Source organism: Chenopodium album, chromosome 9, assembly GCF_948465745.1.
Source record: "Chenopodium album chromosome 9, dcCheAlbu1.1, whole genome shotgun sequence".
NCBI lineage: Eukaryota > Viridiplantae > Streptophyta > Magnoliopsida > Caryophyllales > Amaranthaceae > Chenopodium > Chenopodium album.
In genome coordinates, this window is record NC_137842.1 from 5,930,101 (window position 1) to 6,001,365 (window position 71,265).

General features: G+C 35.9%; 5 protein-coding genes across 5 annotated transcripts; 2 read left to right on the forward strand and 3 right to left on the reverse strand.

The window, feature by feature from the left end:
* The first annotated feature begins 6,399 nt into the window (after positions 1-6,399).
* LOC145558321 (heterogeneous nuclear ribonucleoprotein 1-like) lies at positions 6,400-10,241 on the forward strand. Its single transcript, XM_081619530.1, has 6 exons — positions 6,400-6,584; positions 6,676-6,716; positions 6,824-6,987; positions 8,741-8,843; positions 8,924-9,093; positions 9,357-10,241. The coding sequence occupies exons 1-6, from the start codon at positions 6,535-6,537 to the stop codon at positions 9,876-9,878; spliced, it is 1,050 nt and encodes a 349-aa protein (XP_081475656.1). The 5' UTR covers positions 6,400-6,534; the 3' UTR covers positions 9,879-10,241.
* A 3,436-nt stretch (positions 10,242-13,677) lies between these two features.
* LOC145558323 (putative aldo-keto reductase 4) lies at positions 13,678-16,236 on the reverse strand. Its single transcript, XM_081619532.1, has 5 exons — positions 15,943-16,236; positions 15,620-15,820; positions 14,742-14,914; positions 14,553-14,655; positions 13,678-14,155 (listed from the first exon to the last, which is right to left on the reverse strand). Exons 1-5 carry the CDS (start codon positions 16,156-16,158, stop codon positions 13,817-13,819), a joined length of 1,032 nt encoding a protein of 343 aa, XP_081475658.1. The 5' UTR covers positions 16,159-16,236; the 3' UTR covers positions 13,678-13,816.
* Positions 16,237-16,710: 474 nt separating this feature from the next.
* LOC145558322 (uncharacterized) lies at positions 16,711-19,356 on the reverse strand. The gene has a single exon (XM_081619531.1). The coding sequence runs from the start codon at positions 19,308-19,310 to the stop codon at positions 17,334-17,336; it is 1,977 nt and encodes a 658-aa protein (XP_081475657.1). The 5' UTR covers positions 19,311-19,356; the 3' UTR covers positions 16,711-17,333.
* Positions 19,357-23,014: 3,658 nt separating this feature from the next.
* Positions 23,015-36,134, forward strand: LOC145558324 (GBF-interacting protein 1-like). Its single transcript, XM_081619533.1, has 11 exons — positions 23,015-23,524; positions 26,411-26,454; positions 28,681-28,786; positions 29,420-29,537; positions 29,642-29,946; positions 30,077-30,217; positions 30,877-31,264; positions 33,285-33,567; positions 33,806-33,958; positions 34,569-35,078; positions 35,262-36,134. The coding sequence occupies exons 1-11, from the start codon at positions 23,359-23,361 to the stop codon at positions 35,553-35,555; spliced, it is 2,508 nt and encodes an 835-aa protein (XP_081475659.1). The 5' UTR covers positions 23,015-23,358; the 3' UTR covers positions 35,556-36,134.
* A 7,591-nt stretch (positions 36,135-43,725) lies between these two features.
* LOC145557375 (uncharacterized) lies at positions 43,726-44,903 on the reverse strand. The gene is made up of 3 exons (XM_081618557.1): positions 44,502-44,903; positions 44,374-44,421; positions 43,726-44,187 (listed from the first exon to the last, which is right to left on the reverse strand). The coding sequence occupies exons 1-3, from the start codon at positions 44,901-44,903 to the stop codon at positions 43,726-43,728; spliced, it is 912 nt and encodes a 303-aa protein (XP_081474683.1).
* Between the last annotated feature and the right edge of the window lie 26,362 nt (positions 44,904-71,265).

The window sequence follows — 71,265 nt, forward strand, 5'->3', positions numbered from 1 at the left end:
AGAGCTTTGATTTGCAACAAATTTGAGCGAATTCGGTTGAGAAACGAATGAGTAACGATCAATTGAAGTTTTCGGACTTCTTTCGAGCAGCGTTCGCAACAAACCAGAGCACGGAATGAACTGAAAACGGGAATTTAAAGTGATTCCCGTGCTGGCGCCAGTCCCTAGGCATTTGGCGTCACATTCTATGCTTGGCGCCAGACGCCAATTTCAGCGCATGGCGCTAATGCAATAAAGCTGGCGCTGATTGATTTTCAGCGACGCCAAAGCAGCCAGCCACCTGATGGGGTTGTGCTAGCCTTCTGCGATATATTTTGGGTTCCTTGGTACGCCAGTTAGCCCCTCTAAGCAATTTGACATGATTAAGTAATCGGCTTGATTACATAAAGTGATCGACCTGATGAAAAGATCGTCTCACTTAGCTTAAAGCGCCTAAGCATTGGCTCATTAGCAAAAAGCACCGACATATAAGTTCATTAGCAAAAAGCACCGACATATAGGTTCAAGAGCAAAGAGCGCCGACGTACAGGCATAGCAAAAACAAAGTTCAGGCGAACTTTTTTTAAAGATCGACGGGCGTGGATCTTCGGTATTTTCCTTTGGGAGATTATCGCATCAAATGAGGATGACTTCAAGAGAAGATGTCTTCGGCATCATTCCCTAGCTTGCGGAAAGTTGTCACAAACAACTGAAGGTAATTTCGGGCGAAATTGTCTTCGATCATAGTTCCTGAGGCATGGAAGATGATCATAATGCGGATGAGAATTATTTCAAGAGAAATAATTTTCGATGATGTTCCCTTGGACGTGGAATATTATCATAGCGGAGAGGATAGTTTCAGGCGAAGCAATCTTCTAATTGGAAGCAGTTACAAGGCGTAGCGGTTTTCAAGCGGGATGACATTCTCTAGCTTGCAGGAGGTCGTCAAAACAACAACAACAGCAACAGCAACAACAACAATCGGTTACTTTCAGAGACGTGTGCTCGACGGTGCAAGATACGCGTTTCTTAACTCTTTTATCTGTTTAGCTAACGTTAGTTTGCAGGTATCGGCGTTACAAGATTGATTTAGGATCGCAGAACGTTCTGAATCATTCTCCGTCCCTATCGTTACTTTGACTTTCGTTTTCGAAACTTGCGTTTCTCCAAACTCAGTCAAAGTGGGGGCTTCTGTAGACACCCAAATGTGTCTCCCCAAAACCAAACCCAGTGATGAGTACCTTTCACGTCGAATCATAGTCGAATGAAACGAAAGTGTGGAAAGGTCTAGTGTTGCGGAAAGTTTTATTTCTTTTCTTTTCTCTTCTCTCTGTTTTTGAAAACTTTATTTTAAGAAAACAGCCAATCCAGTTTGGTTGGTCCATGATATGGGTCCAATAGTGGTGTAGTTGGATGGGGTTTGCAAAGACCCTTCCAACGATATATTATAAGCCCAATTCCGATGAATATTGAGGAATTTATGGCCAATTTACTAAACTGGGCCCGGTTTGAGCTTTAAGTACGGCCCAATGATCTAGGGGAGGGCCTAATATGATTTATCATTCCTAATGTAATTAGGAATGGTTTTGGTCTTCTAGAACATTCTAGAAGGTTTTATCATTCTTAATTCAGTTAGGACTCTTCAAAGTTTTAATTAGATCAAATAGCATTTTCGACTGAAATTATATTATTTTATCTTCCAGTACGAGAAATTTATCAGAATTTTGAAAATGCGTTGAATTCCAATTTGGCGTCCAACCCCAGGCCTTGGCGCCTGGAATCAGGATTGGCGTCAGACGTCAGCATTGGCGCCTGGCGCTAGCCACTGGTCCTGGTGCCAATGAGCCAGGGCTGGCGCCAAGGTGTTTCTTTGGTCTTCAGACTCTGTTTTGATAAATTATCTTTTTTGGATGATTTTCTCTATAAATATCGTATCAAAAACTCCGTTTTCATTCATCTACAATTATCATTCATCAACAATCACTTTTTTCAATTACCAATGATCAATATTCATTGACCAATAATCAACTCTTTTCATTAACAAATCGTTCACCAATTCTTTTCATCATCTCCATCATTCATTCATCAATTTTCAATAACATTTATGCATTCTTTCTTCTTTGCTTTTTAATACAAAATTCCGCATTCACAAGATCTAGAAACACCTAGCCATATTCGAAGTTGCCTTCGCCCTAGACGTGAAAGGTTTTAATTTCTGAGGGTTTGGTCCCAAATCTTTATTTCAATTATTTAATTTAATTGTTTTGATTATTATTTTCCTTGAAGTTACTAACGTGTGTATTTTGTAATTAGAAAGAGGTACGAGGCATCCAAGTAAGTACTTTAATGGTTTAATTGATTTCATGATGTAGATATCATGCTTAGATTGTTATTTATGATTCCTAGTATCATGTCTAGGGTAACTTTAATATTAAGTATGATTAAAAGTATGATGTCTTTTATTTTCTTCCTAATATTTATGATTGTTAGTATCATGTTAGGGTTAAAGGTTTGATTTTTATGCTTAGTGACATGCTAGGGTTTGTTATTAATCTTGTTAGTATCATGCCTAGGATCTTGCTATTTTTATTATGCCTTAATATTAACATTAACATGATAATTATTATAATTGTTATTATTTGTGATTATTATTATAATTTTTATTCATGATTATTTATTATTATGTTGCTTGATATGTATTATTTTATATTGTTATTGCTTGATCACCTTTATTGCATGTTTAAAGGGAATTGGTATTTGCAATCACGCTTAATAAGATAATTAATAATCTTGTTAGGTTAATTGTGATTATAATTCAAGTGATCGCCAATAATAGTTTGTTTGTGCATTATATTCAACCAACATAGATTAAACAGGTTTAGGGTTAATCCTATTGATTGCATGTTAATCAGAAAGCGCACATGAATACGAGCAGAATAAAGTAGAGGCCTATTATTAGGGCAGGTTCAATCTCTTTTAGGTTGGATTTGTACCATCATCCCCGGACCCTTATTTGGTTCATGACCTTATGGAGTTGACGATCTCTTGGATCGTTAAGGGGTGTAACCTTCATCCTATGAACGGTTTACAAGTTCCTTAAAAACTTTTTGGCGACTCTTTTGCTCTATCTTCTTCCCTTTTGGACGCCACCGTACTTTAGTGTATGATCACAGTGGGGTTCAAGCTAGTGGGATTTTAAAGGCTTGAAATTATTCCCTACAACTACCCACAAATTAAACCACCTTTAAATTTGTTTATCATTGTACATATATTTTTATTCTATAAAAAAAAATTAATAGGCACTCGTACTCTGTTTAAAAAATTATAACAAATATACATCTTGCAATTTTTAAAAAATAATAATACTCGAAATGTACCACGTCGTTCTCTGTTAATAATATTTTTTTTTAAAAAAAAAGACAATGTACATCTACCTATCTATATATTACAACCACCATATTTAAAGGTTAAAGGTACAACATGTCTAATTCGATGCTCTATTTTATGTATTTACACCCATATGCTCGAAGAGAATGTGAAAGATCATTTTATCCCAAAAAAAAAAAAAAAAAAAAAAAAAAAAAAAAAAAAACTACAATATAATATCCATGCATGGTGTAAATTCCTTCAAAAGTATTGAAAAAAATATCTTCTATTCTACATTTCTACTTATTTTCTTCCTATTTTACTTACTAGCTTATGGATGGGTTAGTAATTTTTAATTTTATGTGAATATGATTTTTGAAAAAAACATATAGTTATAATATTATGAGTAAAATAATAAAATATATAGTACATGCATATCGTGTTAATCAAGATGTTCAATTTTCCTCCCTTTAAAATGCCTCGATAAAAACTATTATTGCTCAATGTGCTAACTCTAGTTTGAACGAAATTTAAAATTATTGTTCGAGCTTGGATAATTAAGAATTTGAAATGTTCCAGCTTTGTTCATGAATGTGATCATTTTCATTTCGAGTTGAATATCGAGCTTGAATAAGCTAAACTTGGGTTTGCTTTAATAAACGAGCCTCGAGTTACATGTGAGAATATTATATCTTTTAATCTTATCCAAGATTTTGTCAATCTTTTTATGGAATAATTATGGTCAAGTTTTGATGCCTATATAATTTGAACTTCCTTTATCCCAAAATATTAACACATTGGATTAGTTTTCATCATTCACATAATAACTTTGACTATATGTTTTTCACCGCGCAGTAAATTAAAACAAATTTATCACAATTTGTAGTTGATTAAAGAGTAGTACATATCAACCAGCTACCAACTAATTACCAAACAAGGCATCAAGATAGTTATAATACTACTTGTCTTATAAACTCATCTAAGCGAGTTGATCATGAATAATTTCAAGTCGAACAAGATGTTTGACTTGTGGTCATTTATTAAACTGAATTAAGTTTTTTGTTCAAGCTTATTTGTTAACATAATAGACGAGTTTTGAGAATTCATATCGGCTCATTTACACCTTACTACTGGTATAGTGCACCGGGTGTACAATATTATGTTAATTAACTTAAATTAGAAATTTTATGAAATCTAATTTAGGTAACTAATTGTGTTTATGAAATACTCCGTAATTAATAAGGGTATTTTTTAATTTTATTTAAAAATTACTTAAAAAGGAAAATAATTAAAAGTTGTAACTAATGTGTAGCAACCTTTTTGACAAAAGTTACAACTAAGGCCTTGTTTAGTTCACCTAATTTTTTTTACTTATTTCAGAAAAAATAAGTTTAGATAAGATCAAATAAGTTTAGATCAGATCAGATCAGATTTGAAAAATAAGTTCAAGTCAAATCAGATCAGAAAAAATAAATTCAGGTCAAATCATCGTTTTATGTGCAGTTTTTTATGGCTAAATATCTTAAATTTCGTTATAATATTTTTACAAAAATCACATATTAATAAAATACACATTATTACGAATCCCCACCTGATATATTTATTATGTATAGATGATTGTATATTCAAGGTCAAAGTTTGGTCAAATCTGACATTTAGATTGGACCAGACTAGAGCAGATGATCAGACCAGACCAGATCAGATAAGCAGATATAAGGAGAACTAATGAAGGCCTAAGGGCCCATTCTCTTCAGCTTATTTTCAGTTCTATTTAGCTCCAAGAAGTTCAGTTCAGTTTAATTTAGTTCAGTTCAATTTAATTTAGTTCAGTTCAATTTAATTTAGTTCAGTTCTTAATTTTTTTCTCTCATAAAATATCCAGCTCATTTTAGCTAATCAGAATAGACCCTAATATTTAACGGAATTAATAAAATCGATAAAAGATTTCCAGTTTTTTTTAGGAAATTTTGTAAATTATCACCCAAAAAAAGTATCAATTTCTAAATAACCACCCATTAAAAATTTTATTTTAAATTACCACCCACTAAATTAATTTTTTGCGCAGATTACCACCTTTTTAAAATTCTAGTGGAATTCAGATGTGTGGGGCCCTCTTAACGGCTAATAATGGCTAGTTCTTGCTTCCCAAATGAATTCCCCCCGATTTTTTTCCTATATAACATATCTCCTACCCTAATTTGCGATTTATACTGCAAATTCTCCCCAAATTCCACAAAGTTCACCCCAAGCATATCATCTTGTAATTGCAGAAGCGTCCTCAAGAAACTTCATAAGTGAATTCGCATAAGGTAAAGTCTTTCATTCTTTAAATTTATGGTTCTTATTGTACTTAAATTGGGGAAAACTGGTTGATTAGTTGATTAGGTTTGATTTTCTTCGCAAAGAAGGGTTCTTACTGTAATTTAATTGGGGGAAATTGAGTGTTTAGTTAAATAGGGTTCATGTACAATACTCAGTTTTGGTATTCTATCATTGAATTGCTGCTAATTCTGGGAAAATTGTGATTGCAATTACTTTCAATTCGCAATCAAGCTTCAAGCAAAACCCCCAATTAGACAGGAGTACCTTTATTTGTGAACTAAAACTAATTTAGGGTTTTAATCAGCAATTTAGGATCCTAATTTGAAGAGTGGGTGAGAAATTATGGAGATAGGTAGATTTGCAGAGAGAATTGAATGAGAGAGATGAGAGAGGAGTAGTTTTCAATAGCTTACAATAGTGAAATCGACAAAAAAAAAAAAAAAATTAGGAGGGAAGTAACGACTGTGGGCCCCACACATCTGAATTCCACCGGAATTTAAAAAAGGTGGTAATCTGCGCAAAAAATTAATTTAGTGGGTGGTAATTTAAAATAAATTTTTTAACGGGTGGTTATTTAGAAATTGATACTTTTTTTAGGTGGTAATTTACAAAATTTCCTTTTTTTTTTATGTCGGTGAAAAACATGAGAATAAAAAAGGAAGTATTGTCTATTGGGTTGTGGGGGATCGAGAAAGTTCAGAAAATCAAGACTTTCTTTCTTCACTTATAAATAATCTCTATACTGTCCTTTCACACACGACTTTACTAATCTCTTTAATCGCAACTCCGATAAATCAAAACCCTAATTTCCGCAAATCCTCCCAATTTTTCCCTCTTTTCTTCAAATCACTCAAATTTCCCACCATAATGGTTCCCAAGAAAGCCGGCATCAATGAAGTCGACGGCGCCAGCCCTGGGTAACTCTTTATCTAACTTTTTCTCTCCTCAATTTCCATGATATATACCCTAATTTACAAAATTAATTGAATTAATTTCTTTTTTTGGCAGCAAAATTTTCATCGGAGGATTAGCGAAGAACACAACTCTTGGTATATCTCACTTAATTTCTGTATCATTAAATAATCATGGTGTTTAAAATTTGATGAATTTTTGCTTAATTAATTGATTTTTTATTTTATTTTTCTGGGATGAACAGATACGTTTACGAAGTATTTTGCAAATTATGGGGAAGTGGTAGATAGTGTTATAATGAAAGATCGAATGACAGGTCAACCAAGGGGTTTTGGGTTTATAACATATGCTGATCCTGCTGTTGTTGATATCGTCATTAAAGAAGACCATATCATTAATGACAAGCAGGTATATTATACTTATTTTACTTAATTTTTGTAAGAAAAAAATTGCTGTTAGTTTAATAAAGTTTCTTGCTTGTTGTGATTTGATGGTAATTTACGGTATCTTTATTGATGACGGGTATCTGTGTTCGGGTTTTCGGGTTGTCGGTTCAAATTCATTTATTTGTACTGTTTTAGTATTGGATTGAATTTAGGTTCTCTTGTTGAATTGATTCTTGGTTTAATAATTGGATTCTCTTGTTGAATTGATTCTTGGTTGAATAAAGTTTCTTGCTTGTTGTGATTTGATGGTAATTTACGTCATCTTTATTGATGACAGTTATCTGTGTTTGGGTTTTCGGGTTTTCGGTCTTGAAATTCACTTATTTGTACTGTTTTAGTATTGGATTGAATTTAGGTTCTCTTGTTGAATTGATTCTTATATGAACTTTTATCTCATGTAAACTTTCTTTTTTGAGATGAAATTTGTAAAAGGGGTGAAAGCTTGGGGTTGAATTTTGCTGCTAGAGATGTTGGATTTCCTTGATTATCTTAGTTTCTTGCTTACTTTAATTTTGAGGTCTTTTGAAGGGTTTTCTTTGTGATTTGAATTTTGAAATTGTTAGTAGTTTTGTAATGATTGTGCACCCGAAATTCTTTTATATCTGCTTATCCTATACTTTGGTTGATTGTGATTCAGCCTTGAGTAGGCCTTATATGACTGGACCAACTTAAATTTCCCAAAATTATTTTATATTGAAAAGAACAAAGTTTTAAAATTTTTATTGCTCTCAGAAAGTGGAGATGTTGGTTTTCATCTATTCAGTTTTCCAATATTCATGTGTAGTTGTGTCATTGTGTGTGTGTGTGTGTGTGTTTTTATTTTTTATTTTTTGAGGAAACTTACTTGGATTTTGTTGGTTTATTATTGTACATAATCTATTTGAATTTTTTAATGAATTTAAAGTATTGGCTATTGAGGACAATTTTTCAATTTACTTGTAATTTCTGGTTATGGTTTTTTGACACAAACTGAGGCTGTGTATAGCTATAGCTGCTTGCCTATAGATGTTGAAGTCCTATGAAAGAAGAAAAGGCTGCATTTTACCTCCCTTCAGGTTCATACTTTAAAAAAAAAATAAAATTGTTTTGGAGGTTTGTGTGGTAGATTGGTTTATGATACCTACTTGTATGAATTTTCAAGCGGAGAATTTTCATAAATGCTCATTGAACTTCAGTAGTTTAATTGCATATATATTGGTTGTTATGTCCTTTGGATGCTTTTCTTTCCTGAATTACTACTACTAGTTGCAAAGTCACAGTCAGCTAACCAAATGAGGCCTTAGTTTTTTGTTTGCTAGGTCCTCTTGTGTTTTTATTATTGGGAGGAGGATTGTATTGCCTGACTATATCACATTAATAATTAGTTGCATTTTAATAGGGAGCTTTTTGCATTGCTATATGTTTTTAAGAATTCAGCAGCTTTTTAGTTCGTTGTTGAGTGAATTTGACCATCTTCATTGGATGGCCAGAAGATATTGAATAATATTTTTGCTACATCTCTAACTATTACTATGTGTACTTATGCATGCAAATATAGTGGGGAAGGAATAGAAGTGGGTAGCTATGGAAATCTGCCAGCTTTTCATGCTAACTCCTCACTTTTCCCCATTAGAATTATGTATGTTTTTGCTAATTGTATCTGGATATCTTAAGTGCAGATTATTCATCTCTCTATATTTCAACTTAGTGTTTGTTCTGTTTGATTATTGCATCAGGTGGAAATCAAGAGGACAATACCCAAGGGTGCTGCTGCTCAAACAAATGGTTTTAAAACTAAAAAGATCTTTGTAGGGGGCATTCCAGCAACTGTGACTGAAGGTCTACTTTATAATTTGTTATGTTTGATTTTTTATTGTTTATTTTCGTGATACTGATTTTCTCAATTTTTGATACTATAGATGAATTGAAGGACTTCTTTTCAAAGTATGGTAATGTTGTGGAACATGAGATCATTCTTGATCATGCTACGAAACGATCTCGAGGATTTGGGTTTGTGGTGTTTGACCATGAAAAAGTTGTCGATGAAATATTGGCTGATGGAAACATGATCGATATGAATGGCTCAAGGGTGAGTTTAGTTATTTGGCTGTTTTTTAGGACTGTATATCCCAGGTCAGCTGTGTATGGATTAATTAAAATATGTTGTAATATGCCTTATTCTCTTATAATGATTTTGTCTTTTATTATTTTTTGGTTTTCAAATTTGAAAATTTTCGTATCTAAAATTTGGTTGTATCTCAGCATAATTGGAAATGAACACAGGTTAACTTTCTTTTCCACCCAGGCTCTCAGGTATTAAAGACTGTAGGTTGACTTAATTCTTTGTTGTAGGTTGAGATCAAGAAGGCTGAACCAAAGAAAGCCTCAAACCCTGCTTCTGGTTCTGCATTTGGTAGTGACTCTAGGGCACGCAATCATGGAGGTAATTTCAGAGGATACCCTGATAATTATAGTGGATTTGGAAGTGGTTATAGTCCTGCATCCTATAGGACATTCGGAGCCTTCCCTTCTAGGTTTGGTGATTATGGTGGATATGGAGGTGGTGATTATGGAGAAGGTTATGGTGGATTTGGTGGAGCTGCTAGTATGGCTGGTTATCGTGGAGAACCATCTTATGGTTACTCTGGCCGTTATGGCCCGTATGGTGGGGCTTTAGGTGGAGGATATGGTAGTGGTTTAGGGATGTTTGGCAGAGGTGATAGCTATGGTGGCGGTTCTGGGTCTGGTTCAGGTCCTGGCTATGGTTCAGGTCCTGGCTATGGCTCAGGCCCTGGTGGATATGGAGCGGGAGCGATGTACGGAAGTAGGGCAGGCTATAGCGGCAGTAGTCGTTACCACCCTTATGCACGATAGACATCTGTAAGAGCCTTACCATAGAATTTGCAGACTGTCGCTCATTTCTCAGCATTTTAAGGACTTTGGAGCAGATATATTCCAGCCATATATAGATCAAGATTGTGAGATTGCATTAGTTTCATCTGCATCTATGTTTTGGTGATAGTGTGGGCAGAATTAGCTATTGTCTATTTTTGGCTGATAGTTTTTTTAGCACCGTCTTGTATTCTGTAGTTGCGTAGCTAATTAAGATTGTGAATGACAATTGACTTAGAGCACTTGCAGTTGCTTTTTATATTTTAGACATAGTTTTATTTTTGCAATGTTGAGGTTTGTTTTATCAAGTGGTTATGCAGGAAATATAGAAAAAACCTTAGTGTTGCTCTTCTTGCTCGCTAACTATCAGGCTAGTAAGTGCGCAGGGTAGCATTAGTCCGTTAGTCCCATTGCTGTAAGCTAATAGGTATTTGTTGCCTCTCCATGTATATGGTTCTTGCAAGCTGCAATGCTTGCTTGCACAATTTATACGGAGCTGCTGTGTCCTTTTCTCTGCCCTATGGGCTCTTTAGATTGATTATCAGAGCTCCCTTTTTCTTGAGAATCCTGACATCGTCTTTTATGGACTTTGTTTATTAATTATTATTAGAGTTCCTCTGTATGATTACAAAGAAATTCTGGCGTGCACATAACCGCATTGCCAGTGATATCACTGTTGGTAATATTGCTAGGGAGTAGGGATCTCTGGGCTAAAGGCTAATATTGTATGCATGTATGATTTGCTATGTTGCAGAAGTTTTTCTGGTATGATTTCTACTGATAAAGTCAATTCTGATGAAAATCTTCGACAATGTATGCTTTATAAAGCTTTTTGTCTAGTATTATGCCTAATGAATTCAAGACTTATTGGATGAATTTCTTGCATTCAATTCTTCCAATGACTTATATTGAGATATTAGAGGTCTCCTTGGTTTTAGGGTCTTCAGGCTAACCTAACACAGACCCATCTATGAATTATAGACAATTTGTGTAAGAGGAATTGAAAACAAAAACAAAATAAGACTGTAGAATTTTAAAGTGGTCATGAGCTTTATTTATGCTTAATATCAATTGAAGTTGATGACAAGATTTTGGAATTATTTTTTAAAGTTAAAAAAAAAAGGAAAAAAAAAATCTTTTTAAGTACTTTTTTTTTTTAAACTCGTGGATGACTGGTGCTGATGATGCATGAGACATTTGGGAGGTTTCTAATTACTTTCTATGTATGGATAAAACATCATTATTATTTTTATTTTTTATTTTTTGAGGGGCTAGCCCCAAAACCATAGGAGAAAATATTATGAACGGTAGTAATATTGTTATTTCCTGTGGCATCTATGTTCTTTATATCCCTTGAGCCTCTTTTGCCTTAGGTTCAGTTATATATTTATCTTTCCAAGTGTTTTGTGTTGGAGTCACCGCTCCCTTGAGGTAGTTGTGGTTGCCGGAGCTAGGTTTCACTCATCCACTGTTTGAGGTGCTCACCGTTGATAAAGTTGTTCACCATTGTTGATTCTTCACTGCTTGCGAGCCTTGCCAAATCAGTCTTTTCCATTCTAATTAATTAACTACTACTAAATAAGATTGTATTTATATTTTACATTTCTTGTAAATTTGTAATCTAATTTTAATTTTTAAATCTTAATGATAAATAAAGTTATGTTTACTTTGTTTGATTTCAGTAAATGTTCAGATTAGACTTAATTGTTTTATTTGTTATTTTTATTGCTAAAATATCTTTAAATGTGTACTGAAAAAAAAATTAAGGAATTGATACATTTGGAAAACATACATTAATACGATCTAATAATATCTCATTGATGTATTTTTTCCTTATTAATTAATGTGATATAAGACCAAAGTTAAGTTTAATCAAACAATAGGTTCAATTTAGAAAGAAAAAAAATGTGTTAAGGTAGTATGTAAATTGAAAAATAATACACTACGTATTAAATTAAAAGGAAATTGACGTAGTTAGTCACAACTATAAGCATCATTTTTATAATAACGTTTCAACTATTGATTAATCAATTTAATTTATAGCGGTGTTAATTTTGCCTTTTTAAAACAATTCCTAACTTTTTATTATCGAGCTGGATAAAATTTCTACGTGTTAAATTTTTAGTGGTTCGTTTAAAAAAATTAAATAATCTTTTCTATCCCACTCTGTCTCCACCATTACAATTGCACACCCAAGTCACCGATGTACCCAAGTTTCCGTATCACTTAACGAAAACAAGACATGTGACACTTAGTCGGTCAAACCAGTTTAAAATATGTTAGGGGATGTTTTGAGGAGAACCCTCCTAAAGTTACGACCTTATAAAGAAGACAGGGCATAGTTGGTATCAATTTATCCTTAGTAACTTATAATATGAAGTATATCCTTGTGGCTCATTCAAACTTTAAAAAAGAAAAACCAAATTAATTTGCAAAAAAACATGAATAGAGTTTAATTTCAACCATTCAGAAAATCAAAAGTAACCAAATACCTATTATTTGATTTATTTCAAAGCAGTTGCTGTTGGTATTAATAATAGGGGTGAGTAAACCGGGTACTCAGTCAAATTTTTAGGACCCGGACCCAGAATTGGTTGGTATAGGGTATTAAAATTCGGAATTGGAATTGGAACCACTTCAACCGGGTCCTAAACTTTAGATATTGGAATTGGAACCGCCGGGTACCCACTTATGTAAATAATTATTAAATTTTAATACAAATTTAATAGTTATTTTGATCCATTTTCATTTTTAGCATTTAATACTTATATTTATATGTGAATGATTGCATGAGCTATTTTATTTAGGTTAGATATTAATAATATATTTTTTTATTTTACTAACTAGATACATTTAACATATATTTTTTTTCTTAAAAAAATATATTTAGTTTAATATATATTGGGTAACCGGGTACCCAACCGGTTCCGAGTCCAAAAAATTGGGAATTGGAATTGGAATTGGAATTGGAACCGGTTGCAACTAGTTCCAGTTCCAATTCCGGGTACCAGGAATTTTTGCTCACCCCTAATTAATAATGGTTTCCCATGAGTTCATCAAATCAACTTCATATACTTGACAATCCACATTTTTCACTTTTCAGTTGCATTTAGCAGTATTAGCACTCCTTAGGGGTGTAAGTAATTCGGATTAAAACCAAATCGAACCGAAAACCAAACCGAATTAGTAATTCGGTTTGGATTTTTTAGAATTCGGATTGGATCGGTTTGGAAAAATTTAAAAATATGGATTACATACGGAATGGATTTGGTTTGGGGTTTAAAAAAACCGAAGACCGAATTACAAACCGAATTTCGACCCATTACGTTAAGCCTTTATCCAACCACTTTCCCCTTTCATATATAAACTTTAAAAAAAACCTAATTTTTAATTCTCCTTTCTTAATATCTTACTCTCTCACAAAGAATGTTGTTAACAAGAAATGATTGTAGGAATTTTCTGGGTGAAGTTCGGGTTTTAGATTTGAATGTTGCAAAAGAAGGGAACAAATTTCGGTTTGGATTGGATTCTAATTTGAAAAACCGAATTAATTCGGTTTGGATTGGATTGGATTGGATTGAATCTTAAATCGGTTTGGATTCGAATTGAGATTTCCGAAATTGAACTAATTCGGATTGGATTTGGTTTTGGCTATAATCCAAACCGCAAACCGAACTTTCACCCCTAGCACTCCTAAACCCTTTTGAAATACGGTATACGTAAACTACTAAAATTGAGTAGTAGATTCTTGTTTCTTAAAAAAAAAAAAAAACAAAAAAAAAAAAAAAAAAAAAAAAAAAACTATCACAAATACCTCAACAATTTAAAGGCAGTAAAAGAAGGGAACTATGGAATAATTGGTGGTCATAGAGTTTTGTAACACAAAGTCATGATCTCAATACAAGTATTAGATTCACCAGTTACTCAGCCTTCCATAAGGATACCGGTGGAGTTTCCGAGTTCTTCCAGGTGCTCGAAAGAGATGCATATCGATCACCCTTAACAGTGTTCTCAGAGACGAGGGATTCTAGCTTGGTCATTTCCTCCGAAGTTAGCTTCACAGACAAAGCGTCAATGTTCTGGTTGAGGTTCTCAATCTTGGTAGTTCCAGGAATGGGACACACATCTTGTCCCTGGTGATGAACCCATGCAAGTGCTAGCTGTGCTGGCGTACATCCTTTTTTTGCTGCAATTTCTGAAACTTGTTCAAATATGTGTTTGTTGTGTTCCATATTCTCTGGGCGGAATCTTGGAAAGGACTGGAAGGATAGACATACAAGCATCAATATGGAGAAAGGACCATTGCTCTAAATAGATCTTTTCAAATGTCATGCAATAGGAAGGTATATAACATGTATACATCGAAGTTGAATCTTCCATGCATCAAACACTTGCATATTACTCACTCGAAATATATAATTTGTTTTACCTTGAGTACCCAACTCCAAAACTATGTTATTCCGTATTTTAACTTGCTGTAAAATACAGGATGAGTCAAAAATCTCTCCTGCATTATTTTCATTGTACCATTGTTTTGTTTATATACAACAGCAAAGAAAAAACATCAGCAAACTATTTTTCGTGTTTTAAATGGATTGCAAGCTGAAGCCGGAGGGAAACATTTGAAGTAGGGATATATAAAAATGTAAGTCGTACCTGCCGCCTGTCCTCCTTAGTAAAGCTCTCCACAATTTTAGGTCCGTAAGAGAGAAAGCCCCTGCCAAGAGGACTGTATGCCACAATTCCAATACCAAGTTCCCTAATGAAACGTCCAAAATAACAAAATCAGAGCTGTAATTCTTAAGATTTTTACATATGATTTATGGAGCATCAAAGAAGTCTTACCTGCAGGTAGGGACTATTTCGGCCTCCACATCTCTGGTCCACAAGGACCATTCCAGCTGAACTGCTGTTAATGGGTGCACAGCGTGTGCTCTTCTAATAGTTGAAGCTGATGCTTCAGACAGACCGATGTACTTGATTTTTCCCTCTTCAACCAGTTTCTTAAGTTCTCCCATCTGTAAAAGCATGTAAAGAAAATAAATGAGTTTATCACAAGTAGGAAGCTGAATATGTTTCAGTGGTGGAATTCGACCTCAGAATGCTCTTGTGCCCACGATTATATAGAGGACTCAAGTAACTCAACAGTAGTGCAAATCTTGGCTGGATTGAGTTGGAGAAAAAAACATCCAAAAATCTCAAAAGCATACTTTGTATATTGTTTGTATAACTAACAGAAGTTCTAAACAGAACCCCTTGGACATTTTCAAGATGCCCCATTTCTTAATGGCCTAGAATAGCTTGGAAATTATGCAGAGGGTAATTTCACAACCCTTTCAATGATCAGCTTATGATGCAGAGGATATACATTAACTGTAGTGTAGTTCCAGGAGCTTTCGGAGATCTGTAACCACTATAGGGTGGCGAGGACTTTGGCTTCCTTGTTTCAGGTGAAGAGAAGTGGGTGGTAGGCTTCATAGGGGTTACCGTGGAGTATTAAGCCAAAATTTGATTTGTAATACTCGTACTTAATTTAATGTTGAAAATTAACCAACCAAAGACATCATAATCAATGTACATGTTGTATGTCATCAATATGTCAATGGACTTTAGGGAACACCTACAAATTTTCACCTCTTAGTCCAACAATGTTATGTGTTTCTCTATTATCTGTCTGTTTTATAAGCAAAATGTAAATCTAGAAGTGTTGTACGAGTACGAACCGTGATTTCAATGGGAACTTTAGTATCAATGCGGTGTTGATAATAGAGGTCGATGCAATTAATTCCCAGACGCTTCAAGCTTCCCTCACAAGCTGCCCTTACATATGCAGGATCACCCCTAATCTCCATTTTCGGCCCAACATTGTTAATCCCGAATTTTGTTGCCAACTCCACTTTCTCCCTCCATCCTTCCTTCAATGCCTGCACAAGATAAAAGGATTAAAGGCTAAGAACTGAAGCTAGTATACGGATCATGTCGTGTCAGATTCATGTTTGTGTCGAAAACCTCTAAATAAAGTGTAAAAAAGAAGCGATGGCATTACCTTGCCAAGGAGGATCTCATTAGTATGAGGTCCATACATGTCAGAGGTATCAAACAGGGTGATGCCGGAGCAAACAGCATGGCGAATAAGATTGATCATATCTTCTTCGGGTTTAGGAGCACCATAAGAAAAAGACATTCCCATACAACCAAGACCTTGACTAGACACTTCTAACCCCTGAGAACCAAGCTTCATCCTCGGAACAACCGCGGCCATTTTTATCAGTTTCTTGCTTTAATCTCTGTTATCCTTTGCTTGCCTTTGTTCTTACTATGTGTGAGTAAGTGACTCCATGAAGAAGGCTGTCATATTTATAAAGATGATGATAAGAAATGATATCGTAAGTAATGAAGTCATGGAGATCAAGATATGGTCCCCCCATATAATTAAAAGAGTCAGTAATGTTGTTTGTATGTTCAATTTCAATACAACTACTCCTATCGATTATTGTGCAATGAACAATTAAAATATAATAATTCTGGGTCACTTTCTTGGCCTTTAAAATACGAAGTAAATTTGAGTTTTACATAACTATGAGTCTATGACCATTATTGTCTTATTATTGCATTAAATTATATACGAAAAGTTATAAAAAGTTGATAATTAAAAAATATAAATTGATATAGATTCAAACCATTCAATATACATTCTAACATACAGTATGTTTAGGGTCTGTTCTCATTGACTGAACTCAGCTGAACTGAACTGAGTTGAGCTGAACTGAAATGAATATTTTATAAGAGAAAGAAATTAGGAGCTGAGCTGAACTGAATTGAATTTCAACGTATGAGAACAGACCCTTAATATATTTGTAGAAAAATATTGGTCAAAAATGAAAATGTCAAAATAGTGCAATTTTATTTGAAACAAAGTTAATAACTTAATACTCCGGATAAAACAGGATTATTACTTTATCAACTTTCTGAATCTGTTTCCATATCACTGCTTTTGTACCTCCAATGGCCTGGCTAATGTCCAAACATGACTTCATCTCCGATCTTCCAAACTTCCAAAGTACATGAGTGAAAGGCCTTGCCTTTAAAAATTGTTGAACAATACGGCATTTCACATACTTCAGTGATGAATCATTCACTTTGCTTTCCCTCTTCCTAATGTGATTCTTTTGTTCACTAAAATGTTTCACAAAACAAAAGGTCAGACTGCATCCATAGTAGTTTTTGAGTTTTGACCAACAGAAGGCTATCCAGATTTCACTTATAGTTTGATCCCTCGATAGTTGGCAGTCTTAGACTCTTTAGGCCTCGCCTTTGTTCTCATACTATGGTATTAAGGTACTTTTTTTCCTTTCAAATGGCATATATTACTTTGTATACCATTCGATTCCTCTTTCCCTAGTGTTTTGTCGCCTCATGAACAATCACCTCTGAGATCTAAATGTCAAGGAGAGTTCTGAACTTTACTCGTCTTTTAACGCTTCCCATTCTATCATAGCCAATACCAATTTTACTATGCAACAATTTCATTGCCAAATCTGCTTTTCCTGCTTTTCTCAGGGAATTGATCAATATAGTACGAACTCTCCCAGGTATCTCTCGGCCCCTATCAACAATCCCATCAGCCAATTTACAAGCCTGCTCAATGCGCCCTGCTTTACACAGTGCGTTAATCATATCTTCACAGGTATTTTCAGGTATGACACCCATAGGTGCTAGGTCATCCAAAATTCTGCAAGCCCTGGTAACCTTACCAGAAAGACAAAGTCCGATTGCAAGAACTCTGAAAGAAGCTGCAGTAGGTGCAACTCCCTTATCAATCATCGTATTCCACATCTTCAACGCTTCTTCATTCTTGTGTTTTTTAAACAATCCATCTATGAGTATGGTGTACGTATAAACTGTCTGGTCACAACCCTCATCATCCATCTGATCAAAGAGTGTCAAAGCTTCATCAATTTTGCCACATTTTGCAAGAGCATCGATCATTGCATTATAGCAATAAGAATCACGAGTGCAACCCTTCACAGCCATCTCTTCAAATAGCCTTTCCGCTTCCTTAATTTTCCCTCCCTTGCCTAGTCCATCAATAAGAGAGCAATATATGGTAGCATTTACACCAACCCCATCATCTGTGCATACCCTGAAGTATTCCATGGCCTCTTCCAGTCTACCATTCCTGCACAACCCATTGATAATGGCGCCATAAGTAACCTCATCAGGAGAAAGACCCTCTTTCTTCATTTTCTCCAAGAGACTTATAGCATCCTCCACATTTCCACCCTTGACATACGAATCAATTAACGCAGTATATATTGCAACGTTAGCCTTACATCCCCTCTGAACCATGTCCCCAAAAACCACATTTCCTTCGGCATACTTCCCACCCTTACAAAGCCCACAAATCACCAAACTATAAGCATGAGGTGGGATTTCCAATCTCTTCTCCACCATCTCATGGTAAAGAGACAAACAAGCATCAAAATCACTCTCTCCATAACAAAGCTGTATCAAAGTCATGTAAGTAATCTTATCAGGCTCTACATTTCCAACCTCCATCTCTTTCAACATCCCCATCGCCTTCCCGGTCTTCCCAGCCTTACTATACCCTTTAATCAAAGTATTATAAGTAACAATATCAGGCCGAGTTTTCCCATTTTGCATCACCTCAAAAACCTGCTCGGCCGACTCGATAAACATAGAATTCACAAGGCCATTCATAAGGAAATTATAAGTATACAAGCTAGGTTCAATCCCATTATCCTTCATTCGACGCCAAACCCACAACAATTCCTCAACCATTCCCAAATTCCCAAAACTCTTAATCAAAGAATTAAAACAATTCACATTCATAACAAAATCCAACCTCTTAAACCTACCAAACACAATCTTAATCCTATCAACATCATTTGAAACACCCAAAACATCAATCATAGTAACATAACATTCAAGCTTATGATTATAATTCTTTTGCTTACCAGCCCAACAAAAGAAGCGAAAAGCAGTATCTGGGTTCGTTTTCACCTGAGTTGAACCCAACACAAAAGCAACAAAATTAGGCGTTAATCTAATCAAAAACTTATTACAATAATTACTCAAATTAGACTCCATTAATGGTGAACCATCGAGGAGTTCAAGGATTCGAGAAACCCAAATGGAGGGTTGGAGATTTTGGTGGGGTTGTAAAACGACGCCGGAGATGTCAGTGAAGGGTTCGATCCATTCAGGAGGTGGGAGTGAAGAAGTAGTGAAGAATACCCAATTGAGTTCAGGGTTTGGTCGAGGGATTTGGAGCTGGGGTTGGGAGTTTGAGGTTGGAGGAAAGAGAAAATAATGGCGGGGAACGCCATTGATGAAGGTGGAAGCTCTTAAGAAGGTTGAAAATGGTGTGAGAAGAACAAGGGGTTTTCTCATTTTGAAGGGTTTTTAGAGGTGATTGTCTTCTCTACTTCTATATACCAAAGCCATGAGTTTCTTAAGTTTAACTTTGTTCTTCTAAATGGTTAAGTCTTGGCGCATAGCGCCTATTGATTTCAGCGTATATAGGATGACAATTTTGCAATTAAAAAGTTCTGTTCTGATAACTTATACTTTAGTGGTACATTATACATGCATAATGGTACATTATAATGTACCAATAATGTACCATTAGAGAGTCAACTTTTTCCAGAAGTTGAAAATTATATGATGGTAAAAAGTACCACTACACTCGTAATAGTCCACTAAACATACTATTCAAACAAATTATACTTTAGTGGTACATTATACATGTATAGTGGTACATTATACATGTATAATGGTACATTATAATGTACCACTAGAGAGCCAACTTTTTCTAGAAGCAAAAATTGAATCAGCAGAAATTACTTCCTTACCCTCCTATTTACATAACTCGCCCATAGGTGCTATGCGCCTAGACTCACTCCTTCTAGATCAGAACTTAATCATTTCTTGTACTAGTAGTCTAGTACAACTTTTTTTTTTTTTTTGACAAAGAGAACTAACAAAAAATTAAAAAGTGAAATGAAGTAAAATTCTACGCCTAGTTGCACCAGCAAGAGAGTGAGCCTCAGCAACCGATGTCCTAGAAACCTTCTGAACATGACACGTTGAGAAGGAGGAGATAACATCCCGGATTTCCTGAATTGTCCACATTACCGAAATATCAGCAGTTCTAAAATCTTGGATCAACTGAGGAATAGACATGCAGTCTGTGAACATGTAAATGCTCGAGAAACCCCGATGTCGAGCATGCTTAAGACCGAAAAGACAAGCCTGCAGCTCAGAATGAAGAGCAGAACTAGCCATACAGGCCCGAGCTCCACCCCCAATGCAGTGGGAAAAAGAGGGATCCAAGAAACACCAACCCGCACCTGCATTATGATTTTGTCGATCCCAGGCACCATCAAAGAGCATAGAAACTTCACATAACATGTTAGGATCACCTCGTAACACCAGTCTCTCAGAGGGAGCAGAAAACCCAGGGGGAACACTAGTAGAACAACTAGAAATCTCACGAGCCTTACCACTTCTAGTGGACCATTCCCAAGCAAGATCCAAGACAAAATGAGGGGAATAAATCGCCGATCGAAACCGAACATTATTCCTAGTAAGCCAAATGGCCCAGCAAATCCCAAAAAAACGATCCAAAGCAAGTCAATGCTTAGCCTCCGCAAAGCTGGAAATAATGCCAGAGAACCAAGCAGAAAAAGGAAAAGAAGTATCAGGCTTAGGGAGCGACCCCCAGTCCATGGAATCCCATAAACTACTAGAGAAAGGACAATCCCGAAATAGATGTCCCACGGACTCCGAAGAGACATGACAAAACACACATGTGGTATCAATCGGAATGCCCTAATTAAGAGCAAGAACCTTTGCTGTCGGAAGAGCATTATGTAAGACCTTCCAAGCTAGCAATTTCCACTTTGGAAGAATAGACAAACCCCATAAACGTTTCCACCATGAAGAATCAGTAGAAGTACTCTGAAGGGAAAATTGCTGAGACAGGAGGGCTGTATAAGCAGATTTGGTCGAGAACGACCCATCCCGAGTACAACTTTTAATGTTACGCAGATTGTTTGATTCATGTTGATGAATATATTCGTTTACAAATCAAACTTTTATCGTGATACAGTCTTTCCGCCTCTTTATTAGAGTTTCTTTTTTACTTCGTATTTTTCACGGGAATTAAGGTTTTTGGTAGATTCCTTAACCAAGTACAAAATATATTACTTGCATTAAATAACTAGTGGGAGGAAAAAAAAAGAGAGAATAAATAGTGTGTCATAAATGAACATTTGGCACAAAAAATCAGAAAATTTGAGGATAATTTGAGGGTTAAATTAGGAGAACGAGGTTAAAATTGTAAAAAAAAAAAAATCACTTTTTTAAGAAGGAAAGTTTCTTATAATGGGACTTTGATTTTGATTTGCCAAAAAAGGAATAAGGGATTCTAATAAAGAGACGGATGGAAAACTGAAATATAAGTAAAAATTTAACGATAAATAGTGTGGATTAAACGTGTAAAAAAGGGGAAGAACAAAAGAAATACAGGGAGTAACTAGAGTATAATTACTTGTTAACTTTACCTTAAAAATCCTTGGTCTTCATTATAACAGATTCTAGGTGCCTCATTTTTTCTCCCGCATGAGAGTGATTGGAAATTTGGAGTATTTAGTAAGAGAGATATGTTATTATATTTTGTAATGAAAACCTTACATGTATAGGATCTACCACCTAAAATTATTTGCATTCAATAGGTGAAAGTTTCACATTTACGAATTTTCTCTATTGGATATCTCAATCCGTGATACATAACTTTTCCTCTCATATTCATTTTCCTTACATCTTGGAAAACACCTCCCTCCACCTTCATCAAACTCAATGTTGATAGTTCATTTTGTAACAAACTCAACAATCTTAAGAGTTATCATGAGACATAGTAGCGAAGCTTTCATCAAGACATGTATGTTAAAGTTCGATAACACCAAGGCATTCATAAAGAAAATCACATTGCTTCATAATGTAGTTCAATTAGCAATTTAACACTTTAGCTAGAATTCCATAAAATTCAAATTGAAAGTGACATTTTACAGTCATCAACTCAATAAAAGGCATTTGATCACTCTTGTGGATGATAGAGCACATTGTTGACGACACGAGTTCTCTTCTCACTTAGTTTCAAAGTAATAGTATCCATGAGGCATATTGCGCGACAAATTAGATCACTTACAGAGGGTCATTTAATAATTGATAATATGGATGTCTATGTTTTAATAATTCTAGTTCATCTACTATTCTTTATTTTTTTTTTGACACAATAATATTCTTTATTTTGATTTAGTATAAATTTCCACTGTAAAGAGGGGTTCTTGATTTTTTTTTTCTTTTACCTATAAAAAAACAACTAACTGAAAAAGGAGGCACATAAACAACTAGAAAATTAGTTTTATGCATGAACACCATATGTTGCCAAACCCCATGTTTTGCGTAGCAAGCTTCTCCTTTTTTCCGTTTGTCTTATTTGTAACAAAAATTCCCACATTAGTACCACGCGGTGAATCTGTATTATTCTATTTGAATTCAAACCTTATTTTTCTTGGTCATAACTTAACTTTGTCCATTTTTAATCCTTAATTTCTTCCTCGTGACTCTTATTTGCATTAATTTGAACTAGTTTAGTCATCCAAAGTCATTAAATAAGTTACTCCTCTGTCATTTAATTTAATATATACATTGTGGTGCATAGATTTACATAATAGATCAATATAGATCAGTTGTGAGATTCATGTTAAATCGAGTCATATTTGGGTGATGAGTCATTTGGTTTAAATTTGTCTCAGATCACTTTAGTACTCAATTAACAACAAATAAATCACGGAAATAGAATAAATCGATGTTAAGATATATTTATGAATTCGATTAAGGTTAATTCAATCTCAATTTACCTTAATTTCATACTTATTAGATTCGAATACGATTGGAATATGAGACGAGTGTCAGATTAGATAAAGAGAAAGTGTTGAATACTTACACCGAAGGGAGAAATTGGTTGTCAAACTCAAACAATAAAGAAAAAAGGAGTGAAAAAAGAGAGAGGGAAAGAGAAGAAGAAAAGTACATAGTGTCAAACTCACCAAAAAAGCCCTACACTCCCCTCCAACCTCTCCCATTTTGCTCTCTCCCTCTTCTCTTCTTCTTCCTCTCTCTCTCCTCTTCTCTTCTCCCCCCTTTTCTTTCTCTCTCCTCTTTCTTCGTAGATCAATTCAAAGTTTCAATCTTTTTCCCCAATTACATCATTGTCCCTATTCAATTTTACCCAATTTTCCCTCTTTTTTTTTAGGGTTTTTTTGAATTCTTCCCAATTCATACAGAAACGTTAATTTGATTGAGGAAAATTCGTGTTTGTTTGTTGTTGGAATTGGGGTTTGATTTTTTAGGGTTTGGAGGAGGGGGTGTGAAAATGAGCGGTGGGGTTAGGGTGTCGTCAACCATCCCTAACAATGTGAAAAAGACGATCCAGAACATCAAAGAGATCACTGGAAATCACAGTGATGAAGAAATTTATGCAATGCTTAAGGATTGTTCAATGGATCCTAATGAAACCACTCAAAAGCTCCTCCTTCAAGGTTCGTCTTGCTCGCTATTTTATCCTGTTGATCCGTGTTTCGGCTCGATTTCGGCTTCAATATATTGTGTGTGTGTTTGTTTTTGCTTTGGTGGTTTTGCTGTACCTTACAGGTCAATTGGGTGGTTTAGTTTTGAGTTGGGTTGGTTTATGAGCTTGCTCGGTTTTCGATTCGTTGATTGCTGGTGTTTTATTTTTTCCCCTGCTATATTTTGCTTTATGTAATGGAAGAACCATGTAGCATCATGCAAGTCGGTTATAGTTACCTGAGTGCTCCCCGCCTTGCTCTCGGAAGCAGCCGGTTACTGTAGTTTGTACACTTTAGTGAATGTCAGCTTGAACACAAAACTGTATGAGCTAGTTCACTTATATGTTAGGTGTCTTTACTAATTTGGGAATTTGGAATTTTGGACCTCTCTATAGTGTACTTATATCGAGTTGTGGTCATGGCATTTAAGTTTTGAATTTTGAACAAGTTAAAGATGGAAAAAAATAGTTGTTGTTGTAGATGTGCTTGCTTTATGAGTGATTGTGTCAATTAATTATTTGGCAATTTGGTAGTTATTGGAAACTAGTTGTTATTTAGGTCCTTTTGAAAATCTGAATGGAAAGACTTGGTATTCCATTATCTATAAATACTCTTTATTTGAAATGTAAAAAAGAAGCATGCAAATTACAAGGCCGTATTGAAATGAGTTGATGGGAGGTGCGAAGTGGTGCTCACTTAGTCCTATCCCACACCATGGGTATGATGACCTTCGTTAGATGGGTGCAAGAAGGCCTGTTTGATTTTCAAGAGTTTCATGTTTTATTTGACGTGGAACCTGATACATGTAGAACTTGTATTATAATTCAAGATGCACTGTCAAGAAAGAAAGCCTCTTAGTTGGAAAGATAAATTTACTACTTTATATTGCCATTTTTGTTTTAGATGAATGATGGAAGGTCATTTTTGCTTGAAGTACATTTGGGCTTGTCTAGTGGTTTTAAGGAACCTGTTTGATTTTCAAGAGTTTCATGTTTTATTTGACGTGGAACCTGATACATGTAGAACTTGTATTATAATTCAAGACGCACTGTCAAGAAAGAAAGCCTCTCAGTTGGAAAGATAAATTTACTACTTTATATTGCCATTTTTGTTTTAGATGAATGATGGAAGGTCATTTTTGCTTGAAGTACATTTGGGCTTGTCTAGTGGTTTTAAGGAATTAGTTAGATTTAGTTATTTTATATTTCAATAAATGAAGCTGAGTTCTTTGAGGTGAATCAAGGCTAGAGGGAGGCTTGTGAGTGGGGGCACACAACTGGATTAGGGCCAAGCATATGGTTTACTTCACATGACTATTTAAGGTGATAGGGTAGTTAGATAGAAAGGTGGAAGATTGCAAGGATGGATGTGCCCCTATGATCGTGCACTTGCCTTTCATCATGATTTTGGTTGTATTTGATTTAATCCCTTCATTTTTGGTGTTTAATGGTTTCAAATAAGATTTTGAGATCACAAAAGTTTCCTTTTCTATTATTTCACCCTTTTCTAATACTTCTCCCTTTTCTTATCCCACCCTGCCACGGCCCTCATTTTATTCTTTTAAATAGTCCATGACTTGATTGGAAAACTTCCTTATTTACTTGAGAGTGAATTTGCAATTTCCATTGAGAAAGTTATCATATTATTAAGTCACCTTTTGGAGTTCTAGATAAATATTATCACATTATAGTTGAATTGTAAAGTGCAACCTCTAGGTTGACTTAGGCACTTTAGCATTAGAGGAGTACCTCTTAGCACACTATTATTGTTGTGGATTTTCTTCTTTTTGATATTGTATTCCAAAGTATTTTGATAATGTTGGGAATATACGTGACAATCTATGACTGAAAAGAATTTCCCCTTATACCTTGTAGGCATCTTCCTTGTATTCTCTCCTTGTGTAGAAGTAAAGACAATGCAATAAAAGAGTGCAACCTGATTCCCAAGATCGAAAAGTGGGAGATAGTGTGGGATTAGAATGAGATAATAAGAGACTTTACTTGAGAGGGCTAGTGTGAAAATAATTTTGAGACAATTAATAATGGCAAGGGTGGAAAATATTATGAAAGGGAAGGAGTAATCTAAAAATAATGGTAAATGAAAGTGATAACATGGGAATCCCTGAGTAGGTTGAAAATTATTTACACAGGAAATTCCTAATAATGTATTTGTAAAGTTTGTGAACTTGTGTGTATGCAATGCTGATTTGGGGTAGTTGATTTTTTTTAATTAGTTGCTGATGCAGAGTAGTGGTAGTTATGCCTTTTCTCCAGTGAGCTGGTTTTTAAACTGATTATTTCTGTTTGCATTGACATATTCTGATATCCATGTGGCTGCACAGTTGACAACTGCGGTAATAGGCATATTAGGTTAAAGAACTAGGTTTTTTTCAAGTCTGTTGAAAAGTCTTAGTTTTGAAGTTTGATGTTGGAGCGATTTAATATTCTCCTTACACTAATGGGATACTCCTCACATTTAGTTTGCCCACTCTGCCAAAAAGCAAACCACACCATTGAAATGATGTAAAATGCTCATGGTATCCACACTTTCTACAGGGAGATCTAGTTTGTTTCCTGTTTGAATACTAAGATGATTTGATGGCGTTTAGTTTGAAGCTTGGTTTAGGTTTTAGTAACTTGACATATATATATATATATATATATATATATATATATATATATATATATATATATATATATATATATAAATTTATGACCCTTTTAATAAGCTATTGAGAATAATCATTCCTTTAATTGTCGTTCATATATGTATTGAATTTGTGGCAGTTGCAAACTTATACTCTTTATTGAATTTTCTGCATTACTCTTTGCATTCTTACGCTGTTTTTGTGTTCTTTAGATACCTTCCATGAAGTGAAAAGGAAAAAAGATCGGAAAAAAGAGGTAAGTCTTGAAATTAGTGTATTTAATTTAAATTTCTGAAGTAACTTTGTGAATTTGTGAGTGCTTATGTAGTAGTACTTTTTTATGTAAGCAATTATTGGTTCAGTGTGGCTGTCTAGACCTTTTACTATCAGTGAGACATTGACGATAAATGTGTTTATAGGTTATTTTGGTGTTTTTATTTTTTTAAATGATAATATTTATCCGTTTCATATTTTGTAAGCTTGAATATGGCTGTTTCTCTCTCATAGTCATTATAAGTCATCGTCGTCCATTTATTTAATGTGTACCGGGATTAGAGGAGGTAAATAAATTGTTTGTGTGCGCGCGCGCACGCGTGCTGGTTTAAAAAAGAGTAGGTTAGCATTTTGGGGAATAGATGCATGACATTAAAATTATTTCTACTGGTGTTACTTATTTTGTAAAAGAAGATTAAGTTGTTGCTGGTAAAGGGAAGTGGAAAGACTTGGTGCTTGTTTTGCTGACCAATGTATTCTTGTGAATTGGAAGGAAGAACATGAATTTGTTTGGTTTACAGAAATATTGGAATTTGTAATCTTTAGGAAGCTCTACTTCCCACAAAATGGAGGAAATTATTTACCTAGATTCCTTTACGTAAGTGAACATTCCATCAGCAACCAAACAAAAAATAATAGTTCCTAGTACATTTGAAAATTAAATTTGTAGGAAATACTACCTCCGTTCCTTAATACAATGCCTCTTTTGAGCATTTATTCCTCACATAATATAGAGAAAGAGGCATTGTATTAAGGGACGGAGGTAGTACTATTTTCTATGCATAATAAACAAGCACTTGGTTTTGAATAAATTGGCATAAACAAGGGTTGGCTTTAGCCAATTTTCATCAATTTTTATAATGCATCGATGGGAGATAATATTAGCTTGAATTGGTTTTGGATTTTTGACTGAAAAGTAAAAACCTTTGTATAGTAGAAAATATAACGTTACATGTGTCACCGCTTTAAATCAATACTTTTTGTAATGGAGATCCTTTCTAAGACTGGGAACAATTAATACTATTACTTGGAGACTCTGTTCTGTTTGCTGTTTAGAGTGGCTTTGAATTAGTGATATTGGCATTCAAACCCCTTTTTAATTTCCCACTAAGGTATCTGCCTTTTGCTCCTGCAATGCCCCTATCCTTGACCATGCTTTTTATGGGTTGTGCTTTCCATAGACCCATCTCTATGCCGTGTGTAACTTCTATTGGGATGAATAAAGCTAGATGTGTGTGCAGTGCTACAGTAACAACAGTGTTTCTAGATCTTACTCATTGAACCATTCAAGGCAGTCCAACCCTGATGCCCAAATATCAGTTACATTTAGAAATTTAAACCTTAGAACTGGAAAAGACTTCCAATTTCAGCTTTTATCTTTCTTGGCATTGAACATCATTGATCATCATTTGTCTCAACCTACTTTAGAGTCACCAAGTCAGCATTAGTTTTAGGGGTGATTTGAGGCGCTGCTGGTAGCATTATTCTTAATTTGGATAAATTATAGTTACTTGAGCTTCATTGATTTTTCTTCATCCATACATTAGTTTAAGGAGGTTTTAGAAAGTACTTCTTAATAGTCCATTTGGAAAAGCCTTAGACTATCGAGGTATCAAACAATGCATGCTCTATGACTCTGTGTATCATTCATTGTTTTGTAACCTCTGTGATTGGCGTTATGCTGCTCGTGTAAGGGGGAAAGTGAAGTTTATCGATTGATTTTCCCATTGTCATAACAATGTTTTCTTTTATTGCAAACCTTTGGGATATTGGCTGAAGGAATCATGCTACTTGTATATTATATCGTTCTTGTAAGGGGTTTAAAATTCTTAAGCTATTTCAGTTTCCAAATTTTATTACATCCGTTCCTTTAAGGCTCTCACCCACTTATGTTAGTGCTTTTTCCTATTTTGAATTATTTGCTACTCTTTTTCCTGCTTCATCTTACACAAACTCCACTTATGACACTCTCTTTCCTACTATATCTTATACAAAACCACCTGTTAAAATCTTTACATTTCCTTACACATGACCCAATTGCTACACTCTCTCTGCTACACTAGTTGGTTTTGTTTTTCTGCCTGTTGCACTTGTTTGATACTTGTAATTGGTGGGACTTTCTGCACTGAGACGGTCATTGTTGGCTGCTGCACCTGTTGTTCGGATTGCGTTTTGCATTCTGAGTTCTTATTGTGTTTGTATATTACAGAGCCAGACTGGCCGAGAAATTGTTGATTCACGGTGGAGACCTGGTCCTCCAGGACGGGGTGGTCGTGGTGGACGTGGTAATTATGCATCTCGTTATGCAGCACCAGGTGAGTTGAAGATTATTCTCTATTGAGTTTATGTCAATATTGCTCTGTAGAAATTTATCATATCTAAAACTTTCTGGAAAACTATTTTGACCAAATGTTTCTTTGTTTAGATTAATATAACCACACATAATGTTTAAATTGCACATCTATTTTTTCTGCTGTTACTAGTTATAGTAGCTGTATGCTTTTCAAAATTTTGGCTTTTCTCATGTTGTTTTGTTTTCTAGAGTTTTGATAACTTTTATTTGATATGATATTTGTAGTTTCTTAGTTTTCAGTTTTTTTTTTTTTTTTTTTTTTTTTTTTTTTTTTTTTTTTTTTTGTTGGTGTGTGTGTGTGTGTGTGTTTGAAATTCATGATATGTTTCGTAATAAAAATAAAAAATTAGTCAAACTTATTAGAATCATCATGATTTTGTAAACTGGCAGGAAAAAAGTGCCAACCACCTTTTCTGGTTTCTTATTTTTTGTTTTATTAGTTTTAAAAAGAAACAAAAATTAAATAAAATAAATAAAAACGAAAATGAACAGGGCAACAGGCCCTTACATGCTATACTACTGTGGTTTTCATTTTTTAATTTGTTCTGATCTGTATTATGAATCATCAATGTGAATTTTGGGACATCGTTTTCAGATGCTGGCGGTGGCAGAAGTAATCCTGCTAAGGAGAATGGAATCACCCAATCTTCTAACAAAGCTGGATCTATTTCATCTCCTTCATTTCAGGAGACAAAAAGAAAAGAAGATGGAAGGTTACATCTTGTTGAAATTGTTCCTTTAAAGCAACTATTCATATACGGTCTTGTTGCTGGCGTCACAACCTTTACATGTCTATACTCTTGTTTATCCTCTACAGCTCTGTGACAGAGATGCCCAATGGTCCAGTTAATGTAGTTTCAGGGGGTACTAAAGGTGCCAACACCTTAAGTGGGGCCAAGGAACTTGAGCTTGAGCCACAGACACGGAGTGGTGGAAGCAAGAAATCGAACATGGTGTCTGGAGTAAATGTGGAATCTATTTTGGCAGCAACCTCCCCAGCTGTTGGTTTTAATGATACAGATGTCCCTGCTGGTGCTGGCACCATTAAACGTGATGTTGAAATCCAGCACTCGCATGTGGAGCCAAATTCAAATACTTCTCCTGAAAACAAATCAAATGCTGGTGATGGCCGTTGACCAATATATAGTTTTAGGGGTTTCTTTTACTTTTTTTTTTATTTATAAAAAACCGAGGTTTTTTGTTTGTATTTGTATGCTTAATTTGCTCCTGATGTTGGTAACTTTGATGTCAGGCAAAGTGGGTGCCAAGTCACATGCTGTGAAGAATCAGTCTACAGAATTGTTGCAGCCTTCATCATTGAGTCATGGAAGCTCAAGTAGACCTTCCTCTAACTATGGTAGCCGTTCACAGCAAGCTTTGGGCTCTCAAAAAGGTATACCTGTTCTTGTGTTCGTCAAGATATCTGTTGCTCCTGACTGTTTAGTGACAAAACTAAATTCTGTTATAACGTGTTTCAGTTCTTTCTCAGTTGAGTTGTAGGGCTAGCCTTTGGTATTGGATGGTGTTAGCACTAATGACATGCTTTTAAAGTGAATACCAGCCTGGCTTTCTTTGCCAACTCAATGGGAGTCATTCATGCATTTACTTTACTTCACTATTGGATTGTATTATCTAGGAACAAGCTCTTTGTTGTGCTTGGGACCCCCAGGTTTACCCAGAATTTCCGCTTGCGTGGGAGAGAGTCTAAGGAGGAGTTGCCAGTCGCAACTCACAACATGCCTATTGCAATTCTGTGGTGTTGATAATTGCTTGATTAGAACTGAAAGCATGCATCTTTACTTCTTTGTCACGTTTATTATGTTGGATAGGGATACTTAGATAATGTCTTTGTGACTAAGCTTGCTGGGCTTTTAAAGATTAATTCAGTTAAAGAATTGATTGTAGCTGGATTATACTGTCATATGCATTTGCTGTCTGAGGGCAACTTGCTCCCTTGCTATGCCCTTTCTAATTTTGAAATGTCTTATTTTTCCGCCTGATGTCAATAGGTGCTCAATAATGAATTTACGCAACCAACTTTTTATGTTTCAGTGGGGCCCAATAAGGAGTGGAAGCCAAAGGTGACCAACACAAATACTGTTCAAGGACTTAAGACACCAGCTGCACCTGAAGGCTCCAATAAATTAGCTGAATCTTGTGCAGACACTCAATCCATGGAAAACATAACTGATTCAGCTTGTGCTACCAACAAGCTAGAGAAGAAGCTGGAAGGTCTTTTACATGTGAAGGATGCTGAGCATGTTATTATTCCAAACCACATACATGTACCTGATGCTGTGCGGACTGGTTTGAGTTTTGGAAGCTTTGATGCTACTTTTGTTATTGCTTCAAAAACCTCCAGCGAATCTGAGGCTGAAAACTTGAAATCCGTTTCTGAGACAGAACAGGCAATTGAAGAAACAGTGGAGGAGGCTGCTAGGTATGAAACTTTTTATACATTTTCTCTTACAATATACAATCAACTTGAGGATTATTTGCTGTCAGCCTATACCTGCCAGGATGCCATTCTTCCTTTTAAGTGTTCTTTGTCTTTTTCCCTGATATGTCACTCATTTAATTAGTCTTGAATCATTGCCTAAGTTACTGGCACAGTAAGATTGTGTGGTTGGTTCTATCATCTGGCAAGGAGGATTATGTTTTTGTTTGGATGTTCTTTATTTATTTATCTATTTGTGTGTGTTTCATGGCTGCTCCTTTGAATATTCAAGGAAGAATACTTTGAATTGGGTAGTGTACACATATTTAATTGCCAAATATGTGAATGTGGACAGGGTTAGAGGTGTTATCGTTATGTCTTGTTATCTTGGTGATACTGTTGCTCATATGGTCTAGTCATACGTATAAATGTATTCATCTGTTGACTGTGCCCAGTATTGTGAGGATTGCTTCAATTTAAGCTGCAGAACTCCTTGGCTCAGCATTCTTTTAATTCTCTCGAGTGGCACTCTACTTTGCTTTAAGTTGGTCATCTTTTCTCAGTTGTGTAAGGGAGAAAAGTAAGAGATATGTGAGGAGAAGAGATAGATGGATGGTGATGGAAATTCTTTTCAACTTGAAACTCCAGAATTTATTTGCTAACACTGAACTGTTGACCTTATATTCTCTCAGTATTGTAAATTAAATTCAATTAAACTTATTTTACTTGGCCTGAACTTTCTTAGACTATTATTTGATTTCTAAGATTTTGACTGAGTTTTTTAACCTTGAAATGTGTTTATTTGAACTTATTAATTATTATTCCCTTTGTCCCTATTTGTTTGCTTCATTGCAATTTTGTGAGTCAAAATTTAAAAACTTTGACCATAAATTATCACTAATCCATAAGATATAGCAGTCATGTGGGATCTTGTTGGATTTGTTTCAATGTTACTTTTAAACAATCATATATTTATAATTTTTGGATAAGCTAAATTTGAGATATTTATGTTTTAAGATGTGTTTTGGAGAGCTTGAAAAGTCAAAATGGTTCAAGCAAATAGGGGCAAAAGGAGTAACCTTAAAGTGGTCTTTAGTAAGAATTTCCTAATTTGAATACTCTGAATTGAACCTATATTTGCTTATTAGATCTAGGACTTGTATCTTTTAAGGTGAGAATAATGATTTGGCTTAATTCTAAATAATTAAGAAATGCACCATTGCCTAGGTTGTGAAAATGGCATTGAAGTTGGACTCAGGGCCATGGTCTTATATCTTGGCCTATCTTGACCCATTGTAACGGTTTTTTATTTTATCATGACCAATATATTATGAGGACGGAACAGGTGCAAATCATCTACATCGCCTGCAAAGGTGGTTGTGCAATCGTTTCCACGATTGTGAATGCTTATGAGTTTAAAACAATATATATTGGGCCGGGGTGGTCCAGTGATCAGTGCTTCTTCTAAAGCATTTGGCTTTACTCTGGTTTCCTCTTAAAGATTAAAAGATATCCCCCTGCATTATTTTATAGTTACTTATTTATCTGCTAATATGTATTAAGGATCTTGCTTACAAGCGCCCCAGGCGGTGTAATTAATGTTAGTTTTACTCTAATATTTCCACTTTTAATTCTCTTATCTAACGCCCCGGGGGCGCTCATTAGCATTTGCCATATATAATACAGATGTTATTATGTATTTATGTATAGTATAAACTTATTTGTCTTCATCTATCTTTTCAAAATATCAAATTATTATAATTTTTTAATATAGATAATTAGAAATGGTCAAAGTTGTGCATCACCAAACATGAAAATCGATATGAAACAATTGAAGAAATCTGAGTAGTATGTTCTATATCTCTGCTGGCATGATTTACTATTTAAATTTACTGTGTATGTTATATTTTATGTTTGAACAAATATCTGATGTGCAATTTTATTAAATTTTTTTATTTATGGAGATAATATGCTTTGAACTTGTGTTCTATCTAACCTAAAAATTTTCAATCTTAATCTGCAGTCAGAGCACATTGTCGCCTGAAGAGGAAGTTGATTATGCTGATCGTTCACAATCGCCTAAGCCTGAGGAAAACATGTCATCTGGTGATGTCAACGCTCCAACTAATTCTGTACCTGATTTCAGTGACTCAAAGGAGACAGTTAGTGGTCCTCAGCTTTCTAATGTCCATGCTTCTACCAATTATAATTTTGGTCTGTTGCCGCCAATGCTTGGCAACCCATTAGGATCACAAGAGGCCTCAGAGACACAACTTCGTGATGCTTCTAGAGCTTCTAGCTTTGTAGTAAGTGCTTTATTTTCCTTGCTGATGTCAATTTGGATCTTTGGTCCGTTGGATGTTTGATCCTGCTAAACAGTTGATAGGCAGATGTAGGGGGTGGGTCATGTGTGTGTAATATTTCCAAAATACTTGTATCTCATAGATTGTACTGCTACAATATGTTTACAATATCTATATTTCACCTTTCGCCCCCTGTTGTTTGGGTAAGATTATTGATGTACTAATTTGATTTACTGGTCAGGTGCAACAACCAGTGGATCCTTCAAGCTTCTATGCTCAATTTTATCGCTCTGGAGCAGACAGTGATGGTCGTGTGTCCCCCTTTCCTGCACATTTGGCTGCTGCGAAGTACAATGGGAATGTGGCAGTCCTGCCTTCACAATCTCCAACAGAGGTTTGTATGCTCACTTCATTAAAGAATTTCAAAGCATAGGGGGCTAATGGTGCAATGTTAAAATAGAGCATGCCATCTCCTTTTATTGATTATTATACAGTATACACCCTCTTATTAAACGACAGATGATCATCCTCTGTAACTGGGACCTTAAACATTAGAGGATATTGTTGAATTGTGGAAGGCCTGTTGAAGTAGTTTTCATGTTTTTATTTATTTTAACCTTCTTTGTTATTGCAAACATCTAATATGATACATTTGAACTGTCATATTTGACACTTGTCCGTACTTGTCCTTGAGTAGGTTTTTAAATGGCTTGAAGCCTTGAACTGTAGTTTCTTTTGAGGTTTCTGGACTCTGGTCCAAAACTTGATTATATAAGGGTCTTAAATCTGATAAAAATGGTGGATGGTAGACATGTCATTTGCTTGGAAAATTGTTTATTTATGGAACTTGAGTGAAGTCGTTTTGATTTTTCTGAAGTGCCCTTGGTAGTTTGTTTTGTACAGTTTTTATTTTTTATTTTTAAATTTATCAGATCAATATTGATTTTATTTTGTTAAGTAATTCTTGCATTTATGCATTTGTATCCTGTTTATTCCATTTGCAGGGCGGAAATTCTATGGTCTTGTCAACAGCAGCTCAAACACCACTTGTAACTCAAGCTGCTGGTGTAATGCCAAACTCTATAGGTGTCACTCAACAGCCAATGCCTCTTTTCCGCCAACCAGCTGGAGTTCATATACCTCATTACCCGCCAAATTATCTTCCCTATGGCCATTATTTTCCTCCATTTTATGTCCCACCTCCTGCCATGCATCAGTTTCTTGGTAATCATCATGCATTCCCTCAGCAAGCTCAGCCTGGCAATGTATATCCAGCACAACCTGCTCCTGCGGCGGGCCCGACTGCAGTTAAATTTCCAATGTCTCAGTATAAGCCAGCAAGTAATATTGGGAACTCAATGCACATGGGTATAGGTGGAGGTTATGGACCATATGGGGCCTCACCAGTAGGTTACAGTTCTGTTTCAGCTTCTACAGCTGGAAATTCAACAGCAAATGAGGATCATGCTGCATCCCAGTATAAGGATAATAATATGTATATAACTGGGCAACAGGTTAGCTTGGTCTTGCCATTTTATTTACTTTATTTCTTTTTATAATTGTTATATTCTTTCTATTTTTCCATAACTACCCAATGCCCCCTTTTTTTTTTTATCGGTTTTTAAATACACTATTATTTTTGGCTGTCTTGCATTTCTACTGGTTGTGGGATGATTTAAAATTCTATTGTGTTGCAGAGCGAAGGATCTACTGTCTGGATTCCTGCACCAGGTCGTGACATTGCCAATTTACCTGCAAACTCTTTCTACAATCTTCCTCAAGGTCAGCATGTGACTTTTGCACCTACCCAGGCTGGCCAAGGTACCTTTGCCGGCATTTACCATCCTGCTCAAGCAGTTACAGCAGCTAGTGTGCATCCCTTTCTACAACAATCCCAGGCCATGCCTGGGGCTGTTGATATGGCGGGTGCAACAGCTAATGTTTATCAACAATCTCAACATGCACAAATGAATTGGCCAAATAACTACTGATCTGGAACAAGTGCCCTTTTCTTGTAAGCTCGACAAGATCTTTTGATGGTGGGAGTTCTCTGGGATTGACAATTGCTGAAAATATCAAAAAGATTATATGGGGGTTGTATGTGAGGACATAACATCATAAAAGCAGGCCGAAGGATTAGCCAAAGGTATCTTCTGGTGGTGCTAATAGCATAAATTGAGGTATAGAATGACAATCTGCCATTGACTAAATATTACAAATTTTTAGCTAGCTTGGGGGGGTGATATGAGCAGGTTTCTTTTTCATTCTGTTGGTATATGGTTTTCTGATCTTCCCCAGTCATATTTAAAGTTTTTGTTTTAAAAAAAAAAATTCAAGTTTTGTATTAGAATTTACTTGAGTGACTGGCAAGGTATTTTTCGAAGTTTATGAAGGTTAGGATTTATAAAGAGGTCTAAGATGTAGGTTAGTTGGATTCCCCCTTTTTCTCCATTTTCTTCTTTCTGTTCTCTTATTTGTAAAGTGAATTTTGTTGGGAAGAAGAGGATGTATTGAATGAACTGAAATTGTTGTATTTGGTATTAAGCAAAAGCAGTTCGCAAATTGTCTCACTTGATTATCTCTCTTGTTTCCTTGAATTTTCTAGTAAGAGCTTCTCTTTGATCTCATAAGCTGTCTGCACTTGCTGCCTTGAAAAATTGTAGTCGCGTATTACAGCTTTTGTACTTTAGAAATGGTTTTAGTAGATTTGGTGATCTTATCTTGTTGAGGTTTTTTTGGTCAGTTTTCATTTTAAATTGAAGAAACGTCTGTTATGAGATATATTTATAGTCCATATAAGTTGTAATTTCTTAGAACTTTCTTACCCATTCTTTATGAAGGTTTTATGCAATGCTGTTGTGCTAAACAGTTGGGTTTCGATCATGTAGTGGATGTCCTGACTATGTAATTTATGTAGTAGATGTGGTGAATGGTGATGGTCCTAACTTGTAAGTAAGCTAATGGGTTTGTAGGGGTCATACGTCGATCATTATGGCTAACGATCTTGTTTGGCAATAAGCATTCGGTTGCTGGGTGTGTTGTCTGGTTCGACCAATGGTTTAGCTATTGGCTGTTTGTATTTTGAAAGAATGGTAAAATCTGGCAAAATGACTTTAAAGACACCGTTAATAAAAATATATAGAAGGCAACCATGATATCTACAATATAGAGTATAGACATTAGACAACGATTACTTGGAATGTGGTATATCAAGTCACCAAGGATGTTTTCTCATAAATCACAGTAGGAAACAGAACATACATAATGACTTTCGAAGACACCATCTTAAAGTCATGGTCATTGATTAAACTATAGTTTGGACATTATTAACGAGGAATGTTATTAAGCTATATCATAAGCATAGTGACATATTTTGTATGAAATACTCATACATTACATCCGAGATTTAAGTAGGTAAAGGTTACATATATAATTGTGCACGTGACACCTATATACAAATTTAACTTGGCATGCTTTTAGTGGCTAGAATAATAGGCCCAAATTCTATTAAATTTCAATTTAGATTTGACTCATAACCTTCTTCCCTCTTTTAATGATGTGTTAAATTTCTAAGGGGGCGTTTGGTTCGCAGAGTGGTATAGGTTTGGAATCAGGAATAAGGTTAAGGTGGTATCGGGTTGGAACTTGATACTTAATACCATGTGTTTGGTTCAATTCTGGAATGAAATATCATCTCCTTAATTTCATATATTTGATACCTAAGGGAATGGAATGAGCCAAACCCACCTTCCTCCCAAGGTTTCTAAACCTCATACCTCATGGGTTTGAGGTATGAGTTTAAAAATTATATTTTTGACAACCAAAGATATGGTATGGGTTTTGGTCAGTCTAAACCCATACCTAATACCTATAATCCGCGAACCAAACGACCCCTAATAGTGTTGTATGTAGAGACAACTTGTCAACAATATGTGTTGCCAAAAAAAAAAAAAAAGAAAGAAAAGAAAAGTGAACCGAGAGCAAAAGGAAAAATAAAATGAATTACAAAATCAACTCATAAAAGTCAACCATATGAAATTCGATAAGTGATATTCACCTGTTACAACTTGTCATTAAAGTTTATGCCCATTATGTATAAATAATTTCTTGAACCTTTATTTGTATAAAGACGAATTTTCTGATTTTTTTTTTTTTTTTTTTTTTATCGATCAACCATGTAGAAAAGACACCTTTGCTTTCTTATCTACTCGGATTGTGCTATATTGGTCTCTCTTCTCTCACTCGGATGGCGTCTCATGTAGGTCTGTACAAAATTATCCGAGAATTCGAAAATTCGATAATTCGATCTGCAATCGATCCGAATTTTTGGATATTCAATCCGAGTTTTCATTTTAGATCGGATATCCGATCCGAAAAAGCGGATATCAAATGCAGATTTGGATATTAATTTTCAAAATTTCAAATATCCAATATCCGAAAGATATCCGAAATATAAAGCCTAAAATAGTGAAATATATATAAAATTTATAAATTGTTCATATAAAACTAACCTTGTATTATTAACTTATTATAATATTATTAATATATTTGATGATAATATTTATTGCAAAAAGACTACTATTTTATTAAAATATGTTGTACAACTTAGGGATAAAAAAAACGGTAAAATTAGTGAAATTTAGAAAGTAGTCATAACAATTTTACTTAATATTGGATAATGGATATCCGAAGCATCCGATCCGAAAATTTTGGATATCCGAATATCGAATATCCGAATATCGAATATCGAGTATTCGGATAAGATATCCAATCCTTGAACAGGCCTAAGCTAGTCTCATGCATTTGGTTGCTTCATGATATTAGGACAATTCTTTTGGATTTTCTTGCTAGATTCGTAAGGTTTCTCGTTGGGTTGCTCCAGCTCATTGGTTGGCTATCAAAGCTCGACAACGTTAATTTTTTTTTTCCTTTTAACTTTGTTTTGTTCTACGGGCTTGTTTTCATATGTTTATTTTCAGTTCAGTTCAGTTTAGTTTAGTTCAGTTCAGTTCAGCTCAGTTCAATTCAGTTCAGTTAAGCTCAACTCCTAATTTCCTTCTCTTATAAAATATTCATTTCAGTTCAATTGATTTCAGTCTATTAGAACAGGCCCTACATCAATCGATCGTCCCTGCAGGCGCCAGTACGCTGAATTGTATAGCTGTTTTGTAGGAAAGAGCATAGTATAGAAAAATAATGAACATATAGCTATAGTGAAAAGAACATACTATTAAAATGTAATGAACATATATATAAAGTGAAAAGAGCATACTATTAAAAATATAATGAACATATACCTAGAATGAAAAGAACATATTTGCATCAAAAGAGTGGAAAGAACATATGTCCATGTTCTTTGTTTGTCAGTATAATGTATTTTTATTTGTGGCATAATGTTAATTGCTTATTATAAAATATTCTTTGAATTCTATCTTCAAATTGCGATGGATATATATAAATAGTGTTCATTACATAACATTATCATGTTCTTTATTAATATTTAGATATTAAAAAAAGGAAAATTTCACATCTGCTACCAGCGAAACCACCTAGCTTCACATTTACTAACGGTTTAATTTTTTTATTTTATATTACTACCACACGAAATCACATAATTTTAATTTTGCCACTTAACACTTTCCATTACAATTTCCGTTAGTGAGATCAACCACCCTCACTGCCACCCTTCCCTCGTCGGACACCCTCACTACCTCCCTGTTTGCTACCTTCGACCCACCATGATTATTTTTTTTAAACCCAGCAACCTCCCTACCCCCTGTCGGCGCCGGTGACAGCCCACCACCTTCCTTTATTCCTTCTTCGCTGCCCCCACCCTTAAACACCAGCCCCGACACCACCCTTCCCCCACCCAAAATAGCCACCCCCAACCCTTAAACACCAGCCCCGACACCACCCCAACCCGAATCGAGCCAGAAACGACCGATTTCCTCTTTCCCCAACCTGAATCGAGCCGAAAACGACCGATTTCCCCTACCCAACCTGAATCGAGCCGGAAACGAAACCCTAAATTCATTTTGGGTGGTTTTGGGGTGGCGGTTTAGGGTTAGGGAAGGCAAAAAACGGTAGGGGAAGGGGAGAGGGGTCGATTTCGGTGGGGGGAACGGGGCTGGGGGGGGCGGATTTCGGTGGGAGGAAGGGAAAAGGGGTGGTTTTAGTTCGGGGTGGGGGTCGGGGCAGCGAGAACGGGGAAAGGGAAAGGGGGTTCGCGTTGGCTGCGTAGGGGTAGGGGAAAGGGAGGGGTTGGGTTCTCGCCGGCACTGGCCGAAGGTCTGGGCGCCGGCTGCCGATAGTAGGGGGGGAAGGGAAGGGGTGGCAGTTGGGGGAGGGGGAAGGTGGTTTTTATTTTTTTAATTATTTATTTTATTTTTGATAAACTTAACGAAAATCCTAACGGATTCCGTTAAGTGGTAGTGATTTTTAAAATACTCTGATTTAGATGGTAGTAATATAAAATAAAAAATTAAACCAGTAATAAATGTAAATCTAGGTGGTTTCTCTGGTAGCAAATGTGAAATTTTCCTAAAAAAAACATAAAGGCTCTGTTTGGTAGTAGCGTTTGAGGAAGCGGTTAGCGTTTTGATCAATCAAAACACTACTACAAAAAATTTGAGAGTGTTTTGGCAAGGTAGCGATTCTAGTAGCGGTTAGTAATAAGATAGAGTTTAGGTAGCTTTTCTCAAACATTAAAAATAGTACCGTTTAGAAGTAGCGGGTAGCGTTTGACAAATTTTATTACTTTTAAAACTATAATTACATGAATTTTGATATATATTAGTATTGCAACCGCTACTTTTGCCAAACACCTATACTCCCTCCGTCCCTAAATTACATTCCTCCTTTCTATTTTGGGTATTCCAAAATTACATTCCACCTTTCTATTTTTAGTAAGTTTTTTTTTTTTTTTTTTTTTTTCTAAATATCTCAATTACACTCTCTTTTTCAGTTGTACTTTTAATGTATAATTAAGAGGATTTCTTGGTCTCTAGCTACTTGAGACCAACTTGGTCTCAAGTAAGGGTACCAAGGTAATTTCCTTATAAAGCTGTCCTACTTTACAAAAAAAAAAAAAAACGCAGAGTATGGGGGCCCACACGTGTTCAGCAAAAGTTTTGAAATGAAAAGTCTAAAAAGTGGAGAGAGATTGTAAGCCTTTTGGAGGTAGAACTGAAAAGAGAGAAAGAGAAAAATTTCAAGGGTTTTCATTTCAAGAGACGAAGAAGTTCTCCGTAGATTTGCGATCAAATTCCGTAGGTTTGAAGCTGCAGTGGACGCAAGAACGTTATCGCGGCAGTCAAGTAGCATTTTCGAACCGCTTTTGGTAATTCTCTCATTTTGTATTTTTTGAATTTTGTGTGTAGTTAGGGTTTACCATAGTTTTGCCTTATGTTTGTTTAAATTCCATTGAATTTGTAATTTGTGTTAGTCTGTGTTGATATTTGTTTGATTTTGTGTGTAGTTAGGGTTCTGGTTTTGATATCTGTTGATTTTGTAATTCCATTGAATAAGTTTTTTGTGTTAGCGAGGCTCCGGTTGTTTTCGTGTTGTTTGTTGAAATTTTAATGACTTAATTGTGTTTTTTGTTGGTTAATTCTGAATGTAGTGTTCTGCATGCGTACCACTATTGATTTTTGAGGATAATTACAACGTTGATTTCTGGATTTGATAAAATGTTGGAAGTGGATGATTCAAGGGTGTTTTTTTTTTTTTTTTTTTTTTTTTTTTCCTATTAAAATATGGATGTACAAATGCAATTGAAAATTTGTTGAAAATTGATGATTTGAGGCTGTGTTGTAGTTTCTAGAATGATAGTTGTTTGTTGTAGACTTGGTGTTGTGAATAAAAATGGATGCGTTAGGACTTAGGATGGTGCTTTAAGATGGATTGTTGGTATTGTATTAATACCATTAGGTGTGTGTAGTGTATTGATTGGTCTTGGTTTAGTCCCATGTATGCTGTATTAGATACCATCCTGATGTTCTGCTTGTTATGGTGAAAAGTAAAGCCTATGTTGAATTTTTGTGTATCTTGTGTATTCTAAATTGCAGCATGCATGTGTTCATGGTGTGTCATTTAATGGGGGATTTAAATTGTTGTATTTAATGAAATGTATTTATCCTTGGAAAAATTGTCAGCAACTACACGTGTAATAGGTGTATTTGGAAACAACTGCCCACTTAAAAATTTTATCAAAAAAACTACCCCCCATATTTAAAAAGTTTGAGGTGCACTACCCCTTTCTAATTTCCGGCGAGAAAATCCAGCGTGTGGGGCCCATCTGTTTATTCCCCTCCAAAATTAAAACCTAAAAGTCGTGTTTATAACCCCAACCTCCCTTGCTTCTCAAAATCGCACTTCCAAAAATCAAATTTTGTCTGCAAATCGCAAATTGAAGAAGGGAAAAGAATATCGGTCTACAATTCAGAGGTAATTTGTCTCTTTCACTCCATTAATTATGTATTTTGCAACAAGGGTTTACAGATTACCAAAAACACAAATTTAGGGTTCTTATAAATTGGGGATAATTTGCAATTGGGAGAATTTGTTGATTTTTATTGAAATTCGTTGTCCTAGGGTTACTAATTAAGGATGATTGGTTGTGAATTATGTTATAATTTGTCTATTGCAGAATGTCGAACTCTTCTTTTCACTCAGCTCACCCTTACCCAAGCAAATGCCATTGTGGAATTCCTCCAAAAATGGTGACTTCCTGGACAAGCACTAATCCTGGAAGGAAATTAGTGGCATGTAAGTTCTATGATGCTGCAACTGGAAGGCGTGGGTGCAAATTTTTTGAGTGGATTGATGAAGATGTTGTTGAGTGGCAGATAATAGTAACTAATCAACTAGTGCTAGAGAAGAAACTGATGAAGGGTGAAATTGCCACCTTAAAACAGGAAGTAAGCTTACTCCAAGATCAAAATGCAAGGCTAGTGCAGCAGAACCAGAAACTAATGAAGAAATACAAGGTAAAAGCCATGGATTTAAAGAATGGTGGTAATAAGATAGCTTGGGAAAAGCTTGTTTATGTTGCAATTGGATTGGTTGTTATGTATTTGGCAAAGAATTATGCAATGTAGTTTGTTTTAGGGCTATGTATGTAATTGTAGTAGAATGCATGTTAACTCCATGATTAGCTACAAGTTTTGTAACCAAATATGGATAGTGGATAGCATACATGGTGTGCTTTTGTTATGTATGGTTTGAACAAAGAAATGAAAATGCAAGCTTTATTTTGATCCAAAAGGTTGTTGTTCATTGATTAATTGCACCAAATTAGTTTTGCATTACATTTACAGCTCAAAAAAAAGGGTCTCTTGCCCTTAATCACCCTGTTAACCATTGTTTGTCAACACAAGACAAAAAGAAATACTTTTCTAAGTACCTAAGGTGCAAAAACAACTTAATGTTTGTTAAATAAGAAACTACAACAACTAATTAAACTAAACTTTACATTGAGGTTGTTTTTTGCCTTTAGACTTGGCAGGCAACTTTGGTTTAGGGGCTGCTTTTGACTTCCCTGCTGTCTTCCCTAGAGTGGTTGTTGATGGTTGAATTGCAGCTTGTTGTTGTGATGGTTGGCTACTTTGACTTGCAGTAAGTGGGGCAGACTCATTAGCTTGAAGACTAGACACCACTTGTGCATCTTGTTCCTGCAATAAGAGGATATTACAGTGAGTATATGCATAAAATACAAACACAATAAAAAGTACAACTTCAAGTGCATTTTACCTTCCTAAGTGCTCTATCTTTGTTCTTGTTCCTCCTAGCAACTGACCAGGCATCAGTTGATTATGGCCTTCCACCTAAGTCTATGTCTTTGGGTGGGGCTGGAGGATTTTTGCACTTGTTTGCATAGTGTCCTGTATTTCCACACTTTGAACACTTGTACACTCTCTTTGGCCTTTTGACAGCTCCTGAATCTGCACCTTCACCCTGCTCCTTCTTTCTCTTCTTTAGAGAAGGTCTTTCAGGCATCTTTCTCATCAGAAGAGGTAGTGGTTGAACCATGTCAGACCTTGCCCACTATTTCATCCCAGGCATAGGTTTTATGCTAGGTGTGTAAGCTTTTAAATAAGTGGCCTTGGTGTAGCATTCATGGACAAAGGCCTCAGGTCTTTCCCTCTTCTTCATAATGCAAGCCTAAGCATGGGCACATGGAATACCATTCAACTCCCATTTGAAGCATGTGCATGTGTTGTCATTGAGGTTCACAACAAACCTGTCAGAATAATGATCCACTTCCCAAACATCCATCCTTGCTGGCACAATTGTGCATTTAGTAGCTGATTCTGCCACCCATTTGAACACCTTTGTGATGTAAGGCATGAATCTGCCATCATGTTTCTGAGATTCCTCCCATTTCTCAGCATTCCTTTTCATCACATATCTTCTAATCCACTCTAAACAAGTTATGACAGGTTTATCTCTTGCACTCCTCAAAACAGAATAAAAAGTTTCACAGATATTGTTCAGGAGCATATTAGATTTGGATGTGGTCCTAAATGCATTCCTAGACCAATGTCTTGCTGGGATTGCATCCAAATACTTAAAAGCATCTTCATCTAACTCCCTAATGCATGCTAACTCAGCATCAAAATCCACCTAGTTCACATGACAGATGTTTAAGAAATTTTGGACATGATCTATACTTGAAATACACAAACTGACAATGAGTAAAATTAGTATGTTACCTTTGTTGTTGATTTAGCAGCCCTCCAGAAATATTCTTTAAACATTGAGCCAGTAAATTGGAGCTTAAAGTTAGCCCAAATGTGCCTTGCACAATACCCTTATCTCGGCTTTGGGCACAACTAATTCAAATGCTTCAAGAAGCCCCTACATGCCAAAAATTACCAAATGAGTTAGACTGATCTAATACATGAAAACTTACATTAGAATTGCACAAATTAGCTTACCTTTTGTCTATCTGAAATAACTGTCAGCCCTTCTCCTTCTTCAAACTCAATGTCCTTGATTAGCAATTCCAGAAACCAAGTCCATCTGTCCTTGTTTTCTGCCTCCACCACAGCCCAAGCAACTGGGTAGATGTTATTATTCCCATCTTTACTCACAACCACCAAAATCATCCCACGAAAGGCACCCTTAAGGTGACAACCATCCACACCAATTAGAGGCCTGCAACCCTTTTTGAAACTAACTTTGCAAGCCTCTAAACATACATATATCCTCTTAAAATATGGTGGAGGCCTCTCTATACCTTCTATGACAACTATGGCAGAAGAACCTGAATTGTACTTCAAAATTGCAAATCCATAATCAAAGATCCTAGCATACTCCTCAGCTGAATCACCATACATGATCAATTTTTCCCCATCCCTTCAAACCATGCCTTGTAATAATACCCTATATGCACCCCTAAATCCTTATACACTCTGTCCACAAATCTAGCTAACTTCCAAGTGGGATCAGATCTCCACTCATCCAAGTACCTTTCAGCTAAATACTCTGAAGTTACTTTACTGCTTACATGATAAAAGCCACAAGTGTGAGTCAGGTTCATGCTCTTAATCTGCATGGTGTCTTCTCCTGGTATATGCCTTATGCAGATTTTAAACCTACACTTATTCTCATCCTCACACATACACTCCCCCTTCAACTTTCCATGTTTGCTATCTCAAGGACAACTACTGCACCTGTTTTTGCAATACACATTGTAGGGAATATTTCAAGCGTTAATCCCCTAGCTTGAACCCCACTGTGATCATACACTAAAGTATGGTGGCGTCCAAAAGGGAAGAAGATAGAGCAAAAGAGTCGCCAACAAGTTTTTTTAGGAACTTGTAAACCGTTCACAGGGTGAAGGTTACACCCCTTAACGATCCAAGAGATCGTCAACTCCATAAGGTCTTGAACCAAATAAGGGTTCAGGGATGAAGGTACAAATCCAACCTAAAAGAGGTTGAACCTGCCCTAATAATAGGCCTCTACTTTATTCTGATCGTATTCATGTGCGCTTTCTGACTAACATACAATCAATAGGATTACCCTAAACCTATTTATCTATGTTGGTTGAATATTAATGCACAAATAAATCTAATATTGGCGATCACTTGAATTATAATCATATTAACCCTAAACAAGATTATTAATTATCTTATTAAGCGTGATTACAAGTACAAATTCCCTTTAAACATGCATAAAAGGTGTGATCAAGCAATAACAATAAATATATATAATCAAGCAACATAATAACAATAATAAATAATTATCATAATAATAATAATCATAATAATAATAATCATAATCATGTTAAAGCATAAGAATAGCAAGATCCTAGGCATGATACTAACAAGATTAATAACAAACCCTAGCATGTCACTAAGCATTAAAAATCAAATCTTTAACCCTAACATGATACTAACAATCATAAATATTAGGAAGAACATAAAAGGCATCGTAACAATCGTATTTAGTATTAAAGTCACCCTAGACATAATACTAGGAATATCATAACAACAACCTAAACATGATTTCTACATCATAACATTAATAAAAATCATTAAAGTACTTACTTTGATGCCTCGTACCTCTTTCTAATAACAAAATACACACGTCAGTAACTTCAAGGAAAATAATAAAACAAAACAATTAAATTAAATAATTGAAATAGAGATTTGGGACCAAACCCTCAGAAATTAAACCTTTCACGTCTAGGGCGAAGGCAACTTCGAATATGGCTAGGTGTATCTAGATCTAATGAATGCGGAATTTTTATATTTGAGATAAGCTAGTTTAGAAAAGAGAGAGAGAGAGAGAGAGAGAGAGTAATCAAGAGAATCTTGATGAGAGTTGGTGAATTAAAACGGAGTTTTTACGACGTTATTTATAAAGAAAATCAGCCAAAAAGATAAAATATCAAAACAGAGTTTTGGCGCACGTAAAACCTGATCAGCGCCAACGCTGGCTATTGGCGCCAGGCGCCAACATTAGCGCCAGGCGCTACAGCTGGCGTTTGGCGCTGATTCAGAAAATCACGCGTTTTCTTAAAATCAGATAAAAATTGTCGTACAGGAGGATAAAATCGTATTTTCCTCAAAAAATGCTCTTTGATTTTAATTAAAACTCTAAAAAGTCAACAAAAGTCAATTTATCAATGTTAATTGAATTAGGAATGAAAAGAACCTTCTAGAAGAATCTAGAAGACTAAAATCGTTCCTAATTACATTAGGAATGATAAATCTATATTAGGCCCTCTTTGATTTTTGGGCCGCATATAAGGCTCAAACCGGGCCCAGTTTAGTACATTGGCCATAAATTCCTCAATATTCATCGAAATTGGGTTATAATATATCGTTGGAAAGCTCTTATCAAGACCTATCCAACTACACTACTATTGGACCCATATCATGGACCAACCAAACTGGATTGACTGTTTTCTTAAAATAAGTTTTCAAAAACAGAGAGAAGAGAAAAGAAATTAAAACTATCCGCAACACTAGACTTTCCACACTTTCACTTCATTCGATTATGATTCGACGCGAAAGGTACTCATCACTGGGTTTGGTTTTGGTGAGACACAAATGGGTGTCTACACACATACACCTTCTTTCTGCTATTATGCAACATATAATAATCATATGAATTCTCAATGCTATGTGATCTAATTGCTTTTCTCACAATATAGACATTAGGGAATTTAAGGCCTTTAGTTAACCTAAATTTAGTCTTGAAAGAAACATCTGAATTAAAAGAGGGATAAGGGTCTACCTCTTCATCTGATCCTTGCAAGCTCCTCAAATCTTCAGAGTCATAGTCAACTTCCTCAACATCCCCTAAGTTTCATTTTCTTCCCTCACTTGCTCTGAATCTGCAGCCTTTTGTTCTTTCTTGTCCTTGAAATCTGAGCTTGTACCCTCCTCAAGGTAGGTTAAATAAAGCTCACCACTTTCCTCAGCTGAGATATCTTCTTCATCCTGCTCAAAATTAACATCACTCACACCATCATCTGAATCAGACCACTCCCCTTCCCCACTGCAATCTGAATCAGCACCTAAACTAAGTCACCCATTTAACCTTTTTTTGCTGCCCTGCTTTCCCTTTCTTCCCAGCCTTCCCTGTGTCCACTCCCTTCCCTTTCTGTAAGCCCTTTTCTTTCTTCCCCCCTTCCCTTTATTCCCTCCCTTCCCTTTCTGAACTTTCTTCTCTTCTTCAACTCCTTTTTCTGCCTCACCTCCCTTTCCTAGCTTCACACTACTAGCTGAAGGAATGAAAGTGTCTGAGGTAGGGTTTTTAGGTGGAGGTAGATCTGTGGAGTGAGCTGCAGCTGCAGATGTTGAAGGAAGGATATGGTTGAGGGGGGTTTTATCTAGACTAACATGTGACAGGGGAGGGGTGTTTGGTTTGTGTTTTTTGTTTTTTTTTTCTGCCACTAACCTCATGTGTCTTCTAAACTCCTGTGGGGTAACTAAAACAACATCTAAATCATCTTCAACTACAGCCTTCTGTGGGGACAACCTATTGCTTCTCCTAACTGACAACTTCTCCAATTTAACTTGCTTCAGATTTTGCTATTAACTGCTGACACTGAGTTTGGGTTGTAGATGGAGGCCTAGGTGGGATATAACTTTGGTATTTGGATCTAATAGTTTGTGGGATAGTTGGTTCCACTAAGGCCCAAATAATAACCCTGTCATTTAAGTCCCTACTATGTACCAAGCCCACCAAGTCCTCCTCTTTTTCAATTTTTTTCCTACCATTTGTCAAGCTTTTCCCTGCCATTTTATACCAAACACTAAAGTTCATAGGAACCTTCTTCATCACTAAATCATAAGCTTGAATCACTAACCTTCTCACAGTACTACAAGTCATAAGATGAATCATGCAATGAATTTTCATAAACATCCCCCCCCCCCCTTTATATTCAGTTTTTCCCTTTCCACATACAAACTCCCCACCAACACATATGTTCATGTCCACGTATTCAGGAGGAGGCCTACAGTGATTCAAAAGTATATCAATTACAAAACTCAAGGCATTCACATCAGTTCACAGTCAAACTTAATTGCTTAATTACAAAGTGATTACTGTATAAATTACTTTTAAGTAGGGAATTACATGGGGTTCTATTCCACTATCAATTATACAAAATTAAAATCAATTTAAAATTTAGGGTTATGAAAAAGAGGAATAAAATATTAGGGTTTACTCATGCAACCACATATATATATATAAACTAATTCATGCGTAGTGAAATTTAAGGAATTGTACCTCGTTTTTCCCCTTTTGCCATGTTTATTAACTGTATCTTCTGTAGCTTTCCCTTTTTCACTTCCGTTCGGCTGGGTTTTGTCCATTTTAGCGAATTTCTGTACCAATCGCACTGACAATGACAGAAATTGGTTGCACTAATTGAATGCTCTTGTTGTGTAGGAGAGAGAAAGGAAGATAAATTAACAAAACTAGGAGATTGAAGGACAGAGATGACGAAGAAAGATGATGAATTGTGGTCCTGCAAGAAAGAAATGCAGGGAAGGATCGGAGAAGGAGAGAGAAATGACAGAGGAGAGGTAGTTGGAGTAGTAAATGAAGAAAGGGGTAGAATAGTCTTTTTAGGTTTTAATTTTGGAGGGAAATAAACAGATGGGCCCCACACGCCGGATTTTCTCGCCGGAAATTAGAAAGGGGTAGTGCAACTCTAACTTTTTAAATATGGGGGGTAGTTTTTTTGATAAAATTTTTAAGTGGGCAGTTGTTTCCAAATACACCTATTACACGTGTAGTTGCTGACAATTTTTCCTTTATCCTTTTTATAGTCATGGTGTTGGAGAGGTCTGGTGACTCCTCAATAAGCCGCAGACGTAATTGGGGGTGAGTGTAATGAAGTTGTGTTGTAGTTCGTTGTATTAGCTTGGTTTACAGAATTCAGAATTTGGTAGTAATTAAATAATGTCTAAAATATTATCGTTATGATATATATTTTAGGCCAGCTTGAAAAACATTATGAAGAACGCACCTGCACCGGCTTCTTCTAGCAAACAAATGGGTAAAAGAAAATTGAAAGCTGTAGTGGAGGATGTAGTAGTGGAGGATGTAGTAGTTGAGGATGAATTAGAAGATGACCAGGAGGATGATGGCAGTGAAGGGGGCAGTTCTGAAGATGATGATTATGAAGAAGAGGATCCAGATGAGGTGTTAGGTGCTGGTGATTATGTTGAAGAGGTGGAGTACCTACAACCTACTCAAAGCGGGCGTAAGTGGAAAGTGGTTGAGAAGAAAGAAAATGTTGTGCCCAACACTTCCAATCACAACAAACCTGTTCAGCAACAGAAGAGGATCTATAGAACGGTGAAGCGTCCGGCAGCTGTTAAAAGGCAATTTGCAAAAAATCCGTAGAGGCAATACGTGGAGAGGCCGTCAGCAATTGAGAGGCAATATGTAGAAAGGCCGCCTCCAGTGCAGAGACAATATGTGGAAAGGCCCCCTCCAGTGCAGAGGCAATATGTGGAGAGGCCGGGCCAAGTACAGAGGCGGCGAATTGTTGTTGAACAAGATGATGAGGTGAAGTAAAGTAATAACTTTGTTAAATTAGTTTGCGGTTAGGTCTTGAGTATTTATAAATGCATTTTGATTTTGTAGATTGATCTAGAACCGGGTCCATTAGTTGGTGAGAAGGTGAAAATGAATGGGGTTGTCGTTATACGCAGTTGAGGAAGTGTGGGAAGGTAAACCATGATCCCTTTTTTTTGGTGTTTTTGTGATTATGTTATGTTAATTTTGTTCCGAATTCTGATGATATTATGGGTTTCTGATTGTTTTTTTTTTTATTTTTTTATTTTTTTATTTTTTTTTTATTTCAGTCTGCAAATTACAACTGTCGGGTTTCTGCTTTCTCTGAGTTGATAACTATCTTGAAAATTGATCAAGAGAAAATAGACCTTGTGACGAGGTGTGGGTTCGGTGGCTTGATGAAGCTGAAAGTAAAAAAAATTGATCGGAGGTTTTGTTATTGGCTCATGACAAGGGTTGATCATGATAGGAGTGTTTTAGTTGGTGTTGATGGCAAGGAGTTGCCTTTAGGACCAGAGCAATGGAGGTGTATATTTGATCTGCCCCGGGGTCCAAGACCTGTGCCAGATATGGTAGAGGATCCTTTAATGCAGAGTAAAGTAACGGACATTGTTAGGCATTATGGTGAGATGAATGCAAGTGGGCGAGAGAATATTTCGATTCAAAAGGCATATGATTGTTTAGGACTGATGCCAATTGGAACGGAGGAGGAGAAGGACAATTTTATGAGGGCCTTTCTTATAGTTGTTTTGGGCTGCATTTTGTGTCCAACGACTAACGGTCAAAGCATGTGTACTAGCTTGTTACCTGCTGTTACTGTAGGGGCTGGTGCTACTGAGTATGACTGGTGTTCTTGTGTCCATAGTAGGCTGATGGGTTCTGTGCGGGACTTTCACAAAAGATTTGACCCGAAAGGGTATGCTGCTGGTGGGGGTGGATGTGCCCTATTTCTGATGTTGACTTTGTCTAATCTTGGATTGTTTTGTGTATTGTGTTCAAAATTGTATCATATTGTAGTGTATTTAGTTGAGTTTGGTTTTGCAGATATTCTATTTTGATCATCTTGCGTTGCCTCCATTGAGTTGGGGGACAATGCCCAGAATCGATGTGTGGACCGAGAAGAAATTTACTGCAGCTATTCAAGCAGACTTGTTGCCGTCTTTAGATTATGAAAAACTGAAAGTAAGTGAAACTTGGTTGATTTTATTTTCCGCATGGTTGTATATCATATAGTTGTTGTGGATTGATGGTGCGTATTTATTTGTCAGTTGGTTGATGTAGCGTACGGGGAAAGACATCCATGGGAGCCTAGGGACTCCGCAGAACCATTAGAAGTGAGGGTTGGAAAGGAGGTATGAGATTTTGAATTTACCTTTTATGAGAATGTAATCATGCTACACCTAAGAGATTGCAATCAATGGTTTTGTAATTGTTTCAATACTTGAAATAGTTGATTGTGGTTGGTCCCATTATTTGTAATTGTTTCAAGTTTTTAATTACCTTGATTGTGGTAGATTAATGAAATGTAATGGTGCTATTTGTGTTGAGTTACTTAGTTTAGTTATATTACAGTATATTGCTGTGGTAATGTTATGGGAACTAAACTCTGTGATTATGTGCTGAAATATCTGTCAGTGTGGTATTTTTGAGTTCCTTAGTTGAGTTATATTTCAGTTGACCTCCTTATATATGGCCACACGTTGTCTCTGTGGGTTTGTGTGTGTGGTCACATCAAGAAGAAGGGTAAAATCTGAAAATGGAGATGTTTTCTCAGTCTTATCATTAGTTACATTTTCCCATCTTCTTTATGTAGTTGTTGTGGTGTTTGTGATATTTGGTTGTGTTGTATTTGTACTGATTAGGTGAACTGATGAAGCCGTATTTGGAAAAATTTGAGAGCATTCTTAATGCTGCTAACAGGGGGTTTGTTAGGAATGCCCCTAAGGAGAGGTCTCCTGTAAGGTTACCTATTGAGAGGTCGCCAATTTTGAATGTGACGAGTTCGAGATCGGAGTCCATAGAGGAGATGTCAGGTGAAGTGAGTAAGGGTAGGCTTGAAGAGACGTATAGACAGCTACAAGAGGTGGTTGGTATGAATGTTGAAGACTCGATAGGGCATGTGGTTGATGAAGTGTCTTTAGCGGTGAAAGACCAGTTTGGTACTGTAGGTGATCAGGATCACTCCCAAACCAGTGAAGCAGCTCCTTCTATTGTAGCTCCAGCTCCCTCTGCTGTAGCTCCTAATGAGGGGCTGGTTAACAAAAATGGGGGAAAAGGGTTAGGTGATGGAGGTGTTGAGAATGTGTCTGGTGCAGGGGGGTCAGGGGGGTTGAAGGAAGGTGTGATTGATGAAGGGGATAAGGTGGAGGAGGGTGGTAATGGAACTTCAGTGTTGGATTTCTTTGAAAGGCACTGAATCTGCTGAAGATCAGAGCAACCGTGACCGTAGTGTTGGTAAGAGATCTTTGAAGCCGTCATCTAAGGTGTATTCTGATGACTACGTTTGTGGTAATCGGAAGATAAGTACACTTGGGTCTGCAGATACTTCCCTCATCAATTATTGCAGGTCCTGGTCTTCCCAAAGTGGCAGGTAGCGTGTAGTAATATATGTTAATATATTTGTATAATTTTGGGGTAAATATGAAAAATAGTAAACTTGGAATTAACTATTGCATTTTATACATGTTTGGCAGTAGTGGACCAACCATGCTGCAATGTGATGGTGAATTTGCACGTCGGGATGATTGCCATGACGTTGTTCACTGTTGGAGGAAAGTGCGTAGCCAGTATGTTGGTGTTGTGTCAAAGATGTACACAAAGGAATGGGCTGTTAAATATGAAGGCCACAGCAAACGGATCATGATGCATCTGGTTTATGGGGTATGTGAATATGTCATGATGTAGTGATAATGCATTTCATTTAGTCATATGCAATTCATGTAGTGTTAATGTCAACTGGTTTATTTTCATATTAAGCTGATAACTGACATGGACACTCCCGAAATCCTTACCAAAAAGCACGGCCAACCTATGAGGGGAGTAGTTGCTAGCCAACTAGTCGTGGTGAGTTTTGGATATGTGTTGTTATATTTCTACTGTTACAGCTTTTGATGTTTGATTTGAGGCCTCTTTTTGTGCGATATTACACAGGTATTTGTGCCGGTTGTGAAGGATAATCATTGGTGGTGTGCTGGATTTTCTTTTAAGGAAGAAAAGGTGTGGATCATTGACTCGTTATTTGCTGATCCTGTTGCACAGCACAAAGATTATCTAAGAGAACTGGTATGGTCTTTATTTTGAACTTAAATTTCTCAATACTGGTGGTATTAGGTTTTGGTGAATTATGGTCTTTATTGTTTGTATGCTTGTTGTAGGTGGCTGCAATGGATGTGTTGGTGAAGTATCATGATCAGACCTGGCCCGAGGGTTCCATTGGAGCATAGCCTATTGAGTCCTTACGTCTTGTTCAACAACCAGACATGTGTGTTGTTTATTGAAATTATTTGTTTATTGAAATTATTTTGCAAAACTTTTGTTTCCGATGTTAATGTGATTTAGGACTTGGGTATTGTGTTTGTAATTTGGGTGTTTCGCAACCTGGTTTCAGTGTTTGCTATGGAGCGGTGATGCTTGCATGCATAAAGGACAGTACTGATCGATTTAAGAGTAGGTGGCAGATGGTAAGTTAGTCGCCCCAGTTTGTGTTAAATATCACGTTGAATTTGTTTTGCCTATCAGATTGTTGTTGATGTTGAGTTTTGGTGAATGTTAATGATGCAGGATGGGGGTGAAATTAAAGCAGGACGGATGCAGCTGCTAATTGAAGACCTCAGATCAGTAGCCAATGAAAGGCGACATGAACTTGATGGCCTTACAGAAGGGTGCTAGTTGTGCTACTACAAATGGTGTTGTTGTTGGGAAAAGGGGTTATCTGAATTATTATTATTACTTAGATTATGTTGTTTTATTTTGGGTTACATACTTCAATGCTGTTTGTGTGGGGTTCTATTTTGATGACAAACTTGGTTGGGTGGTGATTTTTTGACATACTTGGTGGGTGTGGACTCATCAGTGGGTGTCTGATGAACACACTGCAGTTATGGCTTTTTTTAAAGATAACTTGATGGGTTCTTGGTCTGTTGAAATGATGTATTTGATTTTCAGTATATAGGTTTTGGAATTTAAGTTAATTAACTAGGATGTTTTTTTACTGCATAACCTAAAATAGGATACCCTGCTACACCATCAAAATAATAAGGTCATCTTGGACTGTACCTTATTTATACCATCCTGACGACATAGGATACCAAGGAAGAGCAAAGATGGTACCGATATTATTACTATTATTTGTTTTAAAATAAAATCAATATGTAGAGATCGTAATTACCTATATTAATGTTGATAAAGAGCAAAGATGGTACCGTATTTATTATTAATGTTATTAAATTAATAATTACCACCATATAATTATTATCATTATTATAAGGTTAAAATTTCAAAAACCTTCAACATTAGCATTATATATTGTTGTTATATTATAATTGTTATCATTATTATAAGGTTAAAATTTCAAAAACCTTATAATTATTATCATTATATATTGTTGTTATATTATAATTGTTTTTATTATTATTATGCATTGTTGTTATATTATTATTATAGTATTACTTAAAAACAAAAAACATTAGGAATTACTTTTGACAAATGTATTGTAATGTATTTCATGTTAATTACTTTTGATAAATTTAATCTGGAATGCCATAATTATACCTTCCATGTCATCATTTCAATTCTTCCATGGTAAATGTAATATGTAGATGGTACCATGGAGACAACAAATGGCAGCGATAATTGTTTCTTTTTATGATGGCGTTAGAGTTGCATTTAATGCAAATTTATTGTCTATAAATATGTTGTTAAAGACAAGTTGTAAACATCACCTTAGAACAGTTTTATCTTCAAAATTTTTAAATGGCAAATTCTCCAAATATTTGTAGTAAATTAAAATCTTCCCAATTATCCCCTACTACATAGATGGTACCTTATACTAATTAGGATGGAACCATATTAGGTCAGGAGGTATTTAGTACCATCTCATACATAGATGGTACCTTATTATACCATCCTGACCATAGATGGTACCTTTTTCCAATTAGGATGGTACCATATTATTATTATTAGAGGGTACGTTATCATACCACCCCCCCATATATGGTACCTTATTCTGATTAGGATAGTACCATTAGGTTGAGGAGAGTTTGAGGAGAGGTCGAGGAGGTCATTAGTACTTGCTTATACATGGTGGGTACCTTATTATATACCATCTTGACCATAGATGGTACCTTTTTTTTTATTTAGAATGGTACCATATTATACCATCATCACCATATTATACCATCATCTTAACCATATTATACCATCCATATTATACCATCCTGACCATAGATGGTACCTTTTTTATTTAAAATGGTACCATATTATACCATCATCACCATATTATACCATCCTGACCATAGATGATACCTTTTTATTCAGGATAGATTCGATATATTAGTTCCGTATTATATACCATCTTCAGCATATAGCCAAAGAGATAAATTGTTAGATATATCATCTAAATCACCAACTCACATTAAATGAGTACAAGATAGAAAGTAATTCAGTACCAGGTCAAAGTAAATACAGAGACATCATATTATTATGGGCAATATGATGAATAAAGAAAAAGGGTAAGTTTAATAAAAGAATTGATAAGTTCAATCCTTGGTGCTATGATGAATTACATGAAGATAAAGGGTGAGTTAATAAAAGACTTGATAAACATTAAACATATTATTATTAATGGGCTGTACCATTGTTGCTATAGATGGTACTGTACTGAAACCATCGCCACACAATTAGAACACCTTCATAGTCTTTGTTGGTGTTTGTGTTTTATACGTGAAGGGGTCATAATTGGTTGGACTAAATGGCGTCATAGTTGCATTTATTGTGAATTTAATGTTGGACTATAAATTGAGGTTGATATTGTAAATGTCTGGTGAGGATATATCAGTTCTTTTAAAATGAGCATTTCTTGGTCTCTACTAAGTTGAGTCCACTTTGGACTCAACTTAGGGCAAAGTAGTAATTGTCCCTTGTCTTTGTTGTTTTATCTGAATAAACCTAAAGGACTGGTGGGGCCCACAGCAGGTAAATTAAAAAAAAAGGAGTAAAAGAGGGAAGAGAGAGAGGTAACAAAAGGTTTTGGAAATTTGAAACAAAAAGGGAAGAGAGAGAATATCCCCATAGAAAAGAGGGGAACACGAGAAGACTGAGAAAGAAAGTGTGAGAAAGAAAGCAACGAAGACGATGGTGAACGGCGAACGGTGAACGGCGTCTCGACGGCGAAGGACAACGACCACTTAATTCCGGCGAATCTCCTCCTTAATTGTAAGTTTTTCTACATGGGTAATTTGGGGGAATTTTAGTAATTTTGTGCAGTTTCGAAGTTAGGGTTTATGGGTAATTTGGGGGAATTTTAGTAATTTTGTGTTCTATTATGCGTGTTATGCGAGTTTATGCTATATAGTTTCGAAGTTTTGAATTTTTTTTTCTGGGTTTAAGTTTTTTATTTTTACTTTGGTTTTGTTTTTAAGTAAATCTAGGGTTCTGTTTCTTTTGCAATCTTGAATTTTGTGTTGTTTATTTTGTTGGGTTTCTAGTGATTGAACTTTTGTTTGGAGTTTTGTTGTTTGACATACGTAAAAAGGCCTAATCTTTCTTTCTGGGGTTTTTTTTTTTTTTTGAAGAATTATTGTTTTTGGCATTATTTGGTGTTCAATGTTCATTTATTAAGATTTTATTTTTGTTGGGTTTTTGAAAGTTTGCATCTTGCTGTGTGCTGGAATTTGGGTTGATGATTTATGTTTCATTTTCTGAGGGTTTTGAAGAATTACAATTTCTTTGATTTTGATATTTAATGCAGATTTTTCATACTGGGTTATGTGCATTTTTGTTAAAAATTCTGGTCAGAGATTGCATTTTGTTCTCCGGCTAATTTGTGCAAAGTTGGAGGATCTTGTTTGATCTTATTCTTATGTTAGTGAAGACTTGGGTACTTATGTTGGTCACGGGAATGTGTCTAAGTGTTAGACTCGACTATAAAATGAAAAAAATTTCATGTTTTGGGCATAAATATGAAGCGTACGAGTAACATTGGTGGGATCTCAGTGTCTCATCTCACCCCATTGAAATGTCATTTTTTGTAAAAGTAATAATATATGTAGAAGTAAGTGATTTGCAATTTGATTAGTTATTTTTTTTAGGGTTTGTCGGACTCTTGATTAGTTATTTTTTTTTTATTATTGTTATAATAATAAAAAGCTTTAATTTAATAAGTTTTCTGTTTTTTATTATTGTTAGTACCCTTTATTCCCATTACCAAATTGGATTTTTTTGTTATACATGGACTTTTTTTGTTGGTTGGTAGTGCCTTTTTTTTTTTGGTGAATATGTAATTAAGTTATTGTTGTACCATTAATAATGTGGTTGTGTAGGGAATAATTTCAAGCCTTTAAATCCCACTAGCTTGAACCCCACTGTGATCATACACTAAAGTACGGTGGCGTCCAAAAGGGAAGAAGATAGAGCAAAAGAGTCGCCAACAAGTTTTTTAGGAACTTGTAAACCATTCACGAGGTGAAGGTTACACCCCTTAACGATCCAAGAGATCTTCAACTCCATAAGGTCTAGAACCAAATAAGGGTTCGGGGATGAAGGTACAAATCCAACCTAAAAGAGATTGAACCTGCCCTAATAATAGGCCTCTACTTTATTCTGATCGTATTCATGTGCGCTTTCTAATTAACATGCAATCAATAGGTTAACCCTAAACCTATTTATCTATGTTGGTTGAATATTATTGCACAAATAAATCTATTATTGGCGATCACTTGAATTATAATCACAATTAACCCTAAACAAGATTATTAAATATCTTATTAAGCGTGATTACAAGTACCAATTTCCTTTAAACATGCATAAAGGTGTGATCAAGCAATAAATAATAAATAAGCAACATAATAATAATCATAACAATAATTATAATTATAATAAAAATAATAACCATCATAAATTATCATCATCAAAATAATAATAATAATAATCATCATAAATTATAACAATTATAATCATAATCATATTCATGTTAGTATTAAAGCATAATAAAAATAGCAAGATCCTAGGCATGATACTAACAAGATTAATAACAAACCCTAGCATGTCACTAAGCAATAAAAATCAAATCTTTAGCCCTAACATGATACTAACAATCATAAATATTATGAAGAACATAGGAAGCATCGTAACAATCATATTCAATATTAAAATTACCCTAGACATGATACTAGGAATATCATAATAACAATATAAACATGATGTCTACATCAATAAATCAATTAAAGTACTTACTTTGATGCTTTGTACCTCTTTCTAATAAAAAAATACACACGTTAGTAACTTCAAGGAAAATAATAAAACAACAATTAAATTAAATAATTGAAATAGAGATTTGGGACCAAACCCTCAGAAATTAAAACCTTTCACGTCTAGGGCGAATGCAACTTCGAATATGGCTAGGTGTTTCTAGATCTTGTGAATGCGGAATTTTGTATGAGAAAACAAAGTAAGAAAGAATTGAATGTTTTAAGAGAGATGAATGATTTAGAGAATGCTAAAGAATTAATGATTGTTGATGATGAATGAATGCAGATGATGATAATTTGTGAAAATTGGTGAAACTTGATGAATGAAAACGGAGTTTTTAATACAATATTTATAGAGAAAATCAGCCAAAAAAGATAAATTAACAAAACAGAGTCTGACGCTCAGGAAACAGAGCTGGCGCCAACCCTGGCTAGCTGGCGCCAGGCCTGGTTCCAGGCGCCAAGGCCTGGGGTTGGACGCCAAGCTTGATTTTAACGCGTTTTCGAAAATCCGATAAGTTTACCGTACCGGAGGATAAAATAATACAATTTCTTCGAAAATGCTATTTGATTTTGATTAAAACTCTGAGAAGTCAACAAAGTCAATTTATCAATGCTAATTGAATTAGGAATGAAAAGAACCTTCTAGAAGAATCTAGAAGACTAAAACCATTCCTAATTGTATTAGGAATGATAAATCATATTAGGCCCTCCCCTAGATCATTGGGCCGTATATAAAGCTCAAACCGGGCCCAGTTTGGTAAATTGGCCATAACTTCCTCAATATTCATCGGAATTGGGCTTATAATATATCGTTGGAAAGGTCTTTGCAAGCCCCATCCAACTACACCACTATTGGACCCATATCATGGACCAACCAAACTGGATTGGCTGTTTTCTTAAAATAAAGTTTTCAAAAACAGAGAGAAGAGAAAAGAAATAAAAACTATCCGCAACACTAGACCTTCCACACTTTCACTTCATTCGATTATGATTCGACGTGAAAGGTACTCATCACTGGGTTTGGTTTTGGGGAGACACAAATGGGTGTCTACAGAAGCCCCCACTTTGACTGAGTTTGGAGAAAGGTAAGTTTCGAAAACAAAAGTCAAAGTAGCGATAGGGACGGAGAATGATTCAGAACGTTCTACGATCCTAAATCAATCTTGTAACGCCGATACCTGCAAACTAACGTTAGCTAAACAGATAAAAGAGTTAAGAAACGCGTATCTTGCACCGTCGAGCACACGTCTCTGAAAGTAACCGATTGCTGCTGCATCCTTGTTGTTTTGATGACCTCCTACAAGCTAGAGAATGCCATCCCGCTTGAAAACTGCTACACCCGTAACTGCTTCCAATATAGAATATTTCTTTGCCTGAAACGATCCTCCTCCGCTATGATAGTATTCCACGTCCAAGGGAATACTATCGAAGATTGCTTCTCTTGAAACAATCCTCAATTGTTTGTGAACCAGTATGTTGGTGCTTTTGCTGTGATGACAATCCTCTTTTCTTTGGGAATAGTTGCCAACACAACTCTTGTATGATGTATGACAATCCGATTTAGGGAAAGTTGTCAATGCTTCGTAACAATCCATCCTTGGAAATGTTGTCACGATGAAGCGACAATCCGTATCTCGGAAAATTTGCCAAAATCCAATTTTTGGAAAAGTTTCCAATGCTTCGTAACAATCTTTCATAAGAACTTTGCTACGATCGACAATCCACATCTTGGAATATAACTCTTGAAAGCAATCCATCTTGGAAATTTGCCAATGCTATGCGACAATCCTTTTAGGAAATTATTGCCACAATTGACAATCCGCGTCTTGGAACATTTGCAAAAAAGAGTAGACCGACAATCCACTTCGGGAAAATTTGCCACTTGCTGAAGACAATCCCCGTTGAGGAACTTTTGCCGATATTTATGATGAATGGAAACCTACAACAATCCTTTGGGAAATTTTGCCGTAGGGAACTGGGTGTATGACAATCCAATCTCGGAAAACTTGCCAGCGATCTATGAATGTATGACAATCCGAACTTGGAAAAACTTGCCAAACAAAGAAGGAGCACGACAATCCACGCTTGGAAACTTTGCCAGAGATGACAATCCAATCTTGGAAAAATTGTCAATGAAGAAGATGCACGACAATCCATTTTTTGGAAATATTGTCAGTTGGGGATGACAATCCAATTTCTGGAAAACTTTGTCGTTTAATAAAATGCGCGACAATCCATATCTGGAAACATTGTCGTTTAAGTGCTTGCTTTTAAACCGATGCTTTGGTGCTTGTAATGAGCCAATACTTAGGCGCTTAAGCTAAGTGAGACGATCTTTCATCAGGTCGATCACTTAGACTGTAATCAAATCGACTACTCAATCATGTCAAATTGCTTATAGGGGCTAACTGGCGTACCAAGGAACCTGAAATTGCTGTATGAAGTCGAAATCACCTTTTGGAGAGGCTTCGAGCTCTGTCGCTGCTGAAATATCTCTAGAGTAGGGTCTTCCCTATTCTGTTGCACCTGTATTTATTTTTGACTATAGAACTTTGCCAAATTCTTTAATCATCTTAGGGTTGACCTAAGGTTTATCATTGCTTGACTTATCGACTTGACACGACTCAAGGTATAAACTTGTCTCGCTGATTGACTGACTCGAGGTTGACTCGACTCAAACTGTTTGACACATGTGTTAGACTCAAATCAAGGTGATGTGACACGACATGACTCAATGTGTACATGACTTGTGTGTGCATTGTATTGTGATTGTGCGACTCGGAAATGCAAAAAGCAAAAATTTTCCGTCATTTTTGTGGAGGGTACCGACTTTCTCCCGCAAAAGAAAGACGCGAAAAAAGATTCGAAGTTTGAAGATGCATGTTGAATGAGCTTAGTCAAATGTTGTTTGATACTATCTCTCAAGGTGCAAGGATTAATCCATCCTAGGCTATCTCAATGGTTGACTCAATGATGAAAGTATTTGGGTAACTTAGGCACGGAGGCTAAGCACTTCATACTTTGTGATGCAATGACAATTATGATTGATGTTGATATGACGAGGCATGCTTCAATGTTAAGATTTCATGACAAAGGATTCTTAAGGGAAGTATTTGGTCTTGTATGCGTGATGTGTGTGAAAGTGACACTAAAGCTAGGTTGCAAAGGCTAAGTGTGTGGAGAAAATATTATTTAAAAGAGTCAAATGGTGGTGACTCTTAGGCTAGGTAAGCTAATGATATAAGGATCAAGCCCCCAAGTCTAGCTCTAAGTGAATAGGGATGAGCATAGGATATCCCTTGATATGATCATGGTGTAAGTGTGTGAATGTGAATATGAATGCATTTTTATTACGGCCGCACCTCGATGTGAGGTTGCCTACGTATCCGTTAGGAATCAGGCCGAATGTAGCTCTAGCCGAACCTCGCACAAGTATGTATACCTCAAAAAGGTCTTTTCAAGGGTTGTAACGTGGTTAGGCTAAAGGTTTGAAGAAGAAGGGGATAAAGGCTCAAGACCCTAGATAAGCCCCCAAGGTGTGCAACCTCGCTTTTGAATCTTTAAGTTTCTACTCTTTTTTTAGCTCTCTTTGTTTTAGCATTTATTTCATTTTTATAAGTGTGGGCAATCCCGATCATGCAGTCTATCACTCACTTGGCATTCATGTTTCTCAGGCACGGTACCGAGCACTCGATAAGAGACGCAATCTGAGACGTGTTCTTATCGAAGATATTTTCATATCAAAGACATTGGGACACTTGCCCTTTTGTACACTTTTATTTATTTATTTTTTGCTTATTTTTGCTATTTTAATCTTTTGAATTTGCTCAAGCTTTCTTTAGAATTTCATAAGTTGCACACCATCCCATCCCAAGGATAGATAGATGTAGGTTGAAAAAAGAAAGGTCTATCGTTAGACGAGGCTTAAAGTGGTTTATGAAGAAAGGATTGCATATTTGAAAGGTGAAAGGAAATATGACGTGGCTACAAGGGGTGCCTCAAATCATTGGTATACCTTGTGCTTAATTCAACATGGATTTTTTATTTTTATTTTTTATTTTTTTATATTTAATGCAATATAATGAAATGATCATATATAAGGAAATAAATGCTCATTTTATTAAAAAAGGGAAAAGAGAAGAAAAACTACAAAAAATAATCTAAAGGAAAAGAAAAGGTGCCTATGCTAGACTTATTGGAGAAAGGAAGAAATGAAAAAGAAATAGAGAAAGAGAGATCATGAAATCTTGTAATTGAAGCTCGCCTCTTCTCTTGTGTTGTTCGCGTCATCATCACCCAGTCTTCTCGCTAGCTAGAGGCAATGGAATCTTGTTTGCCTCTATGAGATCTTGAATGAGGTTTTGAAACCTGTAGCATTCATCAGTAGTATGACCGCGCCCTCGATGGTACTTGCAATAGGAGTTTGGATTCCATCTCGAAGATCGATTTTCTGGCGTTGGATCCTCGGTAGGGCCAATAGGTTTGATTAATCCTCGATCATAGAGACGATCGAAAGCAGCATCGTAGGTCATTCCAATGGGTGTGAACTCTCGCCTGGGTTTCCTTTTAGATCCTTGATTGTCCACGGCTAAGACATCATTATGGTCAAAGGTACTAACATTGAGGTTATTGTTTGGGATAATATGGGAGTTGTCTTTATGTTTTGGGGTTTGCTAAATTTTGTTGGTTTCGCAAGTAGGGCATCAAATCTTGATAATTGAATAGGCTTGTCTATCATGGAGTAATTCTATTGTGCTTCATCCTAGTGTTGTGAATAATGTGCATAAGGAATTATTTTTAGTGGTGGTCTTTTGTGAACTATATCTGTCAATTTATTATGCCCTATGGCTAGTATAGTTCTTTTTATTCTATACAGAATACATATTCTATCACTTGGTTGATAGCTTTCCGCTATACTGGGTTATCTTATTTGTTTTACTATGGGGTCAGTCTGATCTTTGACTTAGAAAATTTTGAAATTTAGAACCAAAGATGGAAGACAAAGTATGGAGAAAATCTAAATCATTAATGTGTTTACCGAATAACACAGCCCCAAAAAACCCAAACCATACCTGTCCTCAAATTCCCAAAAATAGTTTTGTGATATATTTAAGAGAGCCTAATAAGCTATTATGTCCCTTACTAAAGCTCTAGTCCTCCCCCCACCTCTTTTGTGATTGCTACCGGAGTAAACAACACTTGTTTAGTTGTTTGCATGTCTTACTAAAGCTCTATGTCCCTTACTAAAGCTCTAGTCCTTCCCCCACCTTCAATGTGTGCACTTTGTTGTTGCAGGAAGAAGGATTTCATCCACAAGGGTTTGAACCACAAGGGTTTCAACAACAAGGGTTTCCACCACAAGGATTTCAACCACATGATTTTCAACCACAATCTTTTCAGCAACGACATGGTTTCCAGTCTCAAAGTTTTCAATCCCAAGATTTTCGGCCACACGTGTTTCAACCTTAAGTGTTTCAGCCACAAGGCCAAGGTGTTCAGTCTGAAGGTCAAATGGTGAAACAAAAAGGCATAGTTGTTGTTACATAAAAAACTTACTGTTCTGGGAAGGTATAAAGTTATTTTTTTTATTTCGTAATTTAATGATCTTTTTAGGTGGCTTTGTGATATTAATGACGCATTTGTAATATTTTGTTCCAGTCCGCAAACTTCATGTGCAAAGTTGAAGCAATGGGTGGATTGTTGGAAAAGTTGAAAAAGGATAAGGATAGGCTTGCTATAATCGAAAGATGTGGCTTCGGTGATCTTTTCCATGTCATTAAGTTGCAGAATGGAAAGTTTTGTTGGGGGTTTGCTTATTGGCTAATGATTAGGGTTGATGGTCAGAGAGGACTTTTTGAAATGGGTGATGGAAGGATGGTGCCGCTCTGCCCTACACAATGGCGTTGCATCTTAGCTCTTCCTGCCGGAAGTAAGGATCTTCCAAGGAAAGTAAGTGATGGTGGTTTGGCATTGGAACAAAAATTTGCTTTTTTAATTAATAAATTGTATGGTGTTGAAGACAAGAATGGTAGGTGTGGAATGTCTGTGGACCTGACTGCTGAGAAAATTCTGACAATGCCAATAATTACGCGGAAGGACCAAGATGAATTCATGATTGGTTTTTTGGTAGCGATGATGGGGGGGCTGATATGCCCGACTACAGGAGGAAAACATTTGGCAGATTCCCTGGGTCCTCCAGTTTGTGTTGGAGTGGAAGCACGAGATTATGATTGGTGCACTTTGGCGCATGAGTGGCTCATGACATGTGCTAGGGACTTTGCTGCAAGATTTGAAGCTTATGGTTATGCTCTTGGGGCGGGTGGTTGTTCTCTTTTTCTGATGGTTAGTTATTGTTTATATAGTAGTTTATTTGGTTTATATATTGGTTTTACGTTGACATTTCATGGTTTACTCTCTCACTGATATGCTACAACTGATAGTTGTTTGTGTGAAAATGACATGATATTTTTTTAAAGTGAAGGCTACATGTTTCAATATGGGTAAATTTTTAAGTAAGGCTACTTTTTAAATGTACATGATTATGCAAATGGTCTTTCTCCGTCGTTGGGTTCGTTATTTTATATCACACACTCTTTAAAGGCTGAGATTTTTGTAAATTCGTTTCAGATTTTCTACCTCGATAGGCTTTGTATGACTCCGATGAGGTGGGGTGTGTATCCGAGGATTGAGGTATGGACTGTGGAGAAGATTAGAGAAGGATATGATAAGGATGTGAAGAAAACCAAAGACTATGGGTTGATGAAAGTAAGTAGTTCGTTTGTAATGAAGTCGGTAATATGTTGTTATTTTATGTGTTTTCCGCTAGTGTTGATTGTGGTGCACTTGTTTTTGTAGTCATTTGATGTGGCTTATGGGGAGAGGCATCCTTGGGTCCCGCGAGACAGTGTGGAGCCCTTTGAAGTCACGGTTGCAAATGAGGTTGGCAAACTATAATTAGTAGTAGGACATGATGGGGGTATATTTATAAGCTGTAATTTCTGTTTCTTGTACATTTTTGGGGTCCTTGCTGGTTTATTCGTCTTCTATTAACCATATGGTTATTGAGTTATTTTTATTTCCAAATTTTCATTTTTTAAAAATCTGTAAAGTGGTTAAAATTATTGAAAAAATAAATTAGAAGATTATATGTGAGGTATCTGATGAGAATCTGTAGTTTGCAACAACAAAATTGGCTGATGGCTTTTGGCTAATTAAATGTGAGGTATCCAGATTAGGGCTACGATTAATGGGCATGGTTGATCTTGATCTGGTCCAATTAGAGTACTTACAAGTTTTAGGTAGAAGGATTTTGTTCCTCTTTCATCAAATTGCAGAAAATGTTGGTAATTAATTTAGCTTCTAAGTATTGAACAGAAAGATACCTTTTAATATATTTCATTATGATAATATTGACAATAGAATATATTTATTTGAGATAGTCATGAGTTGGAATTATGAAGTGTTTTGGTGCATCTCCGAGGCTCATATTGGAGCAATAAGTCTCTTTTTAAAGGGCCTTCCAAGCTGCAGATAGATTTCCCCCCTCTTCATGTACTTGTGTTTACTTGAATTTATTGTAGGTGTTGAAGGCTATGACACCTGAATGGTTTGAGGAGAAGTTCAAACTGTGGCTTACTCGACTTGAGCAACTTTACAGCTGTGGGAGCCGGGTGGTTATTCGGCCACCCTCTGAGAAGAAAGCCGCTGATATAGTAGTTTCGGTGTCTTCGGAGGAAAAACAACTTCATGAGCACAATGAGCACAATGTAGAGACGAGCACTCTTGATGGACACCTTGATCATCAGAATGTTGACCAACAACAAAACCAAGATAATGTAAATGCAAAGGATGATGGTGGATCTTTAAGGGTCGGTGATGGTGTTGCTAACTCAGAGGCTCAGTTTGGAGTTGAAATGGGCGGGGGACAGCCTATTGAGGCTAGCCGTGCTGAAGGTGGTGGCCAAATTGGAGAGCCTATTGAGGCTAGCCGTGCTGAAGGTGGTGGCCAAACTGGAGAGCCTATTGTAGAACAACAGATGAGTGGACCACTTGCAGATATGGTGAGTCAACTAGAATGAGGTCCCACAACTGTAACACTGAAATACTCTAGTGTTGGTTTTTAAGTTCTTGTTGTAAAGACATAACCTTGGTTGTTTTATTAGTTTTTATTAGTTGCGATTAAATGTCTCTCTAGCAATGTTTGGAATGATTTTTTTCTTGAACATCTTCATTGTTTGGTGCCTTTTATTAGTTTTGTTTTTATTTTAATATTTTAATATTTGAGGTATGTGTTGTGTTTGGTGACATGTCTATAGAACCAGGTACTTGAGACAATAGATTTCAGTGCCATATTTGGGGGTGCGGGTGGTGTTGGTGGTGTGGAGGATGATATCAGTACTGGTAAAGGGGGGCCTGTTGACTAGTACATTGGGGATGTTTCAACAAAACGCCCCAAAAGGAAAAGGGATAGTGTAGCAAAACGTCCCCGCAAGCCCTCTGAAAAGGGATTGCAGTTTGGTAGAAAGGGTCAAGTGCTAACGAAGGAGGATCGGCGATATCTAAGTTATGCCCGTTCATGGACCACTTCCGCAACTCTGATGTATGTTTTCATTACACTTCTTATACAAAATATAAATGCATCCTATGTTTGCAGTGGTCCTACTTTGATTGCATGTGATGCCCAGGAGATATGCAAGGAGTTCTGCCATGGTGTTATTACTCCATCCAGCCATTTGGGGACACAGTATGTAAGGGTAGCTGCAAAGATGTACATAAAAGAGTGGTATGTGTAGTTCAAGGGGCATAGTCACAGATTGATGTTCGATCCTTTGGTTGCAGTACATGGCATTTCTATATGTTGTTACGTTTATTTTGGTGCTATATTCACAATTTTATATAAGGTTGTTTTTGTTGGATATCAATTTTGCAGATGACCATAATGGATAAGTCTGGTTCGGCTAAAGACATAACTGACAAATATTGTGATGCTTTTCGTGGTGTCTTGACAAAGAATATCGCTGTTGTGAGTTGTATACTCTATTTATAGTTCTCATAAATGAATTACTATATACCATATTAAGATACCTAATATAAAGAGATTCATGTGCCTGACATTTGGAAAAGGTATTTGTTCCTGTTCTCGAGGAAGATCACTGGTGGTGTGCAGCCTTTCACTTGAAGGATGAAAAGATATGGCTTATAGATTCCTCTCATTTCGAACCGGCTTTCATCCACGATGACGTCCTAGATGATTTGGTGTGTATTTAAGGGATAGTTTAATTGATTTCATTTTTTTATATTGAAATGGTAACTAACATTTTTTCATTAAATCAGAGGGGCAGAATGGACAAAATTCTCAATCACTTGGACAACGACTGGCAAGAAGGACTTATGATGGAATGGGTCGTAGAAGCTATTAACATCCAAGAACCTACTGATAAGTAAGGAAATTTTTTGTATTTTGTAACCAATTAACTTTTTAAGTATGCTGATTATTGACGCCAACTAATGTTACTATTTCATTCCCGCGTGTCGATGTTACAGGTTCAGTGACGGCCCATTAATGCTAGCTTGCATAAAGAACTCCGTGGAACGGTTTGAAACCGAGTTTGGTTGGGTAAGTCACTAACAGTTTGTTTTTGTCTCTTATTTAAGATTATACAAGTCCATGTATATTATATAGTAGGATTACTAACTTAATATTTCAAAATAGGAGTAGTAACATAATATTTGACTTGTCTATAAATGCTCTGCAGGAGACAATAGAAATTGGTAGAGCGAGACTTTTGTTGGGTGAACTTTGTTTCTCGTCGAATGAACGTCGTGCGGAGGTTCAGAAGTTAGTGCAAGATTGGGATACCAACGTAGGAAACTAATTTCCTTAGTGTAGTGCAACCTGTAATTATTTTTGGTGCCGATACATTTGTAGTTTATGAAGGCTATTAGGTTTACATCATGGTATTAGATGATGATGGGTTCATGTTACGTTAGTATCCCAGTGACATAACAGATGATATTTTTTTATGCTCAGTTGGTATATTGTCCACTGGGTTGATGATTTTGTTAATATACAGCTCAACCCATGGATGCTTCCTAAGAGTAGAGGTGATGCCTTGTTTTTTTTATGGGTATACCAAAATAGAATGAAATATAATGTATATTTTGCTAGTACTACTATGGTAATCGGTGATAATTTCAGGTTACGATGCATCACATTTTGATAATTTTGTTAATATGTATGTGAAAATATGTTTGAGATTTATTGGCTGTAGGTATACCAAATTAAGTCCCATTTATATTATATATTAACACATTTGAGATTCCTTTAGTTGTAACTTTGAAAACTTAACACATTTACAATTAATTCATGAGAGGGAGGAAACTTTGCACCAACAAAAATGTTATTGATATCAATTTATATTATGTTGGTGTCATTTATAGGACACAACAAAATTTTCCCTGAATATTGGTATCAATTTATATGATGATCAATTAAATATTGGTATCAATTATATTATGTTACGAATTATGTGTACAAATATTAACATATCAGTATGTTTGATAATGATATCATTGTGTTATGACTTATACCAATGAATCCACAATAGCTTATACCAATGACTTATAGCTTTGAATCTTGAAATTCATACCAACATTTGGATCTGATACCAATAAAAGAAATATTGGTATCTTACTTTCATACCATTACGGTTTAAATTGGTACCAGTTGTGAAATTGATGGTGTTAGTTGGCTTGGAATCTTGAAATTCACACCAACATTGTGGTATTCAAAATGTCATCTGATCATACTATTTATGTAAACATAGAGGATTTGTATGAGAAAGCAATGAGAAAACATAACAACCATTACCAATGCAAAATTTTGCACCAACAAACATTTGGAGTAATTACTTGTGTAATTAATTCTTTAAATACCATGATAAACTGATTTTTTTTTAAATACCATGATTAACTTGTAAATACCATTAAAACGCATGATTATATTTCTTCACTCCCATCCGTATCAGTGGTGGTGCTGGAATTTGAGTTCGCATCCGTCATAGTACCCACTGTTCCAATACCAATTAAAACCAATATGGTGTTGATGTTTGTATTAACTTATACCTAATGCAATCAGGATGGTATTCAACATTGGATTAAATTAGATAAATAAAGCTAAATAAGTATACCAGTTACAATACTAGATAAGGGTATGCATGTTACAAGTATTAGATAAGGGTAGGTGTGCTGTATTATTACACTATACCATCCAACCATGAATGGTACTAAAATAAGGACACTAATGGGTGATGTCATTTATAGGCAATGTATTAGTATTACAGAAACATAGTACACTAAATATTATGAAATTATAGTAGGGGATAATAGATTCAATATCACAAAATGTTCTTTAGGAGGAAAAACCACAACTCCCTTCCCAAACAACCAGCCATGAATGAGATTCGAGGTGGCAACCACATATTTTACCACCCTAAAGATTTAATCTACTTTAATCCTTTGAAATCAAACACCAAACCTGAGATTGACTACAATAAAACAAAATATTATCTAGGTGACAATGAATACTATCATGGGAACCCACACAATCCGGACGACGTAATCAAGGCTATGTTCTCTAGCAAAAATGATCGAAATGGTTTCATAGCTGGGGTCATGACGGTTGATGGGGAATAGGCTATCGTTCCACATCTTCCTTACGTCGACAATCATCCTGACATCCATCCGGGTGTTTGGGAGTTCTTCAAGTGGTGTTCAACTAAGTTGCGAGAATCTGGTTCTAGCAATTTGTTTCCACAAAATTTACTTTCAGTATTAGATCCTACTCCCGATCTCCATGTTCACAATCCAGTGGTCTACAGTTTCCCAACTTCCCCCGCTACGCTGTTTGTGGCACCCAACACCGATTCTCTCCATGTAGTTCGAGTGGATTCCACTTGCCACTTGTTATGCTTCGGTGTTGCAAAAAGGAGAATGTACTACAAGCCACGACGTTACTTACAAGTAGATCTCCATTGTGAATGTCACCCCGACGCGGATAATGCCAAGTTGATCCCTAGAGGTACAACTGCGCTGCACTGGAATGCGAGGGGTGTGGATCGTCCTTCATTCATGCACACCTTTAGTATCGCGTCCAGTTGTGTGGGTCATTACCGAATCTTGAGTGGATCGGGAAACCCTTGTGAAACTTATTCCTGAAATGCCAGGGAAGTATCGCGTCATGTGTACATGTCCTCATGGGTGACCTTGTGGTGTCCTTGTTGTTTGGAACCGTCTATTTGAACCAAGTTTCGCAGATGCTACAACTCTCACCAGCAACCTGTACTACAATGAGTTGTTTCAGGTTTCTTTCTGTATAAGGTAATTGGTTGGTGTCCGGTTATACCAACTCAGGTAATTGTGCTACTAATACAATGATATATGCATTCTGTTGGTATACCAACTAATGTCCAACGTTACTTTATGCAGCACTATCAGGATAAAGTTGCAACAACTCAAGTATGGACATGTCTGGATCAGTTGACTATCCACCATTCGACACAATAAAAGGGTGTATTTTGTAAAATTTAGTAAAAGAAAATTTATGCTTCTGGAATTCTGTTGTTATTGTATAATCTGATATCGGCCTAATTTTATGTATTAGTGCTGTAATTTGTATTACGGTTAT

Coding starts and splice junctions, on each gene's coding strand:
- LOC145558321 (XM_081619530.1), top strand. CDS start 6,535: ATGGTTCCCAAGAAAGCCGGCATCAATGAAGTCGACGGCGCCAGCCCT. Junction 8,844..8,923: donor TCCAGCAACTGTGACTGAAG/GTCTACTTTATA, acceptor TTGATACTATAG/ATGAATTGAAGGACTTCTTT. Junction 9,094..9,356: donor TCGATATGAATGGCTCAAGG/GTGAGTTTAGTT, acceptor TCTTTGTTGTAG/GTTGAGATCAAGAAGGCTGA.
- LOC145558323 (XM_081619532.1), bottom strand. CDS start 16,158: ATGGCCGCGGTTGTTCCGAGGATGAAGCTTGGTTCTCAGGGGTTAGAA. Junction 14,656..14,741: donor GAAATAGTCCCTACCTGCAG/GTAAGACTTCTT, acceptor ACGTTTCATTAG/GGAACTTGGTATTGGAATTG. Junction 14,156..14,552: donor CTAAGGAGGACAGGCGGCAG/GTACGACTTACA, acceptor CTATCCTTCCAG/TCCTTTCCAAGATTCCGCCC.
- LOC145558322 (XM_081619531.1), bottom strand. CDS start 19,310: ATGAGAAAACCCCTTGTTCTTCTCACACCATTTTCAACCTTCTTAAGA.
- LOC145558324 (XM_081619533.1), top strand. CDS start 23,359: ATGAGCGGTGGGGTTAGGGTGTCGTCAACCATCCCTAACAATGTGAAA. Junction 28,787..29,419: donor ATCTCGTTATGCAGCACCAG/GTGAGTTGAAGA, acceptor CATCGTTTTCAG/ATGCTGGCGGTGGCAGAAGT. Junction 29,947..30,076: donor TGAAAACAAATCAAATGCTG/GTGATGGCCGTT, acceptor CTTTGATGTCAG/GCAAAGTGGGTGCCAAGTCA.
- LOC145557375 (XM_081618557.1), bottom strand. CDS start 44,903: ATGTATGGTGATTCAGCTGAGGAGTATGCTAGGATCTTTGATTATGGA. Junction 44,422..44,501: donor TTATTTCAGATAGACAAAAG/GTAAGCTAATTT, acceptor TTTGGCATGTAG/GGGCTTCTTGAAGCATTTGA. Junction 44,188..44,373: donor TGCCCAAAGCCGAGATAAGG/GTATTGTGCAAG, acceptor CATGTGAACTAG/GTGGATTTTGATGCTGAGTT.